Below are 72,089 nucleotides of genomic sequence, written 5' to 3' on the forward strand. Positions count from 1 at the left end.
CATCAGGTTCTGGCGAGGTTGCTTTTCCTGGCTTTCAAATGTCCCCACCCACTGTGTCCTCACAGGTTGGAGGCGGTGCGGGGCTCCGGTCAATTCCTCTTCTTTGTCGTTGTTGTTGAGTCGCCCAGTTGCGCTCAACTCTTTGCAACCCCAAGGACCGCAGCATGCCAGGCCTCTCTGTCTTTCACTATCTCCTGAAATTTGCTTAAACTCATGTCCATTGAGTCAGTGATGCCATCCAATCACCTCATCTTCTGTCATCCCCTTCTCCTCTTTCCCTCAATCTTTCCCAGCATCAGGGTCTTTTCTGATAAGTCGGCTCTTCCTATCAGGTGGCCAAAGTATTAGAGCTTCAGCTTCACCATCAGTCCTTCCAATGAATATTCAGGGTTGATTTCCTTTAGGATTGACTACTTTGATCTCTTTGCTGTCCCAGGGACTCTCAAGAGTCTTCTCCAGAACCACAGTTTAAAGGCATCAGTTCTTCAGTTCTCAGCCTTCTTTATGGTCCAAATCTCACATCCATTTGTGACTACTGGAAAAACCATAGCTTTGACGATCTAGACCTTTGTCAGCAAAATGATGTCTCTGCTTTTTAATATGCTTTGTCTAGGTTTGTCACGGTTTTTCTTCCAAGGAGCAAACATCTTTTAATTGTGCGGCTGCAGTCATCAACCACAGCACAGGGGTGATCCATCCTCAACATACCCTCATCTGAACCTAATCACCTCCCCAAGGCCCCACCTCCCAATACCATCATATTAGGGGGTAGGGAAGCAGAGATCAAATTGCCAACATCCGTTGGATCATCGAAAAAGCAAGAGAGTTCCAGAAAAACATCTACTTCTGCTTTACTGACTATGCCAAAGCCTTTTACTGTGTGGATCACAACAAACTGTGTGAAAAATTCTTAAAGAGATGGGAATACCAGACCACCTGATCTGCCTCCTGAGAAATATTTATGCAGGTCAAGAAGCAACAGTTAGAACTGGACATGGAACGACACACTGGTTCTAAATTGGGAAAGGAGTACATCAAGTCTGTATATTGTCACTCTGCTTATTTAACTTCTATGCAGAGTACATCATGAGAAATGCTAGGCTGGATGAAGCACAAGCTGGAATCAAGATTGCCAGGAGAAATAACAATAACCTTAGATATGCAGATGACACCAGCCTTATGGCAGAAAGTGAAGAGGAACTAAAAAGCCTCTTGATGAAAGTGAAAGAGGAGAGTGAAAAGGTTGGCTTAAAGCTCAATATTCATAAAATGAAGATCATGGCATCTGGTCCCATCACTTCATGGGAAATATATGGGGGAACAGTGGAAACAGTGTCAAACTTTATTTTGGGGGCTCCAAAATCACTGCAGATGGTGACTTCAGCCATGAAATTAAAAGATGCTTACTCCTTGGAAGGAAAGTTATGACCAACCTAGATAGTATATTGAAAAGCAGAGGCATTACTTTGCCAACAAAGGTCCATCTAGTCAAAGCTATGGTTTTTCCTGTGGTCATGTATGGATGTGAGAGTTGGACTGTGAAGAAAGCTGAGCACCGAAGAATTGATGCTTTTGAACTGTGGTGTTGGAGAAGACTCTTGAAGAGTCCTTGGACTGCAAGGAGATCCAACCAGTCCATTCCAAAGGAGATCAGTCCTGGGTATTCATTGGAAGGACTGATGCTGAAGCTGAAACTCTAATACTTTGGCCACCTCATGCGAAGAGTTGATTCATTGGAAAAGACCCTGATGCTGGGAGGGATTGGGGGCAGGAGGAGAAGGGGACGACAGAGGATGAGATGGCTGGGTGGCATCACTGACTCGATGGACATAAGTTTGAGTGAACTCTGGGAGCTGGTGATGGATAGGGAGGCCTGGCATGCTGTGATTCATGGGGTCACAAAGAGTCAGACACGACTGAGCGACTGAACTGAACTGAACTGAAAGATACAGCTCAGATAAGTCTGGACTATGTCCCAAGGGTGTATGAAAGGGATTAGTCAAGCCTTTGGGAACTAGAAGTGAGGGAGGGTTCAGAATTCTCAACCATCAACTCTTTCCCCAGCAATTTCCCTGGCATTAAAGAGTCGTATCTTATCTCCGACACCTAGCATGAAAACAAACTATGTCAAATACTTGTCTGATTCCCACCCTAAGATGTAACTTATTTGATTCTTGTTTGTGGAAAGAATTCTTGGCTTCCTGTCTTCATCAGGGACAAAGTTTCCCCTTTAGCAAACAGGAACAGCAGCAGGTGGAAACATCCAGTGCTGTTTATCCACCTGCATCCTTGAAGCAACCCCCAGGGAATTCCTGCTGCACAGTGCAGTTCAGTTCAGTTGCTCAGCCGTGCCCAACTCTTTGTGACCTCATCGACTGCAGCACACCAGGCCTCCCTGTCCATCACCAACTTTCAGAGTTTACTCAGACTCATGTCCGTCGAGTCGGTGATGCCACCCAGCCATCTCATCCTCTGTCGTCCCCTTCTCCTCCTGCCTTCAATCTTTCCCAGCTTCAGAGTCTTTTCAAATGAGTCACTTCTTTGCATCACGCGGCCAAAGTACTAGAGTTTCAGCTTTAACATCAGTTCTTCCAATGAACATTCAGGACTGATTTCCTTTAGGATGCACTGGTTGGATCTCCTTGCAGTCCAAGGGACTCTCAAGAGTCTTCTCCAACACCACAGTTCAAAAGCATCAATTCTTCGGTGCTCAGCCTTCTTCACAGTCCAACTCTCACATCCATACATGACCACTGGAAAAACCATAGCTTTGACTAGATGGACCTTTGTTGGCAAAGTACTGTCTCTGCTTTTTAATATGCTGTCTAGGTTGGTCACAACTTTTCTTCCAAGGAGTAAGTGTCTTTTAATTTCATGGCTGAAGTCACCATCTGCAGTGATTTTGGAGCCCCCACCAAAATAAAGTCTGTCACCGTTTCCACTGTTTCCCCACCTATTTCCCATGAAATGATGGAAACAGATGCCATGATCTTAGTTTTCTGAACGTTGAGTTTCAAGCCAACTTTTTTCACTCTCCTCTTTCACTTTCATCAAGAGGCTCATTAGTTCTTCTTCACTTTCTGCCATAAGGCTGGTGTCATCTGCATATCTGAGGTTATTGATATTTCTCCCAGCAATCTTGATTCCAGCTTGTGCTTCACCCAGCCCAGCATTTCTCATGATGTACTCTGCATAGAAGTTAAATAAGCTGGGTGACAGTATACAGCTTTGACATACTCCTTTCCTGATTTGGAACCAGTCTGTAGTTCCATGTCCATTTCTAACTGTTTCTTCTTGACCTGCATAAATATTTCTCAGGAGGCAGATCAGGTGGTCTGGTATTCCCATCTCCTTAAGAATTTTTCACACAGTTTGTTGTGATCCACACAGTAAAAGGCTTTGGCATAGTCAATAAAGCAAAATATATGTTTTTTCTGGAACTCTCTTGCTTTTTCGATGATCCAACAGATGTTGGCAATTTGATCTCTTGTTCCTCTGCCTTTTCTGAATCCAGCATGGGCATCTGGAAGTTCACGGTTCACATACTATTGAAGCTTGGCTTGGAGAATTTTGAGCATCACTTTGTTAGCATGTGAGATGAGTGCAATTGTGCGGTAGTTTGAGCATTCTTTGGCATTGCCTTTTTTAGGGATTGGAATGAAAACTGACCTTTCCAGTCCCATGGCCACTGCTGAGTTTTCCAAATTTGCTGGCATATTGAGTGCAGCACTTTCACAGCATCATCTTCTAGGATTTGAAATAGCTCAACTGGAATTCCATCACCTCCACTAGCTTTGTTCATCGTGATGCTTCCTAAGGCCCACTTGACTTCACATTCCAGGATGTCTGGCTCTAGGTGAGTGATCACACCATCGTGATTATCTGGGTCATGAAGATCTTTTTCATATAGTTCTTCTGTGTATTCTTGCCACCTCTTCTTAATATCTTCTGCTTCTGTTAGGTCTATACCATTCTGCATACCATCGCTGCACAGTGCATCCCCAGATTTTGCCACTCCCAGGGATCATCCTAGGGGGTAGGTTTATGCAGCCCCTCACCATCAATTTCATTTCTCTTAGTACACTAGGTCAGGGCAGTTGTCTCCTAGACACCCTCCAAGCATTTACTCTTTGATTGCTCTTTATGGAAAATAAGGCCATGTCACCACCATGCCTGACACTGGTTTGTTCCCTTCCCTTCTCAGGGAGGCTTGACCCATAGCCTTCAATTCAAAGGCATAACTACAGGATGAGACCCTTTTCTCAGCTCATAGCTTTGATTGTTCAATCCAGAACCCAGGTCTTCATGGACTCCCTCTTATTAAAGAATTCCATCCACTGTGCTCTCTATAAAAGTCAATAGCAACTTCTCAAGTTATTTCAGGACACCAGCCAGCTGCCACTTTCTCTCAGATTAAGTAACATTACCCAAGAACCCTTAGTGCCATACAAGAACTCTTCTAATATATACCTTTTATATCTATTTTATTGGGAGGAGTAGCTCCAATGCAAGAGGATAACCTGAAAGATTTTTTCAGATCATCTTCAATCTGTCTTTTCCTTCCTGTTGGGTAATCAGAAAGCTTTCAAGTACCCTACACCAGCAATCCCCAACCTTTTTGGCACCAGAAACCAGTTTCATGGGAAGACAATTTTTCCACACACCAAGGGCAGGAGAGGGATGGTTTGGGGATGATGCAAGCATATTACACTTACTGTGCACTTTATTTCTAACCTAATGCTGATCTGACAGGATGTACCAGCCTGTGGCCCACAGGTTGGGGACCCCTGCCCTAAGCAAGCTCGTCCCATTAGACCCATGTACACTTGATTTCGGAGAAGGCAATGGCATCCCACTCCAGTACTCTTGCCTGGAAAATCCCATGGACGGAGGAGCCTGGTAGGCTGCAGTCCATGCTAAGGGTCAGACACGACTGAGCGACTTCACTTTCACTTTTCACTTTCATGCATTGGAGAAGGAAACGGCAACCTACTCCAGTGTTCTTGCCTGGAGAATCCCAGGGACGGGGGAGCCTGGTGGGCTGCCGTCTATGGGGTCACACAGAGTCGGACATGACTGAAGTGACTTAGCAGCAGCAGCAACACTTGATTTAAGTCAGTGGTCCTCAGCTGGGGGTAACTCTGGCCCCTGGAACTTTGGGCCATGTCTGAAGATATTTTGGGTTGTCATAACTAGGGTTAGGAATGCTCCTGACATCTAGTGGATGGAAACCAGGGATGCTGCCAACCATCCTACAGTGCACAAGACAGGCCCCACAACAAAGTTGCCAACCTCAAAATGTCAGTGGTCCCAAGCTGGAGAAACCCTGATAAATGACTGCCTATAGGAAACATTGGAAGGACTGATGCTGAAGCTGAAGCTCCAATACTTTGGCCACCTGATGCCAAGAACTGACTGATTAGAAAAGACCCTAATGCTGGGAAAGATTGAGGGCAGGAGTAGAAGGGGACAAGAGAGGATGAGATGGTTGGGTGACATCACCAACTCAATGAACATGAGTTTGAGCAAGCTCTGGGAGATGGTGAAGGACAGGGAAGCCTGGTGTGCTGCTGCAGTCCATGGGGTCAAAAAGACTGTAACATGACTGAGCAACTGAACAGCAACAAGGGGGAACAGGCAACCCAGTTCAGTACCTAAATAATAAACAGGATCTCTGTTAAATTTCCAGACTAAGAGCATTCAAGAAAGTTTCTAGAATTTAAAGCCATGGTGTCATCCTTGAGTGCTGAGTACCTTAGATTGGTCCTCTCAGGAGGTACAAGTACAAGTGGTTCATTTGGGAGGTGATCCCTGGAAACCTCAGTAGGGGAATGCAGATCTGAAACCAGGAAGGGAAGAAAGCCAATAGAAGGTGTGTTTTCCAGCAAGTTGCTGAGGAGAATTGCAGCTTAATCCCACCAGGGAATGCCAGAAAAGACTGCAGAATATTCATTATCTTCAGTTACCCCAACCAAGAGACAAGGAGGCCGAGGTATTTACTCACACATCCTGTCAGTCATTGGTTAAGGGATCCCAAGGGCTATTAATTCCCCAACACTTCCAACCATCCCAAACACAGGAGGAACAGGCCCTCAAGCAAAGTCTGCAGATAAAGAATCTCTGGTGCTGCTAGTGATGCATGAAACCAACAAGTGTATAAAACTGACGAGTGTGACTGGTTGTGGATGGGGCCACCAAGAGCATCTAGTACAGTGAGACTGCTGAACGCATTAATTTTTACATTGTACTTCTTTCATGCTTCCCTGGTGGCTCAGACAGTAAAGAGTCTGCCTGCAATGTGGGAGACCCGGGTTCGATTCCTGGGTCGGGAAGATCCCCTGAAGAAGGAAATGGCAATCCACTCCAGCACTCTTGCCTGGAAAATCCCATGGACGGAGGAGCCTGATAGGCTACAGTCCATGGGGTCGCAAAGAGTCAGACACAACTGAGCGACTTCAATTTTTCTTTCTTTCTTTCATGTTGAATATTTCAGTAAACATTTATTATATTAGTAGCAGGAATACTAATACACATATAGCTAAAAATGCCAGAAAGAAGGGTTTTCCAGGTGGCACTAGTGGTAAAGAACCCACCTGTCAATGCAAGAGACATAAGAACCACGGGTTTGATTACTGGGTCCATTACTGGGTCTGAAACTCCACTCACATTAATATACATAAAAGAAACAACTTGTTTCAACTACATTAACTAACTAATATAAGGTGAATTAATTTAAATTATAATACTCCTCAGAAAAATGAAATACCAGCCTAGGATTAATTTTAATATCTTTCCTACCGAAAGAAATGCTCAATTATTCTAAACTTAAGAATAATTTAGAGTAAATTTAAAGAAATTTTTCAGATTTCAAGAGTACCTCAGGAAATAATAATTACTATATTTGATTTTTGTTTGTTTGTTTTGCTACTTAGCTCCAGTTTAAAATATTAATCATGAACCTTTGGGAAGGAGAAAGGGCAGAGATTTTTGTGATGTCAGATAAGGATAATAGCATTAAAACCCAAAACAATGCCTTAAAGACATATACACATTTGTCTTTTAAATTAATAAACATATTTCAGACAGTTTCATTCAGCATAGCATAAATCATTTTAACTAGAAACACACATCCTTTTGAACTACTCAAAAATTAATATTAATTAAAGGATTCTTCAGAAATAAAACATGAACAGATTATTTCTACAGTATCAATTTGAGAACTTAATATATTGAATATGTCATTGTAGAGGAAAAGCCCAACCAACAAAAATATACCTCGTAGCACAGCTCTTTGGGAGGGCATTCTACCTGCTTATACTTATTCTTGACACCAGGTATGTAGCCAAGAATCTAAGGATAACTTGGAAGAATTCTTTTGAGCTAAAGCTTAAGGCAAAATAACTTGCTAAGAGTGGCTACTCTATATTCTAGAACAGGAGTGATCAACATTTTGCTAGGGCTGACCTAGTGGAAAATGTACACAGCAAGTTTGGAGTTCTAACATCCTGTTCCTCCTTCCAACCTGTGGTCAAAACCATACATCTTCAGCCTGACCCTTTCTGGACTTTTCATCTCCCTATGTATGTCTCATAATCGTAAAACTTTTGTTCCATGTCATCATGTACTGAATTTCAGCTTATTTCTTTAAGGTATCTTACAAATAAATGGATGATCATTTCAAAAATTTTTCAGGCTTTTCACTTAAGCTGGTACAGTGATTCACCACTCTGCTCCATTAAAAACAAAAAAAAGCAATGATACATAAACAAAGAGACAAACTTGGGCTCAAAAACCAAATAAAAATCTCTCCGAATCAGAAAAGAATGGAGATGCTAAGCAGTTAATAGGGCTGAAGCTACAGATTCACTGGGATTGTGTCAAAAGTATGTTGCTGCTGCTGCTGCTGCTAAGTCACTTTAGTCGTGTCTGACTCTGTGCGACCCCATAGACAGCAGCCCACCAGGCTCCCCCATCCCTGGGATTCTCCAGGCAAGAACAGTGGAGTGGGTTGCCATTTCCTTCTCCAGTGCATGAAAGTAAAAAGTGAAAGTGAAGTCGCTCAGTTGTGTCCGACCCTCAGTGACCCCATGGACTGCAGTCCACCAGGCTCCTCCATCCATGGGATTTTCCAGGCAAGAGTACTGGAGTGGGGTGCCATTGCCTTCTCCAAAAGTATGTTGCAGATAGCTTGAAAAGGTTCCCACTGACCTGAGATGGAAAAATGAAATACCAAAAAGAATGATATCTACAAAAAAAAATTGAAACACTGTAAAAGTGAGAAACCCAGAGTTGATATTGACATTTTTTAAAAAAATTAGTCACCTTTTAAGAATGCCAGAGAATCAACTCATTACTCTGAACACTGGCAAATGAAATTAATCAAGTATTTCTTCTGCCTTCCCTATATGAACTATACCTCAGAGTAACAATAGATGATGAGGGAAAACACTTCTTGAAGAATTCCACTTAATAAATAAGAAATGATAGAACTGAAATAGCACCACTTTGCAACCCCCATGAAATAATGGATGTGGGCAGATGCCACCAATGACTGTTAAAACCAGTAAGTGAAAAGCTGATCAATCTTAATGTTATAAAAAACAAAACAGATGTTATGTGCCTTCTCTTAGATGTTCTGGGAGGTATACACTACCGCCTCTGAAGTATTCTTGGAAAAAGAAAAAAGTCAAATCTCGTCAAGCTTCATCTAGATCTATTACCATTTTATGGGCAAGGGAGGACATGAAGGCATATATAAACTATGTCATGAAGGAAAAGAGAAGCTACATTAGTTTTCTTAATAAATAATTATAAGAAAATAAGAGGGTAAAATTGAAAACTTTTTATATATTTGATGATTTGTTTAAAGTAGTGTCAATTTTTTTAGATGTGATAACTGTGCTTTAAAAAGATTCCCACTGAAGTATTTATTGATGAAATGATACAATGTCTAATTTTACTTCAGAATAATCCACTGCAGGAAAGGAGGGGAATTTGAGGATATACGACTGACCTTTTGTTGAGAATTGTGAAAGCTACCTCACTAGTTATTAACAATACTTCAGAAAGACAGAAGGGAGAAGGTGCTAGAGCACTAGTGGGATTTCACTGAATCTGTAGACCTTTAGTAGCCAACGTGTGGCTCAAAGACCAGCATCACCTACCAGCTTGTTAGAAATGGGGACTCTCAGGCACACACCAGATCCCCTGAATCAGAAACCACATTGAATAAGATCCCCTTGGTAATTTGTGTACGTGGTAAACTTTGAGAAGTACTTTTGTAGGAAGAGAATGGTTATCTTCCAATCCATTAACAGCTACCTTATTCAATCTATTTAGGTCCATAATGGCTCTCAGTAATTTTTTATAGATTTCTGTAGAGAGGTTTATTATTCAGTGTAGGCTACCATAACAAAATACCACAAGCTGGGTGACTTAACAACAGAAATTTATTTTCTCATGGTTCTGGAGGCTGAAAATCCAAGATCAAGGTGTCAACTGATTCAGTTCCTAGTGAGTGTCACCTCCTTGGTTGTAGATGGCCTGTTTGTCCTCACATGGCCTTTCTTCTGAGAACGAGCAGACACAGGAAGAGAGTTTTCATGTCTCTTCCTATAAGGACACTAATCCTATCAGATCAGGGCCCCACCCTTGACTTTATTTAACCTCGGTTTCTTCCTCAGAGTCTCCGTCTCCAAATACAGCCACACTAGGGGTCAAGGTTTACACATAAAAATTTTGGAGGTACACATTCAGTATACTAACAGAGGTGTTGGGTCATGTTTTTGGCTTTTATTCCTGGATAATTAGTATTCTCAACTGATTTATAAATTATTCTTTTAAATTTTCTATGTATATAATCTTATCTTCAAATAAAGGCACTTTTCTTATTTTTCAGTCCTTATACCTTTCACTTTTTTCTTACCTTGTTCTGAAACTCAAAGGGAATTCTGGTGTCGGCCTTAGGCTTTTGCAGTTACCCTTTGTCAGAGAAAGTTTCTATCTACTTTTAGTTCACCCAGAGATTTTATCATGCATGGGTGCTGAATTTCATCAAATGCTTATTCTGCATCTATTGAGGTGATCTATGATAATATCCCCTTTTCCATTCCTAGCATTGGTGGTCTGTATCTAATTTCTTCTTAGTCTGTAATGCTAAAAACTTTATTAATTTTTATTTTATTTTCCTTATTATACATTTATTTCTTATTTCATCAATTTCTACTCTTTATTATTTCTTCTTTTTCTCCTTCTCTAAATAAAAATTGATATTTTCTTCTAACATCTTGAGGCACAAGCTTAGATTATTGGCTTGGGGGATGAGTCAAAGTAACTCTGTCCACCATTATTAAAAGCAGAAGACATTTACACCTAATTTCATCCTTCCTTTTTAATCTTAAATAAGAGGAGCTAGGAAAACAAGAAGCTTTCTAATTCTTCCTATTTTCAAGCATTTCATCTATTTATAATTATTTAATCTGAAGTAATCAAATATTCCAATATCCGCTGGATCATCAAAAAAGCAAGAGAGTTCCAGAAAAACATCTCTGCTTTATTGACTATGCCAAAGCCTTTGACTGTGTGGATCACAATAAACTGTGGAAAACTCTTCAGGAGATGGGAATACCAGACCACCTCAACTGCCTCTTGAGAAACCTATATGCACGTCAGGAAGCAACAATTAGAACTGGACATGGAACAACAGACTGGTTCCAAATAGGAAAAGGAGTTCGTGAAGGCTGTATATTGTCACCCTGCTTATTTAACTTCTATGCAGAGTACATCATGAGAAATGCTGGGCTGGAAGAATCACAAGCTGGAATCAAGATTGCCGGGAGAAACATCAATAACCTCAGATATGCAGATGACACCACCCTTATGGCAGAAAGTGAAGAGGAACTCAAAAGCCTCTTGATGAAAGTGAAAGAGGAGAGTGAAAAAGTTGGCTTAAAGCTCAACATTCAGAAAACGAAGATCATGGCATCTGGTCCCATCACTTCATGGGAAATAGATGGGGAAACAGTGGAAACAGTGTCAGACTTTATTTTTCTGAGCTCCAAAATCACTGCAGATGGTGATTGCAGCCATGAAATTAAAAGATGCTTACTACTTGGAAGAAAAGTTATAACCAACCTAGATAGCATATTAAAAAGCAGAGACATTACTTTGCCAACAAAGGTCCATCTAGTTAAGGCTATGGTTTTTCCAGTAGTCATGTATGGATGTGAGAGTTGGACTGTGAAGAAAGCTGAGCACCGAAGAATTGATGCTTTTGAACTGTGGTGTTAGAGAAGACTCTTGAGAGTCCCTTGGACTGCAAGGAGATCCAACCAGTCCATTCTAAAGATCAGTCCTACGTGTTCTTTGGAAAGAATGATGCTAAAGCTGAAACTCCAGTACTTTGGCCACCTCATGCAAAGAGTTGACTCGTTGGAAAAGACTCTGATGCTGGGAGAGATTGGGGGCAGGAGGAGAAGGGGACGACAGAGGATGAGATGGCTGGATGGCATCACCGACTCGATGGACATGAGTTTGAGTGAACTCCGGGAGTTGGTGATGGATAGGGAGGCCTGGCGTGCTGCGATTCATGGGGTCACAAAGAGTTGGACACGACTGAGGGACTGAACTGAACTGAATCAAATATTTGGGCTTCCCTGATAGCTCAGTGGTAAAGAATCTGCCTGCCAATGTAGAAGACACAAGAGACGCAAGTTTGATCCCTGGGTCAGGAAGACCTCCTGGAGAAGGAAATGACAACCCACTCCAGTATTCTTGCCTGGAAAATCCCATGGAGCCCAGAGGAGCCTGGTGGGCTATAGTCCATAGAAGTCACAAAAAGTAGGGCATGAATGACTGAGCACACACACACACACACACACACACACACACAACCAAATATTCATTTGACCAAATTAATGTATTTTAAGAAGTATTAATTTAAACAAATGGCTATATCAGAATACTTTTTCTTTCAATTTTATTGAGATATGTTTGACATATAGCCCTGTACAAGTTTAAGATATAGGTTATATCAGAATACTAATTTGACCTCCAATTTCTGCAACATCTTAACAAAACTGTGCTTCAGAGACACAAAGTTTATTATAGTTGAAGTAACCCTAGGAATAACTATTAACAGGAGTATGCCCCACAAGAAAAGCTTCCTGAGAGTTGTTCATTGAGACTACAGTTTTGATAAAATCGGTTAAAGATATTTCAAAGCTTGCTTCAACTTTCACAAAGTTTTCAAAATGAAAAAGTATGTTAACCGAAGCACTATCAAATTAGTGACCGTCATTCTTGTCTCAAGTTTTCCAACTTTATTCTAATTATAACCATTTAAGAAAATTTAATTTAAATCAAAAGTATAAATTATGACCCCAAACCACTGATTTTTAGAACCTCTTCAGATCAGCTTTTAAGTCTGAGAAATTGCCTTTCAATCTTTCATTCACCATTTAACAAATATTTGTTGAGCACTAACTATGTATCAAACACATAAGTATATTGCTAGGTTCCTTTTAAAAATATGTCAGACTCTTGCTCATGTCCTTTGCTGATTTATGTGTCATATGAAACATTAGTGTCTGTAACATAATCAGTGAAAAGACTGTCTCCCAGTTCTCAGTGTAATGTGTCTTTCTAAGACAGCCTTGAAATTTAATCCGACGTCTGCATTATCTTACTCATAAAAAGGGACAAATGCAATTGATAGTAAATGACATCAACATTCTTTTCTACTCACCCAGCAAAAATTATCACCTGTGGTTGGAATTTCTCTAAAGCATGTCTCCAGCTAATTGGGACTTCATATCTCTATAAGCTGGGTTAATTTGAGAAGTCGATAAGGATCATAGAAGTAGCAGATAAAGTCTCTGGCTTGCCAGAATCACAAATGCAACCCTCTTTAATAAGTGAGGAAATTAAAGTTGAGTGAGAATAAAAGAAACGTTTAATGTCCTAGCCAGGACCAACCCAGGTCCAGAATCTCTGTCTATCCTCCAGGTGGATCTTCTTCATACCACAAGATGAAATCAAGAGCTGTGTTCCCACACTGGATATCTCCTGCATGTTTTTATTTATGAGTATATACAAATTATTTTACATCATTATTTGAATGTTTCGAGTAGTAACATTTATTTTCTTCTTCCTTTATAAATGGCTCATGTTCAAGTTGGGGAAAATCTTTCATTTTGTGTCAATATCTAAATTTCAGCAGTATGTGAGATGGCTTAGATGAATTTCATGTTCATTTTCCAGTCGGTTTTCATAGAAGCATGAGTAGATAAGCTGCAAGGAATGAGCCCTTCCCTCACAGTAGTGCAGCTGAGTTAGAATTGTCCCAGGAAGGCCCATGGTTAGCTAACAAGATTTGCTATCTGACTTTGAGCACATCTTTGTTATATGTTGTTTGTTTGTCTTCAAGTTACAGGTTCTCTTTGGAAAAGTAAGACCACAAAAGCAACAACAAGTAATGGATGTTGAAGGCTGTTTGTTTATTTATGGCTGCGGGGAGATTTCGTTGCTGCGCGGGCCTTTCTCTCGGTGCGGCCAGTGGGGAGCTACGTTCCTCATGGTGCGTGGGCTTCTCATTGCGGTAGCTTGTCTAGTTGTGGAACACGGGCTCTAGGGGCACAGGCTTCAGTAGTTGTGATGCACAGACTTAGCTGCTCCGCAGCATGGGGAATAGTCCCAGACCAGGGATCAAACCCGTGTCCCCTGCATTGGCGGGCAGATTCTTAGCCTCTGAACTACCAGGGGAGTCCGTGTTCTCTTTTTTAAGCCTTTTACAAAATTGTTATTCTCCGCTGCAGTCTCTAGATCAATGCTTCTCAACTTTGGATAGTCATTACATATCCTATGGACCTTCAGACAATATCAGTGCCTGGGCCCCCATGCCTGGGAAGTCTGATTTGTTCTTCCTGGGCCTGAGGATTGTTTTTAAGCTCTGAGTGATGTGGAGCCAAACTCAGAAACACTGGTCTAGACTGCTCTGAAGTCAAGAGAACAATTCCCACTTATGACAAATGCAAGAGAATCTGTTCTTTTTGGTGTGGCCTTCTTTCTCCAAGTAAATGAGAGAAGTGCTGACACTTTCTCATATAATACAGTATCTTTTCCTTTGTTAGAAACTGCTCACTGCTTGACTCCTTCAAGGATTAACTTATGATTTTAAACAATTTAGGAAACCTTAGCTATACAGACTGCCAAAGACTCCAAGGCCACATTTTCAGGCAAACACTCATACGTATGGAGGTCTGAGAACACTAACATCCCAACAGGAACTCTTCAACTGTTACCTTAGAAACTTAATTTGGGACAAAGAAAATAAAAGACAAACAAACTTTCCATTAAATCTGTCCAGTGTTAATGTAAGTCATATTCATTTTAATACCATCAACATAGCATTTTAAATAGCCTTTTACTCCAAAACCCCTACTCCTTTTTATTTGAATTTTTATCCTTGATGGGGAAAAGTAGGCATGGTTGTGCCCACCTTATAGATGGAGAAATGTAGGCAAAATTTTGGTGACTTATCTCAAAGCTAGCAGTCACGGACAAAATTAAGAAAATCAAAGCTGTTGTAATGTTTTTATGAAGTTCTATAATTTATACCCCCAAATACTCTATTGAGATATTTACCCCAAGATACATTTTAAGAACCAGTGGTTTAAGGCCAGGTAAGCTGTTAGTAATGCCTAACGCGGCTCCCAACATCAATTCCATGAAATTTAAAATAGCCATAAAAGTCGAGTTGAATAAATGCTCAAATTTGAAAATTAGGTTCCTATGGTTTTAATGACAGCTACAGATTATATTTAGTTTGATCTTTAGTTTTACCTTTGTTTACAAACTTTGTTTCATTATATTTATTTGTTGCTGTTCAGTCACTAGGTCATGTCTGACTTTGCAGTTCCATGGACTGTAGCCTGCCAGGCTGCTCTGTCCATGGAATTCTCCAGGCAAGAATACTGGAATGGGTTGCCATTTCCTACTCCAGGGGCTCTTCCCAACCCAGGAACTGAACTTGCGTCTCTTGTGTCTCCTGCACTGGGAAGAGGATTCTTTACCACTAGTCATTATATTTATAATTTCTTTTAATATCTTGATAGCCAATACAAATAAATGAAAATCACACGGCCAAAGATAGACACAGGGGAGATGTATCGGTGACTGTTACTGAAGAAGTAAGTAGAACATTTTTTCCTAGAAATTTTCCAAGAGAATTTACAAAACCCTCAGCCCCCAAATAGAGCAACCAAGACTCCTTCAGTGTAGTGAGTCTACATAATTTCTAAAGAAACTAAATACATCTTGCACAAACCTGCCTTGCATCAAGATAATACACATGCTTCAATGCTGCCCCTTCCCCTGGCACACACACACACAAATAGCTCCAAAAGGAAAGTAAGAATTATTTCTCTCTCCTTGGTCTCAGTTTACAGCAGACACTGACAGCCAGAGTCTAGACCTGGTTAGATTATCAGCTATAGTTTCAGGTTGGGGTTTCAGATCTCAGTATCTGTAAATACCGCTGGAACCTCTTATTTGAATACTGTGAAGGGAAGGTGGCATCGAGAATCTGGTGGCAATAAAACTCATTATGGAGGGAAAACTTTCCCATTTTTCCAAAACTTCATTTCCACTAAGAGCTAAGTAACATAAGGTTCAACTTGATCCATATCATACATACATCAAAAGGCAATGATAATGTGCCAATAAGAAATAAAATCAAGAAGGGTTCAGGTTCCAAGCATAACTGGAAGGTCCCAAGTTCAACGGGAGAAGAAACACATAATCTTATCTTCCATGATCTTCTGAGAACAAGCCCCAGGATACCCTGGCTTCACTGGATATTCAGCTTTCTGGACAAAAGTAATCTTTCCATTCTGCACTTAGTATTTTAATGCAACTTACTGAAGCTCTCAGGCGGAAAAATATATTTTTGTCTAAAAATTTAAAAATTATTTTAAAGTATTATGTTGAAAAACATTTGGAAAAAAGGGACAGCTATATTTCTACCTAAGCAAATTTCATGCATGTTTACAAAATCATATAATAAAATAAAACAAAAAAGTGTTTGTTACCTTGTCATTGCCTCAACCTCATTTCACATTTTCAGTTGGAGCTATCTATCATTTATAAGGTATATTCAGCTCAGAACTAAAGCCTCTATAATTTTATAGATATGGAATGAAATCTTCAAAGAGACTCATTACTTTAAATATACTTGGTAAGCAATTTTTTAAAAGAAAAAGGAAAACAAATTCTTGTCCATGAATGAGATCCCCAAACTCCATGAATTCTTCTCTAAGAATGATCTTTAAAACAGGCTATCAAGAAAATGACCCCTTTCCATTGTTCCTTGACATTCTCTGTTCACAAGTTTCTTGCTAAACAAGTTTTTATTAATATCTAGTTTGGCTCTTATTCTTCACTTTTATAAATACAATGGCATAGGAAGTCTGAAAGATATTTTTGTGACTAAAAGAAACTGGAAAAGAACTTTACAATCTGGTCTTTGTAATAATAAAGCATAAATTTAATCTTTTGTGTTACTACGTAACATACATTCAGTAACGAGACGTGTTGGGGTCTCATCTGCTTTAGTTACGTGTCAAGTTTTAATCATTTTATTTTCTCATCACCCATGAAATCCAAAGACTACCTTTCTGTTCACTTTCGTGACCGCAAAAGCAAAACAGCTCTTCTGTGTTCTTTTGCTGCCACCCAGTGGCTCTGATCAGCACGTGCAAGGATGACAAATTTAAAGAGACAAACACATCTTCAAGAAAATCCAAAGCAGGAAAATGCAAATTCTGAAAAGGGATAAATGCTGAAGCAGGTAGTTACATGAACAAGGGTCCCTTTATTTTGCATTAAAAAACCTCCCCCTAGATTATAAATCAAGCAAGAGTGGGAACTCGGTGCTTCACTCTTCCTAGACCAAGGCTGACTGGGAGTGAGTGCACAGTAGGAACTTATTCAACACCTGTTTAGCCTAACCAACTACATGTTTAATCTGTTTCATTAAAATGCTTACTGTAGGGATTTCCCTGGCTGTCCAGAGGTTAAGACTCAGCACTTCCACTGCAGAGGACACAGTTCCACCCCGCTGTGGGGGAACTAAGATTCTAAGAGGCCAAAAAAAAGAAAAACAATGCTTATCATAATCAAGTGGGAAAATAAAAACACAATGAAAAAGCTATGCTTGCATTTGAATGTAAATGGAAAATAGGCTTAAAAAATATTCTGAATATAAGTCAATTATTTCAGTGGGGGGTGGAGGACTTTCTGCTTGTTTTCTGTAAACAACATGTTTTATGGCCAAGAGGCCTGGGGAATCAGTAAATTCAACCAATTAAAGGAAAGAATTGTTTCTGAAGACTATGCCAAGGGTATCGATAGCATGTTTCTTGAATCGTTTTAAGATGGTCTCTACCTTTAACTATGGAGAAGGCAATGGCACCCCACTCCAGTACTCTTGCCTGGAAAATCCCATGGACGGAGGAGCCTGGTAGGCTGCAGTCCATTGGGTCGCTAAGAGTCAGACACGACTGAGCGACTTCACTTTCACTTTTTCACTTTCATGCATTGGAGAAGGAAATGGCAACCCACTCCAGTGTTCTTGCCTGGAGAATCACAGGGACGGGGGAGCCTGGTGGGCTGCCGTCTATGGGGTCGCACAGAGTCAGACATGACTGAAGCGACTTAGCAGCAGCAGCTGCTGCTCCACTACTGCCTGGGAAATCCAACGGATAGAGGAGCCTGGCAGGCTACAGTTCATAGGGTCACAAGAGTCTGACACAACTTGTTCAGAAATTCAGGATGATTTTCCTGTCACCAACACAAGCGATAAAACACAGGATCAGAGGCGTTCCACAGCTCCAAAGTTGGTGCGCAAATTAAATATCCACACTACATAAACCAAAACTGAAGCCCGCTTTCCAACGTTTGAAACTTCAGTGCAGAGTTAGCCAACCACCGAACAGCATCCATGTCTGACCCAGCTTCTCCTCCTGCAAGCCCCTCCGTCTGTGTAGTTCCGGGGCCGACAGGCACTTCTATACAGCTTAGGGCAGAGAGAGTGAGAGGTGTAGTCTCCAGAGTGAACTCAGATCCCAGCCTAATTGTGTGCTTTTAGACATAAATACCCACTTCAAGTTGGCTTGTATAGATCACAGATGAGATAACACAGGTCTGGCCCATTGGTAGCCAAGACCTGAGGTTAGCTGCCATAAATGCCCGGACCATCAGACAAGGACCAGGCATGACCTTAATATACACACTCGTAGAACAATCAGTATTCAGAGAGGAAGGGATGATTGGAGAATCTTTCATTTGTAAATCATTTTTTAAGTGGAATACTCTGCTTTAACTACGGACAGGAGTATAAAAAGAGTAAACATAGACCCAGATTCCAGCAGTGAAAATGTCGATCCAGTGGGAATTTCAGGATATCAGTTATTCTACTTTGTCTTGATAAAAGGCAAAAATATTTAAAACAATTAGAAAGCACAGCATTAAATACAAAGCCCTAATAAATTCAATTGTGCTTTCCAACCCACGTATCAACATGTACATATCTTATTTCTCTTTGACAAAAATACATGTTTGGGGAAGAGAATTCTAATGCTTTGCCTCAGAGAAATTTGAATATATTGAAGGTATCTTCCAATGAGTTAGGAAATTCAAGGAATTTTAAGATGCATTTGAAATGAAAGCCCAAGTCTTACTCAGAATGAAATGTTCTAGTTGCCAGCTTCCCAGGAAGCAGACCCTAGGTACATTTCAATTTTATCATTTAAAAAATTCAAGATTTTTTCATTTCCTTTGATCATTTAAATACTGTTGCATCGGACCTCTACAAAAATCTACAGCAAAATCTACAAATAAAAGCTTCAAAAATAAATTACACCATCACCAGATGCTGCCAAAGATGTGAAAAAAAACAGGAACTCTTCTTATTCATTGCTGGTGAGAATACAACAGTACAGCCACTTTGGAAAAGTTTGGCAGTTTCTTACAAAACTGAAGATACTTTTACTATCTTACTGCAGTAAGTAAGTAAGATACTTACTTACTGCAATCATACACTCTGGACAGGAATTGAAAATGTGTGTTTACACAAAAATCAGCACATGGATGGCTACGCCAGCTTGATTCATGACTGCCAAAACCTGAAAGCAACCAAGATGTCCTTCAGTAGATGACTGGATAAATAACCGGGACATTCAGGCAACGGAATATTATTTGGCACACAAAAAAGAAGTGAGCATCAAGCCTTGAAAAGACATGGAGGAATTAAAATGCATATTACTAAAGTGAAGGAAGCCAAGCTGAAAAGGCTACATGCTTCACGATTCTAATAATCAGACATTCCAGAAAAAGCAAAACTCTTAAGACAGTAAAAAGATCAGTGGTGGCCAGAGGTTGGGGGAAGGAACAGATGGACAGGTGGAACACAGAGGATTTTTAGGGCAGCTAAAACTATTTTATACAATACTATCATGATGGATACATGTCATCACATATTTACCCAAACCCAAAGAATGTAGAGCACTCAGAGTGAACTCTGTTAACTATGAACCCTGGGTGGTAATGACGTAGGTTCATCCAGTGTAACAAATGCACCGCTCTAGTGGGAGATGTCCTTAGTGCAGGAGGCCGGGGGAGGAGAGGGAAAATGAGGTATATGGAAACTTCTTGAACTTAAAACTACCCTAAACATTCAAGTGCATGAATTAATCTATTAAAATTACAAATAAGAGGAGAGTACAAAGCAACAAGCACATCTCACATAATTATAGCTTCAGTCCGTCAGTCAGTTCAGTCGCTCAGTCGTGTCCAACTATTTGCAACCCTATGGACTGCAGCACGCCAGGCTTCCCTATCCATCACCAACTCCTGGAGCCTACTCAATCTTATGTCCATTGAGTCAGTGATGCCATCCAACCACCTCATCCTCTGTCGTCCCCTTCTCCTCCTACCTTCAATCATTTCCAGCATCAGGGTCTTTTCAAATGAGTCGGTTCTTCCTTCAGGTGGCCAAAGTTTTGGAGTTTCAGCTTCAGCATCAGTCCTTCCAATGAACACCCCGGACTGATCTCCTTTAGGACAGAATGGCTGGACCTCCTTGCAGTCCAAGGGACTCTCAAGAGTCCTCTCCAACACCACAGTTCAAAAGAATCTATTCTTTTTTGTCTTTTTTTTTTATTTAAATGTATTTAATTGGAGGCTAATTACTTACAATATTGTATTGGTTTTTACATTAAAAAAAAAAAAAAAAGCATCTATTCTTCCATGCTCAGCTTTCTTTATAGTCCAACTCTCACATCCATATACGACTACTGGAAAAGGGTTTGACTAGATGGACCTTTGTTGGCAAAGTAATGTCTCTGCTTTTTTAATATGCTGTCTAGGTTGGTCATAACTTTTCTTCCAAGGAGCAAGCGTTTCTTAATTTCATGGCTTCAGTCACCATCTGCAGTGATTTTGGAGCCCCCAAAATTAGTCTCTCACTGTTTTCATTGTTTCCCCATCTATTTCCCTCAAGATGATTATTCCAAATGTTACTGTAAATTTCAAGGCAGCACATAAGAACTAAGCCTAACAAACAAGTCACAGTCTAAGAAGGTATCTATTAAGCTGTACATAGTACTTCCCTTAAAGGATTAAAACACACATTAACACTATTCCCAAAAGCTGATTTTAACATTTCTTTTCAATGTTGTATATTTAAATTACTTTAAGTTACTTTAAGTGCCTAGCTAAGTAGGTGAATGAAATTTAATCACGAATACTTCCAATATTATGTATTCCAGTATAACGTAGCTAACTATATATAACGTGGGACTTCCCAGTTGGCTCAGTGGTAAAGAATCCACCTGCTGATGCACCAGATGCAGGAGATGTGGGTTTGATGCCCTGACTGGGAAGATCCCCTGGAGAAGGAAATGGCAACCTGCTCCAGAATTCTTGCCTGTAAAATCCCATGGACAAAGCAGCCTGGAGGCTACAGTCATGTAGCTCAAATAACTCATACTAAAATAAAAATTTATGTAGTCAGTAATTAAGGAAACACTGTTATGCTGGTCTTTATTACTGTCTTTACAAATCTAAAAAGTGATAGATAAAAATCTAGCAATTCAATTCCCTTAAGGTTTCCTTTAAATTGTGTTTAGAACAAATTCTAACACAGGTCTTATATCTTGCTACACTTCTGACATGTATAACTTCTGATACTGAACAATTAATTTCAATGACAATCCAGTTAGACTGCAGTGAGAAAACAGATCTTTAAAAACTTATAAGCATGTTTCCTATAAGCTGACCTCCCTTTACAAAAACAGGTGCAATAAGCTCCCTTTTCCGAGTCAGCATTAAAACAGTCAAGCAAAGATCGCACACTATCACTTACATATAGCCCTATTTTTGTGGCATATAACCTTATCATAAATAAATGCTGAAGTTTCAAAAGAGTATAGAAACAGGCTAGAAAATGAGCCCCTTTCAAATAAGAATTCTCATTTTTCTGACTGTATCTGAATGTAATTTGTCTAACATTACAATTAAAAATAAATGGGCCCACATGTAAGAAAATTAATATATTAAATGCTGGTAGATATTTTTATATATGCAATGTGTTTTTTTTAAAGACAATGAAATATCTGCTATTACACTCCAGTTTCTTATGTTACTTCCTTGTCACAGAAGGATTTTACTTATTGGCTTATAGTATATTTACTTATGCAAGCTATAAGTAAATAACTAGCGCTTCCTAGATTATCTGATTTTCGTGCTATTTGAGCAAATGTTGATCGGCATAACTTTTTTTTTCTCATTTCTTTTTACCAAATAAATCATGTACACAACAAAACAGAAAAGAAAAATCTTCACTCTCACTTTACTTCTGTTCATGCGAGGGACTGTATCTTTTAAATAACTGGTCTTTAATTCTGCTGATTACCTTCACAACACACACCTACATCACCAATTTGCTGGCCCTCATCTATTGACTCCCATCCTAAAGATGAGAATTTAGTTTATACTACTCCCCTGACTTTACTCCTCCAAATTTTGACAGAATTAAAGAGAATGAAGACATACATATATATATATATGTGCATGTGTATCACTTTGCATGTACACCAGAAACTAACACAATATTGTAAATCAATGGTACTTCAACTTTTAAGAAAGAAAGAAAAAATATAGTTATTACCTTTACAACTTATTTAAAAGCACATTCACCCATCAGTCTGTGTAGCATCTGCGTTTCTGGCCATTTATAACTTGCTTTAGTCTACCACACCTTCACTTCTACACCATCAAGGTTGTCTTCCTTTACATTCTTGTCTTCTGTTTAATCTACTGGTTGATTGTAAAAGCTGAAAACCAGTAAGCAACATTTATTTTTTTTAATTGGTCCCAAATCTTTAAGAGTAAAAACCCACTTCTGAGTTAGCTAATACCTAACTTTAAAGAAAACAACAACAAAAAAATGGACAGTACACTATAGAGTTAAGAATTTGCAGGCGGAAAAAAAAATGTTTTAGGGCTTTAAAACAGTCTGTATCCAGATGAATTCAATAAGCGATTTTTTAAGTGGTTTGTACTCTTGGATGAGCACAAATTACATACAACTTGTGTAAGATGTTTTACGTATTTATTTTCATTATTTGAACCGGACTGCTGTGTTATATTAGGAAAAGACCACATGGCACATGATAATAGTCTTGGTGAAAATCTCTCCTCCATGGAAACCTGACAGGGTTTTCTTTCCTGCAGGGAAATGAGTTTCTTCAAACCAAGAAAAAGCTTAAAAATGGTACACTCAAGGGGCTTCCCTAGAGTTCCCAGTGGTCAAGACTCCAATGCAGGGGGTGTGGGCTTGATCCCTGGTCTGGGAACTAAGATCGCACACGCCCTGCAGTGTGGCTAAAAAGAAAAAGATGGTATACTCCATCAAAACAGTGTCTGCTACAGATCTGAATTTTTTGGCTTTAGAAAGAGTATAACAGATCCTTGAAATTTCAAGTTCTAAATTTTGAGAACTTTGTTCATATTCAAAAATAGTCCTAGATAAGTTTACAGTTTCCTGTTGTTAAGAATTACATTTTCATCCTGCATCATGAAGTTCTTACACATACTTTCACATCCAAGTTATTTTTTTAATTGGAGGATAATTGCTTTCCAATATTATGTTGGTTTCAGCCATACATCAACATGAATCAGCCATAGGTACACATGTCCCCTCCCTCCTGAACCTTCCTCCCACCTCCCACCCCATCCCACCCCTTTAACCTTTTAAATTCATTTCAGCTAGTGACATGCTGTGGTTCATGGGTTCACGAAGCGTCAGGACACATCTGAGCGGCTGAACTGAACGGAACTGAAGTGGCCATTTGTTTGCTAGAGCTGCCATAACAAAGTGCCACAAACTGGGTAGCTTACAAAACAGAAATATATTTGCCTCACAATTCTGGAAGCTAATAAAAGTCCATCACTGTTGGCAAGATGGGTTCCCTCTGAGAGCTGTGCATCTTTTCCAAGCCTCTCGCTTTGCTTCTGGTGCCGTGAAGGCAACCTTTGGTGTTCCTTGGCTTATGGAAGCAACACCCTTATCTCTGCCTTCTTCACATGGTGTTTTTGCCAGGTGTGAGTCTACATTCACCATATTGGATTAGGGCTCACTCTATTACCTGCTCTTCACGAACTTCATCCACAACAACCCTATTTCTGGGTTATATTATGAGGTATTAAGAGTTAGGACTTCCATATACTCATTTTGTGGGAACACAATTCAATCCAGAGTGGCCATTTTTCATATAAAGTTTGATATCTCCTACCTTCCCTGGTACCTCAGCTGATACAGATTCCACCTGCAATGTAGGAGACCCCAGTTCAATCCCTGGGTTGGGAAGATCCCCTGGAGAAGGGAGAGACTACCCACTCCAGTATTCTTGGGCTTCCCTGGTGGCACAGACGGCAAAGAATTTGCCAGTAATGCAGGAGACCTGGGTTTGATCCCTGGGTTGGGAAGATCCCCTGGAGGAGGGGATGGCAACCCACTTCAGTATTCTTGCCTGGAGAATTCCATGGACCAAGGAGCTTGGTGGACTACAGGCCATAGTCCATGGGGTCACAAAATATTGCTGGGATAATTGCTGAACTTCCCATGCCTGTAACGGAACTTGGCGCATATGAGGAGCTCAATATACTTGCTGACCGAATGAGTGGATAAATGAACGTGACTGCAAGTGAGGAAAGACAACTTTGGATGATGAGGTTAGCTAAGCTAAATCATTAACTGAACAAGGCCTTAATTAGGAAGAATTAAGATTATGCCTTGGCAAAATTGCAAAATACTATACACTCCATGGACATCTAAAGTCACTCACCAATAGTCAAAATCATAAATGCTGAAACTCACATGTGTCAAAACCCATAAAACCCAGCAACAACTATACATCCTTTCCCCATGCTATAATGCCCTTCCCCCTTCCCTCTACCCACTGTCAACCACTGATTTGTTCTCTGTATCTGTGAGTCTGCTTTTTTAATTCACTAGTTTATTGTATTTTTTAGATTCCACATTTAAGTAACATCATACAGTATTTGTCTTTCCCCATCTCACTTAGCATGCTGCTCCTGCTGCTGCTGCTAAGTCACTTCAATACCCTCTAAATCGTCATTTGCTGCAAATGGCAAAATTTCATTCTTTTTATGGCTGAGTAGTATTTCGCTGTATATACATACACCACATCTTTATCCATTTATCTGTTGACAGACACTTAGGTTCCTCCCATACCTTGGCAATTGTAAACAATGCTGCTGTAGACATTGAAAAACTTAAAAATGGAACTAACCATACGACCCAGCAATTCCACTCCTGGTTTTATACTTGAAAAAAATTAAATCAGTAATCTGAAAAAAAACACGCACCCCAAATGTTTCTATATACTTTTAATAATGATTACCTTCTCAAGGGAAGAATAACAAAGAAGGATCAGAAAAGGTGTGGTAAATAATTTCAATTTAATAAGGAATGTGTTAATAGAGAAATCAAGTCACTAAATGAAACAGTACCACCCAAATACAGCACAACATGGTCTACAGGCAACAAAATGCTATAACACTAAATCAGAAGTGATTCCTTATTATAATCATGTTATTTTAATAACCAAACATTTTTGGACAAGGTCCACGATGAATTATATTCCATAGAAAACTGCATATAAAAAGCCTCTATCCTTTTTACAATAACATTTTTCAACACAGCCTCTCAATAGCTAATACCCACCTAATAAGGAAGTGAAGGAATTCTTTTCTATTTCTCCTAATCATCTCATTCAAATCCTATCACCATGAATTTCCTGGGTACTTGGCTTTAAAATATTGTATTACTATAAACTTTCAATTCAAGCCCTGGATAGGTCTACATTCACTTCAGCAGGAGCATCTTGAAATGCTGAATTATCATCTTCAATTTCCTTCAGTCATTTATTGTAGCTGCCAAACTGAAATGGCACACCTTAAAGGCAACACTAAACTGAAAGTAAATAATAAAAAGAGTCTCTTAAATGTTTCATTTATGAAAGCTTATTTTTCCTGCCATCAAATTTTGTGTACTATCTGAAATATATCACTTTACAAAACTGACATCTTACCTGCAATTATTCTGCCATGACACATTTGCCAGACTTCAAGGTTTATCAGGGGTGGGGAGTCGGGGAGAGGACTGGCATCTTTTCTCAACCTTTTATAACAGATGAGTAATAAAGAGCTAGGCTGGTTTTGCTTTCTGGCCTAAGGCGGGGGGCAGTAGGAGGTAACAGAGTTAAGATTAAGCCTCAATTGCCAATAGATATCACTATAACTACTCCCTTTCCCGGACAGCTTTAACTAATCTTTCTAGTTATACTGAAATTATACCATAAAATAAACACTTGAAAAGTCAAGTCAGAGGGTGGCTGCTCTCTGAAGGGAAAATGAATCTGCAAACCAAAATCATTCAAAGCATTTTCTTGAAATCCTACTCACAAGCAACATAATAGCAAATTAATCAAATAAAACAAACAGAATAAAACCCTGTATACTTTACCCCTAACATAATTGTTAATGACAACTATAAAATGCTAATATACAAAAATCAACAAAATATGGTTTGTATTTCCAAAACTGATACATTTTAGACCAGGATATAGGGAAAAGGAAATGTTAGTTAAGTACATTCAGATCACATTTACATAAAATAGGTTACTATTCAGTTTAAAGAATCTTTATCAGAGCAAGTTTACTAACTATGCTATGAAGTGAGAAAATGAGATGCCAGTGCCTCTTTTTCTCCACTTTATCTACCAAACTTAGTTCAGAATCACTATTCAAACCTTTCTCAGTTAATGTCACTCACTAAAGCCAGAATTTCTGATAATTTAAATGCATAAAACTATGGTCTAACTATATCATAAACTGCTTCCTAAAACAGCTTTTTATCCAATAACCTATATCTGAGAAAAAGTATCTGTATTCAATATACTGTCCATTTTTAAGTACTTCCTACACTTCTAGTCAATTTTTTAAGTTTTATTTAGAAATAACACTAATCCATTTCTAACTGCCAAGTAGAACAATTTTTTAATCTGCAGGGTATCTTAAAAACCAATCAAGTTGACATAACCTTAAATTCCAGGAATGTAAACCATAATTCAAGCTTCAATATTCCTCTTAACATATTCAACTTTACAAAAATGACTTCCCATCTTGCAATCATGAACAAGAAGAAAATTGTACTTAAAATATTAAAAGACCAAATCTCATTATTTAGTATTAGATTAACAGTCCATAATTCTAATCTAAAAAATATCTATAGCTATAACCTCTCCAACTTGTTAATTCCCAAAGAGATTAATACAAGATGTAATTAACATCTAAACTTAGAGCAGACGGTCATTTGGAACAAACTATTTTAACAATAACTGTTTCATGGTCAAATAGATCAACCCATCACCCTTTATGATTCTGACTAGTTTAATGAGCACAACTTCTCATAAATTTTCCAGTAACTCTGAAAAACTGAATTTAATGAAAGATTTAGTTTTTTTGTAATACTTTCTTAAAATAGAATAAAGGCTGGAGTTGTCTTATCTGGAACCTAACACTGTATTTAGCAATGCAAATGTCATTAGGTATAATATCTGTGAAATGAATAAATAGAAAATAAGCAACCCAATGCACTTACTATCATTCAGCTCTTTACTATGTGCTAAGAAATAGTATTTAAAATCATACCTAATAAAATGGAATACAATTAAACTGCTTTTTTTTACTTCTGATAAACACTTAAAAGAATTATTCACTAAAGAATCTCGAGTTTAAGAGAATAAAAAGCAGACCTGAAACTATCACAATACTGTTAGTCAACTATACTTCAATATAAAATAGTTAAAAAAATATAAGAGAATGAAGAGCTGGACTTTCACAACCCAATAATTTGGCCAATGATTTTCTGCAACTCTATGACATTTTTCATTTAATCTTTTTTTCTTGATGAAATGAGAAAACATAAAGAAATGCAAGTTATAACCTTCTTTGCAATAAATAACAAAGCCACTACACTTGATCTTAATAACGTTTATTTCTCTCATGAACTTACTTAAAAAAAAAAAAAAACTGGAATTTAGAAGAGATAAAGGTAAAACAAGGAATGAAATAACTATAAATGCGCTTCTACTTCAAAAATTGCCTGACATCTGAGCCAGACTTTCTGCATCTATCAGTGATTCCTTCATGTGTCACAGAAAGAGTTCAACATGCTTTACAAAATCCATTATACTTTAAGACCATTTCCAATATCTGCTATCATAAATCAAGAAATCCATTTATTCAAGGTTACTTATGGAGAATTAATCACACAGAAAATTTTAACAACTTCTTTTTCAAAAATTAAAGTACAAGTACTTTGCTGTGTTTGGCACTCCTATACATAATGATGTGAATTCAAAGACTGAAAGCATTAAGGGTATATAATTAAAATTCATGGGCTTAGATATTTAAAAAATTTTAATATTTAGAATTCTCAGTAATAAATATTACAGAAAAATAAAACAGAATATAAATAAAATGTACTCTCCTTCAGATTCCTCCTCTGATTAAGTGACATTATGTAACATACAAAGTTGTTCCAAAATACTTGTACATACTTGTTACAGTCTCATAAATATTAAAAACATCTGAAAAAATTGAGGCCAAGAGAACTAAGGGCACTATGCACAAGGAACAAAAGCTCATGAATTCCTCCATTTCTAAGGACTTCTAAAACCTACCTTCCTGATTTCAAGGAAAAATTTACGCAAAAGAGAAAAATAAAAAACAGGTCAGCCATGCATTAACAGCTTTGATAGGGTATAGCTATTATGCCAAAATTCAGCCATCAATATACAACCTCATTTCCTATCTAAAGTTAATGAGAATGTATTTTACTTTAAATGGGACATCGTGGCAAAGTGCCAAGAATTAAAGAATAACCTTAAAGTCTTAATTTCATACTTCAAATATCACAAAAAGCAGTAATTCCCAAAATCATGACAGCATAATGAAATAACTACACAGAAAAAAATGGACATTTAAGTCATTTCACTCTTTCTTAATATTATATAGTGAGAACAGATGTATTTATAACTTCGGCATACTTCATAAAATCATTATTCATCGAAATAGACAAATGTTTACGAGGAACATTTAACTTAAACTTCATAGTTGCTTATAAAATGGCACATGAAAGACTGACCTAAGCAAATCAGAGTCTGGTCAAGAGACAGTAAAGTATAAATATAAAATACACTACAATTTTGCTTGGGATTACATGTACACACTGCTGTAAATGTATGCATAAATGTAAAATGCATAACCAACTGTGTAGCAAATGGAACTCCGTTCAGTGTTATGTGGCAGCCTGGATGGGAGAGGAGTTTGGGGAGAATCGATACATGTACATGTAGGGCTGAGTTCTTTCGCTGTTCACCTGAAACTGTCACACTATTAATCAGCTATACTCCCATACAAAATAAAATATTTATATATATATATACACACACACACATACTACAATGTTAAAAACCTCATAGTGTTCTATAGGAAAACCAATAAAGATAACAATCTTTCTGGAGGAAACAGTTCTTAGCATTACAAATTCAAATGCAAGTTTTGTACATGATTCCAGTAAGGAATACTTTTAAACCTTACAGTGCCACATAATCATCATTCATTTTGTGGAAAACAATAAAAATTATGTACTTTTTAAATATGTGTACATTGAAACTGAAAGGTTAATTTTTACTCTTTCCTTTATTGGCAACTTTGGATGCATTCTTAGGTTTTGGTTCCCAGAGGGCATTTTTTACAAATCTTGAAGCCGCACCCCTGTCCAGCTTGCCAGCCTTTTTCTTGTCTGTTATTTCCTTGACTCTGTTCATGTATACTCTGATTCTCTCCTTAAAGATAAGAGGAAAAAAAAAGAAAGGCAATAGATTTACCAAGCTGTTCACCACCACTAAGCTGTATTATACTACACCTCAGTTAAATTCAACAGCTGTGTATTTATTGCGTATTGAGTGGTGCTAGTTAAGTGCCAAGTGAACAGGATAAACACACTCCACGTTCTCCTGAAGTCTCAGTCTAGGGGAAACACAGACATTAGAAAGTCATTTCAGAAGTGTTCTGAGTGTTTCAAAAGAGGAAAACCTAGACACCACAGAGATATACACTGAACTGTTTATATGTGGTTACACTAAATTTTTTAATTTACCTAAATCCATATACTAACTGCCTTGTATCTGAAGTCTATAATCTAAAATAGAACTTTCACAGTCTTACAATATACAAACTAAATTCTCCAGAAATTATGTGAAACAGGAAATGGCTTTGGCAGCATTTTAACTATTTGTTTTTTTGTTACCTTCTAGTGTCGCAATTAAACTAAGTAGAGTGAAAATAATAAGATCTTTTTAGCCAATGTCATAGTTCTGACTGATAAGAACGTGGTATTTTCTAATGAAATCTACAGCTGTTATCAAACTTTACACAGTGAGAAACATACTAGGTTTCTGTACCACTTTGAATCTTCTGAGGCCATTAATCAGAATAAAGGCTTACTTCCCTACTTCAATTAGAGAAATAAAGGTGTGAGAGCCACAAAATAGTAAATGATTGATCACCACTTAAAAGCAAGTTTCATTAAATTATCAAAATAGTTTTACAAACATACACATAAAAATGCAGAACCTTAGGATTTTTTAAGTTTAAAAATCTAACAACTGTACTCAAAACCCTCTCATGAGTTAAAGTCCTCACAATACACACCCAGCCTAGCCCTCCCCAAACTGATCATCCCTCAAAAACCCACACCCTCTCTTCCTTCCAATCCCATCAAATGTTCACCTTGCTAATAGTTCAATAGTAATGACTGAAAATGGCAATCCTACTCAAGTACTCCAATGCCCCTTACCCTGTGCTATTTTTTCCTTATTCCCACAATATAACTTTCTAACATACTATATATCCATAGTGAGTGAAGTGAAGTCGCTCAGTCGTGTCTGACTCTTTGCGACCCCATGGACCGTAGCCTACCAGGCTCCTCCGTCCATGGGATTCTCCAGGCAAGAATACTGGAGTGGGTTGCCATTTCCTTCTCCAGGGGGTCTTCCCGACCCAGGGATCGAACCCGGGTCTCCCGCCTTGGAGGCAGACGCTTTAACCTCTGAACCACAAGGGAAGCCTTTACATATGTATTATTTGTTGCTTGTTTGTTTCCCACCACTAGATAGTGTGGCACCTGCCACAAAGGCAGGGATATTTTGGTGGCTTTATACACTGAGGAACTATCTCGCTTGGAAATAAAGCTTGGCTTCTAGTGGGCGCTCAGATATTTCTTGAATAAATGAATTGACTATTTTCAATGCCTTTCCCCATTCATGATATAGACAGCAAACAGGCTTCCTCTCACACCCTAACTCTGTGTCAATCAGTGACATCTGTCACAGAGTCAGAAAAGGGGAACAGGTTTATGGATGCTGTTCATTTGTTAACCCTTGTCTAAAATATGAATGCACTTCTCCATAAAGTGGATTCTGAGGAAAAAAGAAGACAGATGACAGAATCAAGCACTAAACTACTCCAAATAACTTTGTTTTTAAGAGAAAAAAGAGGAATTTTATAAACGTAAAGGCTACATTAGAAAGTTGAACACAGATGATACAATGCATTCTTCCTATGATTTAAGGCCAATCTCATTTGTCAAATCAAGATCTATGGACCATATTGCTTTATATATTTTGCTTTAAGTATTTTTCACAATTTCTGTATTTTAAAAAATATTTACTTTTTTACTTTTCCTCCAAGAAATTTAAAAGAAAAAAAGGTCTCAGTCTATACATTTAAAAATTGAAGACAACATATCTGGCTTTACTCTTTTTTTTTTTTTTTTAAATAAATAACCAAGTGCTTTACTCAGTTATAAAATACATACATATCAACCACCTTAAGACTTTAGAACAATAATACAGTGTCAAGTGTATTTCACATATATATTTACCTTATATTTTATAAACACAAAGAATAAATTTATTAACATTCTTATTCATAAAGCCAAGTCAAGACGGTAACCTTAAGTTTGATTTCTAAATTTTTTCTTTCAAACTGAATGATTTGATTTAATTTTTGAAGTCAGCAAAAACTCCAAGATACCAGACCTTATATACTGTACTTATACATCTAAATGGAATACAAAGACAAACCTGAAGATTTATTACAGGTTGTAAATATGTCACTAACGCAGAATTACTGGACAGTACACACACAACTGGTGCCAAAAAAGCTTTTAGCTTTGTTGCTGAGCTGGATTCTTTACTGCTGAGAAAATGAATTAATGGAAGAATTGAAAAGGTGGAGGAGAAACTTTCCCGTCTTTGCTAGTAAATCAACTAGAATATACTTTTAAGAATTGTGTAAGGGTTTTTTTTTTTTTTTTAAAAAAAGGCAGTTGTAGAGATGAACAGGATTTCAAGAATTTATAGGAAAAATAATATAGAAGTTATAAATAATTACTAGAATCGTAACATTTTCCCATCCAGAGATTTATATAATATATGGAACACCATTCTCTGACAAAGGTGAAGAGAAAGAGAAACTAAAGACACAATGAAATCTGGGTCACTTTCATAATTTCAACCCTAAATAATTTTGTTCTCCACAATTAGGGTGATAAAGGTACTCTAATTTTAACTGCAAGAACACTACAACAGAAATACACGTGAAATAAAAGAAATCAATCCACAGCAATCTTACCAGTTCCTGCTTTACTGGATGTTCCTTGGGGTTGACTCCCTGAGTTGCCAAATAAACTACAAGAGAAAGATTTCATGGAATGAAATGGGTATATATTAATAAAGGCATTAATTAAAGAAACTTGTTACAAAAAAGAAACGTCACACAAATGATTAATTAAATCTTAAATTATTCAAACTCTTTGTAATTCTAAATGTATGTGTGGCTCATAGGCATCTGGTATTCTGATTTAAAAGAAATAAATACTTGACAGTTAAAACTGCCATAAAGTATAATTGTATATAAATTGTTAGCATTTTTAAAATGTCACCTTTAACACAATAAATAATCTGCTTTGTAATTAATTCCAAAGTAATATACGTACCCCAAAACATTGAATTCAATGTGTAAGCAGAAACTAAATCCACTTTTGCCTGTTCAAGTGGGTCCAACTATTAAAAAAAAGAAAGAAAAAATAAATATAAACTTTGAGTACCATCAAATATTTTAAACTTTCACCAAGCACAATGTATCAAAGAAATGTTTTTTTCACTTCCTATAATCCAATAACCAAATAATCTGGAAATAATTTGAGAAAGCAAAGTTTTGTTAACTGGTGATTTTTGCCCACAAATTTTCACTTCAGGGTATCATCTTTAGTTAAACAAGGAATGTGTAAAATTCAAAACCAAAAAAAAAAGTTCTTTTGAATTACTTTAATTTCAGGAGTTACAATCTGGGCTTTGTATGTCAAAAGTAATTTGTCAATATAAACATTGTACATGATGCATTTATGTATAAGAAGCAGGCTAAAATGCTTAGGCAATACCAAAGACAGAAGAAACATAATGAGATTTGTTTTAGACTGTCAAAGTCAATTTACTCTTTCTGTCCTATAGAGTTTCCAGAAACCCTGATAACATCATAGTAATACTTAAAAGGTCAAAGATAAGAGTCTGTCAGAAAGAATGTGGGGAGTGCTTTTTTTAATTCAAAACCAAGTCAAAATAAAAATATAGTTAGGAGGCATTTCCTAAGGTTGGAGATTTGTTGTATTTTCCCCTAAAGATATCTAAATACTTAAAAACATAGAGGGGGGAAAAAGAGAGAAAGGGGCATAAATCACATATCTGTTTCTTCTTCTGTATGTTTCACAATACAGCACTCAGTATTAGGAATTACATTTTTAGAAATTACTTAAAATACCTTCTGCAACAACTCATTTCTAGAAACAGACATCATGGTCTTCAGCATTTCATCCACAGCACCAATGGAATTCTCAAATGTTGATAAATATTCATGAATTTCTACTGGATAGTCTTCATTAATTCCTTCACCTGCCATTATGATCAACTGGAAAAAAATTAAATTCTTAAAATTCATATTGGAGACAGAGATTGCTCGCTAGGTTATTAAAAAAATCAATAGGTCATATCATGTGTCTCAAAACTTCTAAAAGTTAAAATCTGAAGATAATTTAACTAATCTTCTTAGAATATAATTCTGGAGCAACCATGTTCAAACTTACCCTCGTCTTAAGTTGCTTGGTTGGGTCGGGGGCGGCGGGGGGGAGAAAGAGAGGAGTCCCAGGAAGGGACCCACCCAAGTTCATTAATGCTACACATATCAATCCCTCAATGCTTCTCAATAACTGAGACATGACTACCAAATATGTTATATCAATGATAAACATTTTTAAAAAAATTTGTTGATGTTAAAGAAAGTAAAGAAAGAAACTGAAGTCGCTCAGTTGTGTCCAACTCTGCGACCCCATGGGCTGTAGCCTACTAGGCTCCTCTGTTCATGGAATTTTCCAGGCAAGAGTACTGGAGTGGGTTGCCATTTCCTTCTCCAGGAGATGTTTCTGACCCAGGGATAGAACCCAGGTCTCCTGCATTGCAGGCAGACACTTTACCATCTGAGCCACCAGGGAAGCCAAGGGCTGGCTGATGTTAAAGACTAAGCAAAGCAATGGAAGTGTGATAAGTCAATATATCCTACCCCCTAATGCTTATTGAAAACAATGATAAGCAAAGCTCTTTTTTATTTGGAAACATATATTTTAGCACTTCTAAATTCAGGCATTGATCTAACAGCATATTAAACCAAAAAATTAGAAATCTTGGGTCTGAAGTACCTTACAATCATTTATCACTAAAATCACTTTTCAAGCCTATATTTATATATACATATTCCTTAAGCTTAAAATATTAATATGAAATTCAAGAGGCCATAAATCACATAAAGCCTATAAGCAGAAAAGAAGAAACTTAGGAGAAATAAACTATACAGTTTTTATTTAGGCCAGAACATACCTTCACAACTCATTCTGTAAAATTCATATTTAAATTATAACAATATTTAATATCTATATGAGAAAAAGAAAAGTCCACATCACTGTATTTAATATCGTTGCTGCTGCTAAGTCGCTTCAGTCGTGTCCGACTCTGTGCAACCCCATAGACAGCAGCCCACCAGGCTCCCCCGTCCCTGGGATTCTCCAGGCAAGAACCCTGGAGTGGGTTGCCATTTCCTTCTCCAATCGTTAATATCGTTGTTAATAACATTATCTAAGATCAAATTTCAGAAGCAATTCAAAGCCATATGTACCATCCTTAGGTTAAAAAAATTTTATTAGCTGAAAATTCCTCCTTCATTACATCACTAAGGAGAACATCAAGAATGTGTAAAATAGCAAACAACATAACCAATTTGAAGTAAACAGACTCAGGCTTTCCATCTTGCCCAGTCACTGGCTTTTGTCACCTTAGATAAATCACAGTATCTCTCTGGGCCCCAAACACCTCATTCATAAAAAAAGGCAGTTGGTCTAATGATCTGTAAAGTCCCTAATAGTTCTAAATGTTATGACTATGTCATTTAAGCTTTAAAGGTACTATTTGATTATTTAGTCATAATACATCAACATTTCGATTCAACAAATAAAGTCCACAGAGACATCTGGTTTCATTTAAAATTAAAAAAAAAAAAAAAGATGAAGTCCAGGGGACTATCACTACACATGCTGTAAAATTACTATCAACTACTGTGCAAACAGCCATTAAACAAAGGACTATGAGAAAAGAAAACCACACAGGAGAGAGTTGTGACTTCCTATTTCAAAAGGCTAATAACTAAAACCATGGATTTGCCTCTCATCCCGCCCCCCAAAAACTCTCCAAGATGACAGAAGAAATACAAAAATAAATCCATAGTAATGCTGGAACAAAGAAGGGCACCTATCCATCAGCAGACCTCAACAGCAGACATTTTTATAAACTTAACAGCAAATGAGATTAGACTGATAGGAAACAGAAACAAGGAGAATGCAACCCCTTCCAAACAAAACAGGAGAGCCCAGGAACAAACACAGAATGCAGGACAGTAAGAGCTGAGCCCCGAGGGCTGAAAGGAGCTGAGCCAACCTCCAGACCTGCGAAAGGACAGCTCCAGCATCTACTGTCCAGATAAAGGTGTAAGATATAAATACAAAGATGGTATTTTTCTTTACGCAGAATTTTAAACCAATAAATTTGAAAAATCTGACTAATAAGGATGAGGTACCGGGGGGCGGGGCGGGGGGGGGGGGGAACCCAGTTATCAAATCTAACCTAAAAGGAAGTACATAAACCAAACAGATCATTAACAGACCAAAAAAATTTTTAAGAAGTCAAAAATCTATGCTCCTAAAAAGTTCCAAGTCTAGAAGATATTACAGGTAATTTCTTCCAAATCTTCAAAAAACAGTTAATTCTTATGGTATTTAACTGTTTAAGAACACAGAAAGAGATGGAAAACTCAGATACCTATTTCATGATATACACAAAAATAAACTCCAGATGAATTTAAAGGCAAATTCTGTATAAATGTATTAAAGACTATATAAAATATTTACATGATCCAAATGAAATCCAAATGCTATAAAAGGAGATGGCTGATAGACTTAACTACATAAAAACTGAAAAAAAAAAAATCTGTATTGTAAAAGCATACCTTAAGCAAAGTTAAAAGGCAAGAAATAGTCTGAGAGATAATATTTGCCAAAACACAACAAAAGATTAGTTAGATGATATAAAAACTTCCTACAAAGCATAAAAGATTAAAATAATGAAAATCTCACCCAGAAGACCGGCAATAATTTTAAAGACTGGCAAAGTTCAGCATTAGCAAGGGTTTACCCTAGAGGCAGAATATAAATTGGTACCGATTTCTTAAATGCACACACTCTTTGACTCAGGAAATTCTCCTTAGAAAGCACGCTACAGAAATCCTTGTATACATGCATTAAAAAATTATTAAAATGGACTCCTCAAACTTTTCAAGTGGGAACTCTGCCTCTCACCCGTTTTCCTCCCTGGTGGGGTCCTTACTCATCAACTTAAAACCTTTCATCCTCCATCTTAAACAAGAAACAAACACCTTGATTTCATATCCCCACCTCTAGCTAAAGTCCATATTCCATCTCCCTTTCAGAACAAACTCATATCAAATCACTTTGCTATATACCTGAAACTACTACAATATAAATCAACTCTACCAGGTGGCTCAGTGGGTAAAGAATCCACCTGCAATGCAGGAGACACAGGAGACGAGGGTTCAATCCCGGGGTCAGGAAGATCCCTTGGAAGAGGGCATGGCAACCCACTCCAGTATTCTTGCTGGAGAATCCCAAGGACAGAGCAGCCTGGCAGGCTACAGTCCATAAGCTCACAAAAGAGTTGGAAAGGCTCACAAAAGAGGTGGACACGACTGAAGCAATTGAGCACACATATACTTCAATTAAAAAAAAAAATAGACTAATCTTGCTTACTGCGGTCTTCCCCATTTCATGGCAACTCCAGCTTTTCAACTGCTCAGGCCTAAAGTTACAGAACGATCCTTGACTCCTCTCCTGCCCTATCTTTAAAACATATTCAGAATCTAACCACGTCCTACCACCTTGACTGCTTCCACCCTGGTCCAAACTAGTCTGAGCCATCATTGTGTCTTGCTGGGATTGTTTCAACAGCCTCCTAAATGGCCTCCTTGTTTCTATTCCAACAGTTTACTATCAAGAAAGCAAATGAAAGCAAATGATCATCCCAAATCTAAGTCAGACTCCCACAAGCCTCTGCTTGGAAACCTTTAAAGGCTTGCTGCTTCACTCAGGAAGAGACTGAAAAAGTCCTGACTCTCTGCTACTTCTTCTGTGACCTTATCTCCTCTCACTCTGCCCCAGCTCACTCCACTTCAGCCATGAAGGCCTCACTGCTCTTCTTATCAGGCTCACCCCTACTTCAGAGCCTTTGGACTCCTCTCCTTCCTAGAAACATTTCTCCGGAACCAGTGGCTTCAGAGCTCACGACTTCACCTTTGTTACATCTCTACTCAAATGCTGTGTACTCGTAAAGCTTTCCTGACCACCCTATTTAAAATGCACACCCCTCCTCTCATTCCAGAGCTTCCTATCTCCTTCTCCTACAGTCCTCAACAGCATCTGACATATTTCATTTATTGTCTGTCTACCTCCAAAAGACAGTAAACATTGACACATGAGAGCAGGAATTTTTGTGTCTTGTTCACTGCCAGGCAGTCAATACACATTTGTTGAATGAAGAAACTATATAGAACAAAAACTAAGAAATAATCTAAATAGTCATTAACAGGCGAACAGTTAAGTGAATTACACCACATCTATCCAAGATAATAGTAAAAATAAAGAAGTTAATCTTTATATGCTGCTGCTGCTGCTAAGTCACTTCAGTCATGTCCAACGCTGTGCGACCCCATTGATGGCAGCCCACCAGGCTCCTCTGTCCCTGGGATTCTCCAGGCAAGAACACTGGAGTGGGTTGCCATTTCCTTCTCCCAATCTTTATATAGTAATACACAGTTAGTGGTGAAAAAAGTCATAGAACATACTATATAACACATAACACAGATGCCATTATATATATGTAGATGTGTGGTGCTCAAGAAGACTCTTGAGAGTCCTTTGGACAGCAAGGAGATCAAGTCAGTCAAGCCTATAGGAAATCAACCCTAAATATTCACTGGAAGGACTGATGCTGAAGTTGAAGCTCCAATACTTTGGCCACCTGATGTGAGGAGCTGACTCACTGGAAAAGACCCTGATGCTGGGAAAGATGGAAGGCAAAAGAAGGGGGTGGCAGAGGATAAGATGGTTAGAAAGCATTACTGATTCAATGGATGTCAATTTGAGCAAACCTCCGGAGACGGTGAAGGACTGGTGTGCTGCAGTCCACGGAGAGGCAAAGAGTCGAACATGACTTAGTGACTGAACAACAACAACAAATGTTGAAAAACCTCTGGAAGGAGACACATAAAATCAGACATTCTCTCTCCGAAGGGGCAGGAATTAGGGAATGGGATCAGCGCAGACTCATGTTATTCACTCTTCATTCGTCATTGTTTAAATTTTATTTCAAAAAGCATGTATTAAAATCATAATAAAAATAAACAATCATTAAATTTTAAAAGACAAACTTTAATAATGTATTTTGGTTTTTAACAAATACTGTAAGAATAAAAAACACAAGACCTTTATTTAAATGTGAAATTTTTCATCCGATTTTTCTGTTAGAAAAGATTTCCCCTCAAGAATCATGACGGAGACTTTTTCCTGCAATTATTCCCTGTCCCTAAGCCCCAATAAGCAAGTAGTTATTTATTGTTGAAATGGGTTAGGGTGAACACTAAAAGCAAGGCAGTAAGTAAGAATAATGACTCTCATTAAATCTGAACCAAACCACTTGCCTTTTTCCTAACTAAAAAACAAAGGCAATGTAGACTGGAAAATAAAGACTGTTCTAGTACCAGAAATTACCTCCAATTCAAAAGATTTCTTCAAACATTTTACACAGACAGTTCCCGAGTATCTGCTCCTTCCACAGGAAGCACTGCAAGGAAGGAGCTGCAGTCACTGCCCTCTGTCCCCTTTGTTACTCGGATGCCACGATGAAGCTGTGAATGGACACTATCAGGAGCAATAGCCAACATCTGAACTCCACTGCCTGTGAACCAGGCATTACTCTAAGCATCCACACACATTTCTTCATTTACTCCTCACAGACTACAAATGGAACCACATGCAACTTGCCCAAGATTGTGCATGGTAAAACTCCAAAGAAGAGAAGAAAAAGAGAACTCACCCACTGCTCCTCACTCCCTGCCTGGTGCCAAAGGCATTCCTCACCCCTCCACCTTCCTTCTAAAGTGTCGATCGCAGAAGTAGAGAAAGTGGAAGAGAGCCAGAGAGAAGCTGCCTCTCTCCATCTCTCAGGAATGCCTGGCAGAGACGCAAGGACAGAGGGGAGAATCCCTACCAGCAACCCCTACAGGATGGAACTGCCATTCCTTCCCTCCCCTCCCTGCCAGTGATGAGAGCCGCAACACCACCAGAGAAGAGGAGGGGGACAGGACACCATCCCTGCTCTCCCCCCTCCACCCTCTGCTTCAGGGAGCTCAGTGCAGCCAGGAACCTGGGAGTCGTCCCGCACCCCGTCCTCAGGTCCCAGTCCCACCAGTCCTATCAGTTCGGCCTCTTAATCTCCTTGAGCCACAAGCTCTCCTCCATTCTCACTAAATTTCACTAAGTCATTTAAAGTAGTCTCCCTCCTGTCAGTTTTTCTCCACTCTCAATTTTAAGATACTACAAAACATGACTTTTCTGTAACGACAGTCTGGTCATGGTACACCCCTACTTCAAATGCTGCCTTAGCTCCCGGCTACCCTGAAGATAAACTCCAAACCTCTTATATGGATGTCAAGCTCATTTCCAGTGGCCCCTATTTGTCTCACTAGCCTCATCTTTCATTTCTCCCCTCTTACAATCCTACGGCTATAGCCACCATGGCAGCTTTCCAAATATTCTTTGCCCATCTGGTTCTTGACACAGGAACCACCCTTCCCACTTCACTCTGTACTAACCTTTGCAGGTAAGATCAGGTTTCCTTTAGTGGATAAGACTTCTCTGAGTGACATCCTTCCATTCTGTCTAGGTGAGCACAACTACAAGTTGTCATGTCACCTAAAACGCGATCTGGTGACACGTGTTGATTTACTTAACTCCCCTTTGACTACAGGCTCCCTGAGGAGGCGCTGTCATACTGATGTGTCACCAGAATGGCTTTATGTCCCACCTCGCCCAAGACAGTCCTCGTTTATGCCTGCTGTTTCAGCTCACCATCTGCTCTGCTCTCTATTTCTCTCTCAGAAGTCCCAGTTTGAGCAACAAATCATAGGGTCACCCTAAACAAAAGGGGCTTCTCTGACCTCTGCCACTACTCCTCACCCAACTGTCAGAGAACAGGAGAGCTGAGGAAGTGGTTCCCAGTACCAGCTGGGGTTCAACCACAGCAGCAGAACCATTCGGAGGTAGTTTGAAGAGATGTACTGCAAGAAACTGGCTCATGCAATTGTGGATGCTGGCTAAGTAACACTGAAATCTGCAGGGCAGGCAAGCAAGAAAGAACATGCTGGAACCCTTGGCTGCAAGCCAAAACTGCTGTCCACAGGTGGAACTTTTTCGTCAAGGAAGCCTCAGCTCTGCTTCTAAAGCCTTCCAATTAACTGGATCAAGCCCACTCAGATTATCTAGAATAATCTCCCTAAAGTCAACTGTTTGTGTATTTCACTTATATCTACGAATACCTTCAGAGCAATACCTAGTGTGGTGCTGGACTGAATGTCTGGGGGCTGCAGCCTAGCCAAGCTGATGCATCAAAAGACCATCCACTGCTGTAAGCCTCCAGACCTACAGCCAGGAAAGGTATATTCCTGGCATCACAAACTGCTGCTCTGACACCATTTTTCCACAATAGCCACGTTATTGATGACCATTAGGTACCCAAGTAACAAAACTAGAGTTCAAATTCCAGTTAACAAATGTGGAAGAAATGGTAACTTAAAAAAAAAAATCATCATTTTGTAACCCCTACTGAAATTACTGATTCAGGTAATGATCACAGATAAAAGGGGAAGCTTACAGCAGAAGAGTAAGCTTCTGCTTACTGCTTACCTGAACCCACGGATGAGTCTGCACCACTCCAAGTAGGACATAAACATATCATGAACCTCCTGATGTGAAGCAATGTGACAAACACAGCTCCATCTGTGTAGCATTTCCGATTCCCCTCAGAAAAGCTGAATCTGAATATAATTGAGCCTGTGGAGCTAACTTCCAATTTATAGGAAATATGGAAGATAGATAAGGTCACAAGAAAGCAAATACACAAATCTGGAATGAGAAATATTGTACAGGAAAACTGACCTGATTTCCATAACAGGTAAATGGCATGAAGAAAAACTAAGAAAAGGGAGAGCAGGGAGAGAAAGAAGAGATCTACCTTTAGATCTAACAATCAAATGGAATGCGCAGACCTTGTTTGGATCTTGATTCAAATAAACTGAGTGTAAAAAGATATCTTTGAAAGAAAGAATCCTGAATCTGGATCAGGTATTGGATGACACTAAGAAATTGAGAATGTTGCTATGAAATTAGAATTCAGCTATAAAAATGGCTTCACAGTTACATAAGAAAATACTCCTATCACTTAAGAATGAACACTGATACACATGAGTGCAGTGGTAAAGAATCCGACTGCAATGCAAGATGCAGGTTTGATCCCTGGGTCAGGAAGATTCCCTGGAGGAGGAAACAGCAACTCATGCCAGTATTCCTGCCTGGAAAATCCCATGGACAGGAGAGTCTGGCAGGCTACAGTCCAAGGGGTCGCAAAGAGTCACACACACACACACAAACACACTAATGTATATAGGGTAAAATTATAGAACATGTTGAATTTACCTTAATAAAAAAAAAAGAGCTGGTCTTCACGGATTAATCATGCTTTGAGAACAAAGATAACCCATGTACAATATTCCTATTAGAAATATTAGATAGTCAACCCATCAATTAACTTTTTGAATATAACCTAGTCCATAAATTGGGGAACACCTACATAGAAAGTATAGTCTAGAATACTCGACTACAATCTCATTCCAACTCCAAATATAATCTGGGGTCAGGGGAACATAGGTTACTGGGTGTTCACCAGCTGTGATAGTTGCCGAACAACTTACAAAAATAAGGCAGAGCCAGTGGCCTCAAATAAGGTTTATATTACTAACATTTCCAACAAAGGCTTTGTTCTAGTATCTATTACTTCCATAATGTCACAAATTTCCTTCTTAAAAAAACCCTGATGCCTTACATTTTCGGAGAAGGCAATGGCACCCTACTCCAGTACTCTTGCCTGGAAAATCCCACGGACGGAGGAGCCTGGTGGGCTGCCGTCTATGCGGTCGCACAGAGTACGACACGACTGAGCAACTTCAATTTCACTTTTCACTTTCATGTATTGGAGAAGGAAATGGCAACCCACTCCAGTGTTCTTGCCTGGAGAATCCCAGGGACGGGGGAGCCTGCTGGTCTATGGGGTGGCACGGAGTCAGACACGACTGAAGCGACTCAGCTTACATTTTACCTGGCCCTTACAAAAATGTATGCATGCAAAAATAAACAAACCAAGCCTACAGTCAAATGAAAAACTAGGGGAAAATATATGCAACATAAAGACAGATAAAAGAAGCCTCTGCAAATCAACAACACACAAGAATACTTGCAATTTTAAAGCAACTATACTCCAACAAAAATAAATAAAATAGGGGGAAAAAAAACCTTCAACCCAAAAGAAAAATGAACAAAGAAAATCAGCAGTTCACATATAAAGGAATCCAGATGACCAAGAGGCATACACAAAGCTACTCAATCTTACTCATAATTAAAGAAACATAAATCACCAGAACAAGATGCCATTTTTCACCTGTCAAACAAGCAAAAATCAAGAAGATTGATAGTACTTAATATGGGCAAAGGTGAGGAGAAACAGCCTCTCATTCACTATTAATTGGAGTGTAAACCAACCATTTTGGGGGGCAAATTTGGCACTATGCTTTAAAATTGTATATGCACAAAGTCTTTGACCCAGCAATTTTACTTCTGAAAATGTACATTTTCACACAAGGTAACGTTTAAGGATGTCCACTGCAACACTTCTTAAAATACACTTTAAAGCAAGAAACAACTTCCATGCTCATTAGGAGAACTGGCTACATAACTTATGAAATATTCCTTCAATGAAATACTGTGTAGCAGAAAAAAATAAGCAGAGCTTCAATTCCTGAAATATATTAAGTGAGCAAAAATTGAAGAACAGCATTTATAGTACAACCCACTTGTTTTTAAAAAGAAATGAGTGTGGAGGTATAGTTCTTTATGTAAATTTCTTAAAAAATACATAAGAGACCCTTAACTAGGGTTATTTCTGGGAAAACAAAGGAGTACGGTGAAGGAGCACATTTTATGTTATACTCTCAGAATTAAGATTCCTAAATAATATCTGTAATGCAATAGTACATACGTATATAAACAAAAATTTCAACTATCTGAAATTCTGATTTTACTTTAGTCGCAAATATGCCAGATAAAATGTCATTTCCACCCAGCTTAGCAATTACAATCAAACCTATGTTGTTTAGCTCTGTTATATTCAAAGAACCATATGAATGGATTGCCTTCCCTACACCTAAATTTTCTAGCTACCATAAGACCACTTTCTCCCTGTTTTCAAGGTACAAGAGCCTTTCTAGCCTCATTCTCTGTAGAAACTCCTCCCTGAGTTGTTGGGGGACTCCCGGCCACCACCCCGTCTAGCCTGCTCCCCAGGAATCAAACAAGGGTCTCCTGCATTGCAGGCGGATTCTTTATCACCTGAACTACCAGAGAAGCCCGTAGTCAATGCTAAGTAAATGTTATACAGTTACATAGCATTGAGGAGTATGTGGTGGGAAGAGAGTTCGTGTATTCATGCACAAATGTTTGTGCATATGTGTTCAGTCATGCCCAATTCTTTACAAGCCCATGGACTACAGCCAGTTAGGCTCCTCTGTCCATGGGATTATCCCAGCAAGAATGGCATGGGATTATGCCATTTCCTCCTCCAGGGGAGCTTCCTGACCCAGGGATCGAACCTGAGTCCCCTGTATTGGCAGGCAGATTCTTTACTACTGAGCCACCCGGGAAAAAAATAGGGATAAATAAAGCAACTGTCAGGCAACCGACAAAGGACCCAGTTGAAGTAGGGTAGCATTAATTTGGGTCTTTTGTGAATTTATTTAGCAGGGTTCAGTGGGCCTGGAGCAAGAATGGTAATCCAAAATGAGGCACTGGCTAATGGGCCCGAGAGAAAGGACTTGCAAAAGTATCTTTAACAGCTGACTGGGAGGTGTGGCCTTGAAGGGAGAGAAGTAAGGCTTCTTCCTCTGCTTGGAATACCTCCTCCCGATTCCTCCCCTGTCTTCTGGGCCTAATAAAACCTATTAATCGTTTAAAACCCATGTCAAATGCCCTCTTCTCTATAAAGGCTTCCATATCTCCCAAGCCAAAGTAGTCTCTTCTTCCTTTTTGTCCTAACATTTACCATACTGTTGTCCTTTATCCATCAATAACACTCCTTCTCATGTTTATCAAGATAAACCTGAAAATGTCAATCCTCACTTATCTGATCCATAACCTGCATCTGACAACAGTAAACACATTACTTCACCCTGAATTCCACAACACTACTACTACTACTACTAAGTCACTTCAGTCGTGTCCGACTCTGTGCGACCCCACAGACGGCAGCCCACCAGGCTCCCCCGTCCCTGGGATTTTCCAGGAAAGAACACTGGAGTGGGTTGCCATTTCCTTCTCCAATGCATGAAAGTGAAAAGTGAAAGGGACGTCGCTCAGTCGTATCCGACTCAGCGACCCCATGGACTGCAGCCTACCAGGCTCCTCCATCCATGGGATTTTCCAGGCAAGAGTACTGGAGTGGAGTGCCAATCCACAACAATAGACTCTCAAAACTGTCCTTGTCCTCAGATGGCTGTTCTTTCTGTCTATTTTGTTGGGTTCTTATCGCCCCAAACCTATAAAGGCCAAAATGCCTCAGGACTCAAGTCTACTGCTTTTCTGTTTACAGTCCTTCCGCAACTGCCTCTAGTCTCCCAATTTTAAATACCATATCACTACTCCCAACTTACCTTTTCCACTAATGACTTCCCCACTGAATTCCAGACCTCAACTGCCTATAGCATCTCCACTTGGATAACTAACAGACATCTCAAACTTAACATATCACAATAAACGCCCAATTCCACCTCACAAACCTGCTGCTCTCATAGTTCTCCACTTCTCGGTTAACGGGAATTAACCCTTCTGGTTGCTCAAAGTCCCAAACCTGGACAGCTCTTTTACAATCCACATTCAATCCATAAGCAAATCTGTTAGCTTTACCTATGAAGTACATCCAAAATTGAACTGCTACTCACCAATGACTTCTTTCAGCTGTGAAGACACTATCTTCTTATGTGAATTATTACAACACCTTCCTGATTAGTCTCCGGGCTTTGCCCTACCCCTCTCTCCAACAAGCTGCTCTACCACAGCAGGCAGAATGAGCCTGTTAAATACCTAAATCAGATCATATCACTCCTCTGCTCAAAACTCTCCACTGGTTATTTCCCAATGTATCTCCACATGATTAACATAAAGTCTTGCCACGTATTAAGTATATGGTAACTACCTGTTCACTAACTAAAAACAATGAAAGTAAACTGAAACCAAATTTTGGAGAATCTCAATACCAGATTAGGATAGTCACCATGTGGATTCAAAAGAAGATATACAATAATGTACATCCCAGGGCTCTTTCCATCCTTCTGCCAAACAGAGTTACATACAATTAGGAACTAAATCAGAAACAAATCAATATACTATTTGGGGGAAAACTAGAGAGATCTCTGCAGATGTTGCATCAGAACTCTATTAACATAATGACTTTTTTGCATAGCATTGCTGCTGCTAAGTCGCTTCAGTCATGTCCGACTCTGCGCGACCCCATAGACGGCAGCCCACCAGGCTCCCCCGTCCTTGGGAGTCTCCAGGCAAGAACACTGGAGTGGGTTGCCATCTCCTTCTCCAATGCATGAAAATGAAAAGTGAAAGTGAAGTCGCTCAGTCGTGTCCGACTCTTAGCGACCCCATGGACTGCAGCCTACCAGGCTCCTCCATCCATGGGATTTTCCAGGCAAGAGTACTGGAGTGGGGTGCCATCGCCTTCTCCGATGCACAGCATTCCCTTAGAAAATAACGGTGAAACGACCATACAACGACCTCTCCAACAATACTGTCTTTAGCAGACAGTCCATGCTAGTGTCACTTGTAACTTTCCTTCATATTTAGAGTAAAATCCCAGAGAAAAGGTAGAGATGCTAACCTCTAAAAACAAAATTATCCCGAGGTCTCAGAAAAAAATATATAAATTACAAAGATGTTGCTTAAGATTGAGACAAATAGTTAAATCAGATTACAATGAAATTAATTCTATTGTTAATTCCAAAGTTTCATTCGAAGTGTTTTCAAAATTAGTCATGTGAAGCAGCAAAATTACCTTCCAAAACTATGGAATTTGCTTATGACAAGATTCTCATCTCAGGTATACTGTGCAGGTTAAATGAACAATACAGGTAAAGTTTTTAGAACAATGCCTGTCTCAGGACTCAATATATTAATTAGCAATATTAGTTATTATTTTACTAATGTGAAAATATTCAAACACCCAAACCACTGGGGTCTGCTTAGAGCCGTATTTGCAAGGTCAACAGTTTGGAAACACTCACTGAGATATGACATATAAACTGTCTTGACTATTTTGAAAAACCACTGTTCACACTTATCATTATTTTCTCTTTCAAAAATATCATTTCCATCAATCACAAACGGTTCCCGGAGTTTCAGTAGGGATTATCTGGTTATTTTCGGATCCTAAGTGAACATTGGGCTAAGTCTCCGGTCACTCTACTATCAGATAGTCCAAGATGGGCAGCAAACATCTCATTGGGACAGAGACATCTTTATCAAGCCAAAAATGAACTGCAGTCAACAAACAGCAAGACACGAAAGATACATTCAAACAGAAATCTGAATCACACTATTCCTGGACCACAAAGAAAAACCACTGTTAAAAGATTCCATTAGATTTCAACTTAGGATCAAAATTAGCTTCCCATCTCAGGTGGGTTAATATCGCAGCAGCAGGCAGGGCATAATCATGTACCTAAATGATAAAGGCGGATGACAAGGGAAAGCTACTCTCCTACATCTTCCACTTCTGCCTTCCTCTCTCAATCAGGTTTCAAAGCACCAGAAAATTAACGGAGAAGTCACGAGCTTTAAATTTCTCCGCCCACCAATACTTAAGAGGCGGAGCTAACAGACGAAGAAAAGCGTAAGGCCGGACCCAAAGAAACGAGAGGGGCCGAGAGAAGCCGAAGTCAGCAAGCGGCCTTAAGAAAGCGGAAATGGGGGTCCTGGAATGGACCGCCATTGCAGGTTACCCCAACACTCGCACTCGCGGAAGGCTACGCAGCACGGCCCCGCTCCTCACAGTCAGCGGGAGCGTGACTGGGGGCTCCCAGGAGAAGCGGACTTAGACAGAAGCACGAGAAAAATTCCAACCCCACTTCAGAATAATACCTCGCGGGCCTTCCACGTCTGCCTTCCGGAAAGCAGTCGGCGATGGTGACGTCAGTGGCACGCCAGCTCTGCAACCGTGGAGAGCGGCGCTCTCCGATGACCTCACGCTTCTCACCACACCCCTTTAACCCTTTCCCTTCTGCACTCAAAGGCGATCTTCTCTGCCCCACTGACTGAAGCTGTGGGAGGGAATGGGTATGCTGGGGGTTGCGGGGCGCCGGTCCGTTTTTCTAGATTTGTATCCCTGGTGGCTCAGACCGTACAGAATCTGCCTGCAACGTAGGATACCCTGGTTGGATCCCTAGATGGGGAAGATCTCCTGGAAAAGGAAATGACAACCCACTCCAGTATTCTTGCTTTGAGAATTCCATGGACAGAGGAGCTTAGTGGGCTCTATAGCCCATGGGGTCACAGAGTCGGACAGCTATGAGCGACTAACACTTTCAACGCATACCACATTACAAGCTGAGCCAATTTAACCAAAAAAAAAATTTTAGTCACTAAAGCTTTCTCCTGGTTTTTATTTTACGTCTGCTGAAACTCATTTCAGGGCATATTACATTCCTATTTTCCACCTCTATTAGCTTCAACAGCAGCTTCCCAAGTTATCCATGGTGAGAGGACGGATTTCCGATCCATCCATCGCCTAGAGATACTTTTGTAAAATACAGTAAAAATAAGTTATTTGAAAAATTGCGGAGGGTGGGGGAAAGATAGGCAAAATACAAGCCCAGACTTCAAATTATTTCAATAAACAGAGAACTACATTTCAACAAATACAATCAAACGGGCCTAGGGGGAATTGCGAAGACGGTTCGTATTGTTCATTCTTACATTCCTGATTTCATTATTCCACAATCATGATTAACAAATTTATGTATGAAATAGCGATTCCATATTTTAGACGCCTATAAAAGCACTTTGAACAAACGATTTTTATCAATATCTGAAGTTTTTTAAGTCGCAAATGAGCTTTCATCTGAATTGTTATTCCAATCTAGTGGGAGTAATTTAAAAAAAAAAAAAAAGGCTTCTGGTTGAAGGTGGTGAGTATCCAAACTGTTCCTCTGTTTTGTTTTTACACTCAGTAGGGAAACTTGGAAAAGGCAATGGCACCCCACTCCAGTACTCTTGCCTGGAAAATCCCACGGACTGAGGAGCCTGGTAGGCTGCAATCCATGGGTTCGCTAAGAGTCAGACACAACTGAGCGACTTCACTTTCACTTTTCACTTTCATGCATTGGAGAAGGAAATGGCAACCCACTCCAGTGTTCTTGCCTGGAGAATCCCAGGGACTGGGGAGCCTGGTGGGCTGCCGTCTATGGGGTCGCACAGGGTCGGACACGACTGAGGCGACTTAAAAGCAGCAACAGCAGCAGGGAAACTAGTTTCACAAAAATAAGTTGATAGGGATAGAAAGAGTTTTCACATCAATTTATGCAAGCTAAGAATATTCATTTTTAATTTTTAGCTAACACAAATTATGACATTTCCAAAATCCTTCAATTCTTCATTTATTGCCAGTTCTAACAATTCATTCTTTAAACAATTTATCTTTTGAATTATCTCGAAAGATTACACATTTTATATATTGTTAGAGTTATAACATGACTCATAACATAACATGATATTGTGGCTTAGATCATGAACTCCTTATTGCCAAATTCAGACTTAAATTGAAGAAAGTAGGGGAAACTAATAAACCATTCAGGTACGACTTAAATCAAATCCCTTATGATTATACAGTGGAAGTGAGAAATAGATTTAAGGGACTAGATCTGATAGAGTGCCTGATGAACTATGAACAGAGGTTCGTGACATTGTACAGGAGACAGGGATCAACACCATCTCCAAGGAAAAGAAATGCAAAAAAGCAAAATGGCTGTCTGAGGAGGCCTTACAAATAGCTGTGAAAAGAAGAGAAGCAAAAAGCAAAGGAGAAAAGGAAAGATATAAGCATCTGAATGCAGAGTTCCAAAGAATAGCAAGGAGACATAAGAAAGCCTTCCTCAGCGATCAATGCAAAGAAATAGAGGGAAACAACAGAATGGGAAAGATTAGAGATCTCTTCAAGGAAATTAGAGATACCAAGGGAATATTTCATGCAAAGATGGGCTCGATACAGGATAGAAATGGTATGGACCTAACAGAAGCAGAAGATATTAAAAAGAGGTGGCAAGAATACATAGAAGAACTGTACAAAAAAGATCTTCACGACCCAGATAATCACGATGGTGTGATCACTCACCTAGAGCCAGATATCCTGAAACGTGAAGTCAAGTGGGCCTTAGGAAGCATCACTACAAAGCTAGTGGAGGTGATGGAATTCCAGTTGAGCTATTTCAAATCCTGAAAGATGATGTTGTGAAAGTGCTGCACTCTATATGCCAGCAAATGTGGAAAACTCAGCAGTGGCCACAGGACTGGAAAAGGTCAGTTTTCATTCCAACCCCAAAGAAAGGCAATGCCAAAGAATGCTCAAACTACCGCACAATTGCACTCATCTCACACACTAGTAAAGTAATACTCAAAATTCTCCAAGCCAGGCTTCAGCAATACATGAACTGGGAACTTCCAGATGTTCAAGCTGGTTTTAGAAAAGGCAGAGGAACCAAAGATCAAATTGCCAACATCCGCTGGATCATGGAAAAAGCAAGAGATTTCCAGAAAAGCATCTCTTTCTGCTTTATTGACTATGCCAAATTCTTTGACTGTGTGGATCACAATAAACTGTGGAAAATTCTGAAAGAGATGGGAATACCAGACCACCTGACCTGCCTCTTGAGAAACCTATATGCAGGTCAGGAAGCAACAGTTAGAACTGGACATGGAACAACAGACTGGTTCCAAATAGGAAATGGAGTACGTCAGGGTTGTATATTGTCGCCTTGCTTATTTAACTTCTATGCAGAGTACATCATGAGAAACGCTGGGCTGGAAGAAGCACAAGCTGGAATCAAGATTGCCAGGAGAAATATCAATAACCTCAGATATGCAGATGACACCACCCTTATGGCAGAAAGTGAAGAGGAACTAAAAAGCCTCTTGATGAAAGTGAAAGAGGAGAGTGAAAAAGTTGGCTTAAAGCTCAACATTCAGAAAACGAAGATCATGGCATCTGGTCCCATCACTTCATGGGAAATAGATGGGGAAACACTGGAAACAGTGTCAGACTTTATTTTGGTGGGGGCTCCAGAATCACTGCAGATGGTGATTGCAGCCATGAAATTAAAAGACGCTTACTCCTTGAAAGGAAAGTTATGACCAATCTGGATAGCATAATCAAAAGCAGAGACATTACTTTGCCAAAAAAGGTCCATCTAGTCAAGGCTATGGTTTTTCCAGTGGTCATGTATGGATGTGAGAGTTGGACTGTGAAGAAAGCTGAGCACCGAAGAATTGATGCTTTTGAACTGTGGTGTTGGAGAAGACTCTTGAGAGTCCCTTGGACTGCAAGGAGATCCAACCAGTCCATCCTAAAGGAGATCAGTCCTGGGTGTTCATTGGAAGGACTGATGCTAAAGCTGAAACTCCAGTACATTGGCCACCTCATGTGAAGAGTTGATGCATTGGAAAAGACCCTGATGCTGGGAGGGATTGGAGGCAGGAGGAGAAGGGGATGACAGAGGATGAGATGGCTGGATGGCATCACCGACTCGATGGACGTGAGTCTGAATGAACTCCGGGAGTTGGTGATGGACAGGGAGGCCTGGCGTGCTGCGATTCACGGGATTGCAAAGAATCGGACACGACTGAGTGACTGAACTGAACTGAGAGTCATAATTACAAACTAACCTTAAAATTTCACAAATCATGGTGTGATCCTACAACACATGACTAGTACACAATTCACACAACATGAAAGTCACAGTGTGAGTTCAACAACATCCAGACTGTAGTCAAGAAAACCAGTTCTCTGATCTTGGTTGCTGGAGGGGTGCCAAATTGTAAAAAAAATTTTAAACTATTATTCTCAGTTTTGCCCTCATCTTATTGTGGACAGGTAATAACAAATAGTTTGGGGATTGGCACCAGTCCAGAAATCACATTTTCAGTAGCACTATCCTTGAAAGTTAGGTACATAACCTTACCAGGAAGACTGTTGAGATTTGGAAAAACTGAAACATCACCCAGAATAACTCAGAACCTGACAGTTCATCCTGCACCAAAGTGGTAATGAGACTTCAAGGCAAAATGTCACACCTTTAGGTCTAAGTCGTGGAAGCAAACACTGAAATGCAGTTAGTACAAGAGGTTTGGGATTGGGGTAAGTAGGGATGTCTCTGAAAGATAAAGAGGGAGGAAGCAGGATTGAGCAGAGTCAGACCATGATGTATATCTGATAGGGTCTCAGCCACTCCAACTAAAATAAGTTCCAGAGGAAAGAACGCCACAGAGGAGACCACATTGGGCAGAGATGGCCAGGAACTGGCACCCACTTCTCTGGTCTGTCATTGGCAAGACTGTGCCTTCAACTTAAAAACTGAAGCAGAGCCTAAAGATTCAGCTAATTGGTGATTCTCAGTCAATTTGTACAACTGAATGATAAATTCTTTCTTAAAGGGAGATCTGAGGGTGCACCTCCTGAACTGCTTGCTGTACACCCATCCATCCACATCATGGTAGCACCACAATCCCATGATTTCTTCAACAAATATTTACTGAATCTCTATTAAATGACAGACTCTGTTCTTCATTTTATAAGTAGAGCAGTGAAGAAAACACCCTCCTCGGTATGGAGCTCAGATTCAAATTTACAGACGGGGAATACCTCCCCGTCTTCTCTTCCTCCCTTTTCATCCACTTTTTCTTCCCTCTTCTTTTCCTTCACCACAGTTTTTTCTCCTATAATTCCTGATTTCAACATTTAAAGCTTCCAGAGTCATGCCTGAGTATTGCTGCCAGAGAATGCCCAGATGGTGAGACTTTCTTTCTTGAAACCTACAAAAGGAGTTTTTAAAGAGTGAGGAATTGCTGCCTCACCATCTCTACTGTTTGCCTAAATGACCTCAGTATATAAGCCACTTCCTCTTTTTCTTTCTATTGCCTGGTCCTTCTTTCCTTCCTTCTCCCCACCCCAATGCCCTGTGTTAGAGTATTTCATTGATCAGAAACATTCTGGTGAGATCGGAATATCTAAATAGGTTGTCAGCTCATAAGGCATTCCAAAACAGAAGAATGGTAGTTGTTCCTTTATTGTCTTAGTCCCTTTATGCTGGCACCAAAATATTATAGACTGAGTGGCTTATAAATAACAGACATCTATTTCTTACCGTTATGGAGGCTGGAGGTCCAAGATCAGGGTGTCAGTATGGTCAGATGAGGATTATCTTCCAGTCGAGGATTTCCAACTTCTTGTATTAATATCATCACTTGGAGAAGGAAGAAGGGAGCTCTCTCCGGTCTTATGTATGAGGGAGCCAACTCCATCATGAGGGCTCCACCCTTATGACCTAATCATCTCCCAAAGGCCCCACCCAGCTCCTAATACCTTCAGCTTGAACATTAGATTTTCAATGTATGAATTTGGGGAATATGTAAACATCCAGACCATAGCATTCATTTGTATCTCTCTGTGCTTTATTATCCTAAAAGATTTACACACAAAAAATGGGATAAGACAGGATTTGGAAACTTTCCTAGAATTAGCCACTTGAAAAAATAATTGTGCTAAAGGCAATGCTTATTTTAAAAAATTTATTCTTGTCATATTCCTTTAAACCTAGCTGTTTAATAGCATTCTTCAAAAAAAGTCAATGTTTATAGACATACTGAAAAAAAATATATATATATATAAATTCATTACTCAGAATGAACCCTTCCTGTGAACTGCATCCCTGTGAATTGCATGTAGTTCTGTTCTCTGATTTCAAAGCTATCTCCTGCCATTCGCACGTGAAGAATAACCTGAGTTTTCTTGATTTATGATCAAGGATTCATGTTTATATATTCTTTTTTAAAAAGGCTTTAATTTTTTAAATTTTATTATTTATTTTTTACTTTTGGCTGTTCTGGGTCTTTGTTGCTGCTCGGGCTTTTCTCCAGTTGTGGTGCCCATGCTTCTCATTCCAGTGGCTCCTTTTGGTGCAGAGCACAGACTCTAGGGTGAGGGCTTCAGTAGTTTCAGCACGTGCCTCAGTAGTTATAACTCCCAGGCTCTGGAGCACAGGCTCAATAGTTGAGGCACATGAGCTTGGTTGCTCCACAGCATGTGAAATCTTCCTGGATTAGGGATCAAACCTGTGTCTCCTGCACTGGCAGGCAGATTCCTTACCACTGAGCTACCAAGCCCCCAGATATATACATTCATTTTCATATTCTTTTCCATAATAGATTATTACAAGATATTGAAGTGCTATACAGTGAAAGAAAATTAAAGAAAGTGTTGGTCACTCAGTCGTATCTGACTTCTTTGCAACCCCCATGGACTGTAGCCCATCAGGATCCTCTGTCCATGGAATTCTCCAGGCAACTATACTGTGGGTAGCCATTCCCTTCTCCAGGGGATCTTCCCAACCCAGGGATTGAACCCAGGTCTCCTGCATTGCAGGCAGATTCTTTACCATCTGAGCCAGCAGGGAAGCTATACAGTAGGTGCTTGTTATTTATCTATTTTTTGTATATAGTAGTGTGTATCTGTTAATTCCAAACTCCCAATTTATTCCTCCCTCACTCTTTCCTCTTTGGTAACCCTAAGTTTGTTTTTTATGTCTGTGAGTCTGTTTCCATTTTGTAAATAAGTTCATTTCTGTCATTTTTTTTTTGGATTCCACATATAAGCAATATCATATGATTTTTATCTTTCTCTGTCTCACTTCACTTTTTTGAAGTAAATATGATAAGTAAGTTGAAGAAAGTAGCAGGTCCATCAAGCTTCTGCAAATGGCATCATTTCATTCTTTTTTATGGCTGGGTAATATTCCACTGTATGCATCTTCTTTAGCCATTCATCTGTCAATGGGGCTTTAGGTTGTTTCCAGGTCTTGGCTATTGTACACAGTATATGCTAAAGAGAAGAAACTAGCTAAAGAGTCAGAGGGCTAAGATTCCTTCCCATTGACAGCACCCATTTGCACTCACTAAACTTTGCTATTTTCCTTAAAGGTTTAAAAGAGCTTGACAACCCCCTTCCTACCCACACTATTCCATAAACTGTTTTGAGGAAGCTATGGTGTGTGCAGACAAAAATGCAAATTCACTTATGATTTGATTCTATCATAATCATATTGCCAACTTTATAAGATGTTAATTGAGGAATGAGACAATCAGTTGTGTTTTATGAGGCCATTATGACAACCTCATATGCCCAGTGAGTGAGCCAGCCATGAGAGTGAAATGCAAGTGTTTCCGGCTGCTTCTCACTAAGAGTTAATAGCTCCATTAAACACCTTGATGGGGAGTGTGTCCCATTGAGGTGTTTAATCATTTATTGGGGAATTTTGCCCTAGTCACCCTAATCAGTCACTTCAGTTCAGTGGCTCAGTCATGTCCAACTCTTTGCAACCCCATGAATCGCAGCACACCAGGCCTCCCTGTCCATCACCATCTCCCAGACTTCACTCAAACTCACGTCCATCGAGTCAGTGATACCATCCAACCATCTCATCCTCTGTCTTCCACTTTTCCTCCTGCCCCTAATCCCTCCCAGCATCAGAGTCTTTTCCAATGAGTCAACTCTGCACATGAGGTGGCCAATGTACTGGAGTTTCAGCTTTAGCATCAGTCCTTCCAAAGAACACCCAGGGCTGATCTCCTTTAGAATGGACTAATTGGATCTCCTTGCAGTCCAAGGGACTCTCAAGAGCCTTCTCCAACACCACAGTTCAAAAGCATCAATTCTTCGGCACTTAGCCTTCTTCACAGTCCAATTCTCACATCCATACATGACCACTGGAAAAAACCATAGCCTTGACTAGATGGACCTTTTTTGGCAAAGTAATGATGTCTCTGCTTTTCAATATGCTATCTAGGTTGGTCATAACTTTCCTGCCAAGGAGTAAGCGTCTTTTAATTTCATGGCTGCAATCACCATCTGCAGTGATTCTGGAGCCCCCACCAAAATAAAGTCTGACACTGTTTCCAGTGTTTCCCCATCTATTTCCCATGAAGTGATGGGACCAGATGCCATGATCTTCGTTTTCTGAATGTTGAGCTTTAAGCCAACTTTTTCACTCTCCTCTTTCACTTTCATCAAGAGGCTTTTTAGTTCCTCTTCACTTTCTGCCATAAGGGTGGTGTCATCTGCATATCTGAGGTTATTGATATTTCTCCTGGCAATCTTGATTCTAGCTTGTGCTTCTTCCAGCCCAGCGTTTCTCATGATGTACTCTACATAGAAGTTAAATAAGCAGGGTGACAATATACAGCCTTCACGAACTCCTTTTCCTATTTGGAACCAGTCTGTTGTTCCATGTCCAGTTCTAACTGTTGCTTCCTGACCTGCATATAGGTTTCTCAAGAGGCAGGTCAGGGTCCAGTATTCCCATCTCTTTCAGAATTTTCCACAGTTTGTTGTGATCCACACAGTCAAAGGCCTTGGCATAGTCAATAAAGGAGAAATAGATGTTTTTCTGGAACTCCCTTGCTTTTTCCATGATCCAGCAGATGTTGGCAATTTGATCTTTGGTTCCTCTGCCTTTTCTAAAACCAGCTTGAACATCTGGAAGTTCCCAGTTCATGTATTGCTGAAGCCTGGCTTGGAGAATTTTGAGCATTACTTTACTAGTGTGTGAGATGAGTGCAATTGTGCGGTAGTTTGAGCATTCTTTGGCATTGCCTTTCTTTGGGGTTGGAATGAAAACTGACCTTTTCCAGTCCTGTGGCCACTGCTGAGTTTTCCACATTTGCTGGCATATAGAGTGCAGCACTTTCACAACATCATCTTTCAGGATTTGAAATAGCTCAACTGGAATTCCATCACCTCCACTAGCTTTGTTCATAGTGATATTTTCTAAGGCCCACTTGACTTCACGTTCCAGGATGTCTGGCTTTAGGTGAGTGATCACACCATTGTGATTATCTGGGTCATGAAGATCTTTTTTGTACAGTTCTTCTATGTATTCTTGCTACCTCTTCTTAATATCTTCTGCTTCTGTTAGGTCCATACCATTTCTATCCTTTACTGTGCCCATCTTTGCATGAAATGTTCCCTTGGTAGCTCTAATTTTCTTGAAGAGATCTCTAATCTTTCCCATTCTGTTGTTTCCCTCTATTTCTTTGCATTGATCGCTGAGGAAGGCTTTCTTATGTCTCCTTGCTATTCTTTGGAACTCTGCATTCAGATGCTTATATCTTTCCTTTTCTCCTTTGCTTTTTGCTTCTCTTCTTTTCACAGCTATTTGTAAGGCCTCCTCAGACAGCCATTTTGCTTTTTTGCATTTCTTTTCCTTGGAGATGGTGTTGATCCCTGTCTCCTGTACAATGTCGTGAACCTCAGTCCATAATCCATAGAACCTCAGCCCTAATCAAGCAGATTGTTTTATAGGATTATAAATCACAGTGAATATTTGAAAAGGTGTGAGTCCTGCCTTTCCCCAAAGAAAGTCTAGGGGACTTCCCTGGTGGTCTAGAGACTCCTCATTCCCAATGCAGAGTGCCCAGGTTCAATCACTGGTTGGGGAACTAGATCCCCATGCCCCACCTAAAGATCTCACATGCCACAAGTAAGATCACAGATCCCACATGTTGCAACTAAGACCTGTGCAACCAAATGGATGAATAATATTGAAAAGAAAGAAAGAAAGGCTGGGACCCTGTAAGCAAAAGGAACTTGGAAAGTTAAAAAAAAAAAAATTCAGATAAACTCAAAAAACTGTTTATGCTAACAAATTAAGCTAGGACATGGAAACAATTATCCCAGACTCAAACAAGACTGGAAATGTTTGAGTAGAGGCATTTCTAGTAATTTTCACTATTTTGGACTTGCTCTATGCCCTGAACTTCCACTAATCAGAAAAAAAAAAAAAGACAATTCTTCATGGAGAGGGCCCCATTTTTCTGGTAAATCTATAAAACCTCTGTCCCTCCAATGAAATAATAGCATCTGGATAGAAGATATCATGAGCTTAAAAATCCAAATTAAAAAAAATTGACTTCATCTCATCTACAGCATAATTAATTTTCCACATCCAGAAATAAGTATTTAATGTGAAAGAAGGGTAGATGTTATGTGATTCTATTTGCTGATTTTGCTTTGTCTCACAGGGAAGGTAGTAGAAATTTCTTTTTCATTAGCAGCTGTCAATGTGAGTTTCTTTCATTTCAAATGGAGAGGAATCTCTGTTTTCATATAGTATGTCAATAACATATTTTTCCTTTCATATTAAATTATAAGTGACATCTCACTAGCTTATTAGTATTATTTTCACAGACATTCTCTCAAGCACCTGTTTAGCTTCACGAGCTAATACCTTGTGGAGATCAAGTCGCACTTAATCTTTTCCCTTGGCAGCGACACACAGAGGCCCCGGGGGACCTTCCCCAGGCTGACACCTCTGTTGCTTCCTTTCCATGCTCACTGTCATCAGTGTCTTTGACCTTTAGCTGCCGTCATCTAATAGCAGTTCAGAGGAGGTGGCGTAGAAGTATGCCATGCAGATAAACACAGCAGGGAATCTGATCTGCATGCAGATCTGACACTTCTTTTGTAAACTCCTCAGCTAGATTTCCCGTTCTTAAGGACAGTGACCTCTTTTCTCCCTCTCTAATTTCTTTTCAGTGCCTGGAACATTACTATAACCCCATCTAGTCGTTGATTGGACAGTTGATGATTAGATTCATCTTTTCAGCTATTATATAAAGAAAAAGCTAGGAAATGTGTGAACCAGGTTCATCTAAAGAAAGGAATCTGACATTGTTTTCCTCTCTGAACAAAACTGCAGTGGAAATGTTATACTAACAAAGTAGCTAGCAGGAAGAAGAACATCTATATTATGAAGGAAAAAAATATGTTCAATCAGTACAGTACATCTAAATGGAGTGTGTACAGAATTTCAGGAAAAATACAGTTACATCTGGATGAACTTTTTCTTCTATTTTCCAATGAAATTATTCTATTCTGTGAAAATTTTATATGATGCTGAAATTAAGAGATGCAAAGAAAAAGCAAGGCAGATATAGCTTTGTCCATTAAAAACATCTTAACTCTTTCACTAGAGAATTTTAGAGTAAGTATTCTAGAGCATTTCGTTTAAAAATAAATGGACAAGGAAGAAGTCAGCCTTAGAAACTTTCCACTCTGAAAAGGGAAGCAAAATATTATTAATAGAAATGATTTTTACTATTGGTTTATTGGTCACACGTGTGGCTATGGCAGATTCAGAAGTCTCAAAAATAGACTTTGTAAAGGCAGCGGCGGCTGCAACCATACTATTTTAGGTAAAGCGACCTTTCTAAATAGGTAGTATTTACTTTAAAGCCTTGATGTAAATCAGTGAATGGGTTAGCTGCATATTGAATACATATGTTTGTCTTTTTCTGTGTAAATGTTTGCCTCCTCCCAAATCAATTCAATTATGTTTATCCTGTAGAACTTGGCCTAGATCAAGATAACATGATAGACAGAAAAGACGGGCAAAGATTCTGAAGACTTATGGCTTAAGGAAAAGAGGAATTTGTGGAGATGACCGAATTCATGAGGCCAAGTCGTACACCTCTACATTAATTTGTAAACAACTGTCAATTTGTGATTGAATTATTTTCCCCCCACCCCCAAAAGATTTTACAATCCTAACCCCCAGTACCTGTGAGTGGGACCTTATCTGATAATAGGATTTTTGCAGATCATCAAGCTAAGACAAAATCCTTAGGGTGAGTCCTAGGCTAGTTTGACCGGTGTCCTTATGAAATGGGGGAAATTGGGAAATTGAGACAGAAACATACACAAGGAGAAAGCAGCAATCAGAGTGATATATCTGAAGGCAAAAAACACCAGAGATTGACGGCAAACCAATAAGTTAGGAGGGAGGCACAGAACAGGTTCTCTCAGAAAGAACCGATGCTGCCAAGGCCTTTATCCTGGATTTCTGGCCTCCAAAGTTATGAGACAGATTTCTGCCATTTAAGCCTACCGTTTGTGGTACTTTGTTAGAACAACTCTAGAAAACTAATACAGCAATAATTGCCATGTAGGTTACACAGGTGGCCTAAATAGGAAGTTTAGGTTTTAAACCAATGTGTATCTGTGACTTTTTTTTTCTAAGTCAGCTTCTTGGAGGTATAGGGCTTTCCTGGTGGCTCAGATGGTAAAGAATCTATCTGCCTGCAATGTAGGAGACCCAAGTTTGATCCTTGGGTTGGAAAGATCCCTTGGAGATGGATGGGAATGGCTACCCACTCCAGTATTCTTGTTCGGACAGTTCCATGGACAGAAGAGCCAGGAGGGCTATAGTCCATGGGGTCACAAAGAATTGGACACAACTGAGTGAATAACGCTTTCATGGATGTGTAATTTATGCACTTTAATTGTTCAGTTTAATGGGTTTTGGCAAATGTGAGACCTTTTCAATCAAGCTGTTCCTTGAGCTGTTCACTCAAGCTCTTTTCAGGTCAACACTCCACTGGCCTCTCAGGCAACCAGCAGTTTTTCTGTCACTAGAGATTGATATCGTCAATTCTGGAACTTCATATAAAAGGAGTAGAAATCATACAACATGCGTTCTTCTGTCTCTGCCTTCTTTCACTTAGGATAATTTTTTTTTATGTTTTTCTGTGTTGGGTATCAGTGGTTAATTCCTTTTTATTCTATGAATGTATCACAGTTTGTCCATCTATACAGTTGTTAATGGGCCTTTATGTTGTTTAATTTTTTGGTTATTATGAATTAAATAGCTATGAACAGTTAGGTACAAGTCTTTGTACAGGCACGAATTTTCATTTCTTTTCAGTAAATACATAGGAGCAGGACTTCTGGGCCATATGATAAATTTATGCTTATGTTTTTAAGAGACTGTCTAACTGTTTAAAAAGTAGCCATAGCATTTTACACTCCTACTTTTCCTACAAGGGTCAGCAAACTTTTTGTAATGGGCCAGAGAGTAAATATTTTCAGCCTTGTAGGACATATATGGTCTCTGTTACATATTCATTTTACAACTCCCTAAAAATGTAAAAGACATTGTTGGCTCAGGAATCATACAAAAGCATGCCTTGAGTTGGACTTGATACAATTGCCAATTTGTATCAGTCAAGGTTCAACCAGAAAAGCAGAAGCCCTGCATGATACAAACATAGTTAGGTATTTAGCCCTTCGAATCTGCAGGTTCCACATCTGAGGATTCAACCAATGGCAAATCAAAGGGGAAAAAAAGTTTTTTTAATTCCAGAAAGTTTCAAAAACCAAAACTTGAATTCGCGCCCTACTGGCACGTGTTTACATAGCGTGCTGAGTGCTAGGTCACTTCAGCCATGTCCTACTCTTTGCGACTCTATGGACTGTAGCCCACCAGGCTCCTCTGTCCATGGGATTCTCCAGGCAAGAATACTGGAGTGGGTTGCCATGCCCTCCTCCAAGGGATCTTCCAAACCCAGGGATCAAACCAGAACCAGGGATCGAACTTGTGTCTCTTACATCTCCTGCATTGGCAGGCAGGTTCTTTACCACCTGGGATGCCCATTTATATAGCATTTACATTGTATTTACAACTATTTACACAGCATTTACATTGTATAATGTATTATAACTAATTTAGAGATGATTTAAAATGTAAGAAAGAAAACGTGTGCAGGATATAGACAATGTTATATGTCATTTATCTCCCAACAAATTTTGAAATTAGAAAAGAATCCTTAGTAAGCATTTTAATAATGATTGACAATATGACCCATATGCTAGAGCTATTCTGTAGATTGCAGACTCTGCTGCCACCAGAGGCAGCATCAGGCAAGACATGACCAACTTTGAAGATTGAGTGAACTGGTTTCGTTGCCTGGTTGGTAAAGCCTGTCCTTGTGATAAAACAGAATAGTTAGGAAATAAAACCACCACTGTGGAAATATATATATGGATATATGAATATGAATTTGGTGATTTTCAAAGTTGCCTGTGCATCAAAATTAACCAGAAGACTGGCTGTGATACAGATTGCTGCCCCTTCTCTGCTCCACTCCCCCAGAGTTAATTATTCTACATGTCTGGGGTGAGGAGCAAAGCATTTTCATTTCTGAAAGGTTCCCAGGGGACACTCATACTGCTGTTTCCAGACCACACTTTGAGACTCACAGAACTCCCAGTATTTAAGTAAACTCTGACAATCCATCTATGCTAGTTGCAGTATATGGGATCTAATTCCCTGACCAGAGATTGAACCCAGGCCCCCTGAATTGGGAGCTTGAAGTCTTAATCACTAGACTACCAGGGAAGTCCCATGCTGATTGTATTTTAATAGATGTTAAGTTCTTTTTGTCTTCAGGATGTAGATGATTTCTCTCCCTGATATTGATTATCATTCAAAAATAATAGAGGTTTTCTGAAAGACAAATCTTTTTGCCTATCTGAAAAATTATTTGAAACCAGTTGAAAGACTTGACGACCAAACTGCTCTTGGGGGACTCCCAGAGCACAGTTATAAAAAACAGTCAGGAAGAAAATGACACAGACATCTAATGCTAAATGAATTACTATAGAAATCAGTCGGTCTTTACCATTTAGCCTTGTCTGGATTAAATATTCCTAGGCTACAACATAATTCAGGCCCAAAATAGGTTTTAAAAAGATAAATTAACAGATCTAAACTAAAACTTGCTGTATTTCCCTGTACTTTCCATTCCTATTTTTTTCCTTTCTCATCCTGATGGACTTATTTTTTACCCTTTCTGTTTTTCTTTTTCAACGAGTTCACTTTACTAAATACCTCCAAATACTTTTTCCCTTTTTGCAGACCTGCTAAATATACTTCATAGTTCATGTCAAGTGTCTAGAGACTGCATAAAGGAATCTGTTATAAACAGCTGGACTTGGTGGGTTTGAACTAAACCCAGTGTATTCTCTGCATGGCTCCAGATAATTTTCCAAGCTAATGCTGTTATGATGTCAAATGGAAATGGCTCCCGGGACCCCACTCCATCTTATGAAATTACACCCTCTGTCCTTATTTAATAGTGGGTATAACATGAAGTTAAGTTTTATGTGTTCAGCCTACCCACTCATTCAAATAGGAATAGTGAAGTCATTGGGGCAGGACTGACCTGTGAAAGAAATATCAATTCCTCAGGTTTAGAGGAACCCAAAAATTATGTTGATTTGCCAGCATGAGCTCTGGTGACTACATTTTACCACTATCAAAGCCAACTCACAGAACCTTAGTCTCTCCTGTGACAGAGGAGTCATTGAAAATGCAATACTTTATTTCCTTTATGTTATTGTTTAATCACTAAATTGTGTCCAACTCTTTTGGGACCCCATGGACTGCAGTCTGTCAGTCTCCTCTGTCCATGGGATTTCCCAGGCAAGAATACTGGAGTGGGTTGCCATTTCCTTCTCCAGGGGATCTTCCTGACCCAGGGATCAAAACCAAATCTCCTGCTTTGGCAGGTGGGTTCTTTACCACTGAACCTTCCTTTATGAATTTGGTGTCTTTACAATGCCTTGGTGTGTTTCACGAGACTCACATCAGTGTGATTGTTGGAAATCAAACGACTAACTTTTACAAAGCCACGTCGGAACCCAACCAACTCAGTTTGCTAAAGACTGATGAGGTTCTCCGGATGCAGGACTTTGACTTTTTTTTTTTTAATTTAAATTTATTTATTTTAATTGGAGGCTAATTGCTTTACAATATTGTATTGGTTTTGCCATACATCAACTTTGACTTTTAAAATGGGACAGTCACAGGTGAACTGGAACAAATCGATCATCCTAATAAATTTAGCACATGTGGGTGCTGAGGCATCATTTCTGGAGGTCAGTATTCTCTTCTACAGCACTCTGAGACCTCACCAAAGGAGAAGGCCTTTGTGTGAAACCCAGAGCACTCGAATAAGGAAGGTGGCTTCTCCCTCCTGAGGGGCTAACCTGAGGACTCCAACATCATTCGTGTCCTCCCGGAGAAGGTGACGACTCCTGTCATCCTGTCACCCCTGGTAGATACACAGCTCTTTCCTCACAAAGTTTTCAGCCGTATTTTAGTCCGCCATTGGTCCTCCTCACCAGAAGCAATGGGGTCGGAACTTCAGCTGCCTCAGTTCTCACTTGGAAGGTGAGGCTGATACCAGTCACCCCACGTTTGCAGTGGAGAGTAAGGAGGTGCTGAATGAAAGCACCTAGCAGCATGCCTGGTGTACAAGTGTCCTACAAACGTGAGGTTCACCCTCCTTTGAGTTTCCATTAAATCTATAAAGGAGAAGAAAACAACTCTTTTAGAAGAGACAACCTCTAAATGATCATTCCCTGAGAGCCTAGTATTTATTTTTGTCAGTTTCTTTCAATGGAAGCTTTCTGTGAGAATATCATAACTGAACTTGTATATTGAGAAGGTACTGACTTACTATGGTAACAGATTGTTTTCCATCCTACAGACATAATCTGAAACAGACCTGAACAGAAGCTGCAACTTGGGCACAGAACCTGGCACTGAGATGACCCAGATGGCATTTAAAGGGTTTGCCTCAATGTATTAGACATGAGAGACACTCCCTGATTTATTTACTATGAACAATAAATTGGTGCAGTGGATGGAAAGCTTTTAATTTTTTTTTCTATGAAAAATTTTAAACATGCACAAAAGGACAATAGTACAATGGAGGGAGTTGTTTTTAACATAGATGAAATTATATTGTTAACATGGGGAGCAGAGTGAGTAAAGGAAAATGTTCCAACCCTAAGTTGATGCCTCCAATAAAGAAGTAACAGTTTATTTAACAGTTGTTTAAAAGTCGTATGGTACTCTCTCTCTCTTTTTGGGGGGCGGGGTGCGGTGTTGTTTGTATGATATTCTCTTTTAAGCAATCATTAGTGCAAACCACTGTAAAAAGAAATACATTTTACCTCGTGACTCATACTTAATGTATGACCAAGATCAAAGTTTTCTAAAAGAATCCTTATCATTTGCAATAAACTCTGATTCATTTACTTATTCCTCCATTTGTTCAGTATATGTTTGTAAGGTTATATAAAATAGGTGCAGTAACAACTGTTTAAAGAACAGGAATATAGAAAAGAGAAGAAACACCCCATTTGTCTCACTTAATCTTCTTTCTGAGGATGTAACTAAAATTATCCAGGGGACATCATTTCTTTTCTGCCATAGGAAGCCCACAAACCTAATGTTCAGGTAGCCTATTTATTATAAAGGAAACTGAACATTTTCATCACCGTCTTGAAAACTGAAGAACCTAGGCACACATGGATCATTTAGATCCTGTGATCTCCTGGTGGATTTTCTGTAGCAAAGTACACACCCAGACAGCTCATAGTCCCAAATCCTAAACAATTAAATGCATCCTTTGCTTAAGTAGTGGTCAGTCTACTTGAACTTTTGTTCACCCTGGACCAGGATGAAAAATGAAAATGAAAAGTATAAAGAAGAAAGAGAAGAAAGCACTTGGAGATGTCTAGCTTGGAGTCGGACACGACTGAGCGACTTCACTTTCACTTTTCACTTTCACGCATTGGAGAAGGAAATGGCAACCCACGCCAGTGTTCTTGCCTGGAGAATCCCAAGGACGGGGAGCCTAGTGGGCTGACGTCTGTGGGGTCGCACAGAGTCGGACACGACTGAAGCGACTTAGCAGCAGCAGCAGCTTTGGTAATTCCAATTAAATTAGAATTATTCTTCATCTACCCATTTACCACTTAGTTCCTTTTTCTTTTCTTTTCCTTTTGTTCATTTTTCAAGAAATAAACACAAAATAGCTCATCAAAATAGCAACCACTAAGGGGTTGGGAAGAAGGAGCCCAAGTTTGATGTTACTTTGTTTCTAATAGAATGAAAAAAATTCTAAATCCAAAACAAACCCTATAATTCAACCCAACTTGTTGCTACCCTCTGATTAAAGCATTTTTTTAAAATAACAGATAGGAAGTTGAGATCTGCATTGAGATAATGATGGTTAGCATAGATCAAAAGGAATGGTACATATGTCAGTTAGATTAAGTGACAGGATGTGGGGAAGTGGTAGGTCCCATATCCAGTTACTTCATGCAAGAGTACATTTGCTGAATGCAGGTACTCTTAACGGGAGCTGCTTATAGACGGAAACCAGGGAAATTAATGGAAGGCAATCTATAAAGGTTAGAGTGTTTGTTCTAATACGGCTCCAAGACCACATTTCTCCTAATTAGTAATATTACTGAAATTTTTTATAACTGCCTATCTTGCCCTGCCCAGAGTAGTAAATTATCTTTGAAGCTTTAATCTGGCATTTCTGGGAGATCAGCATTATGTTGTAAGTACACTATAGCCCACATACATAAACTTAGTCATTAAATATATAGACAGACTATCCCCCCAAGGCTATTAGAAGGAAAAATATTTAAAATCTGCCCTCCGCCCATACACAAACACACACAAATACAAAACACAAAGATTCCATCCATGGCATTTGGGGGAACAAAAGGAGCAAGAAATGTAGAAGAATGGCAATATCTGTGTATCCCAGAAAATAATGGTATGTAGGTTTGGAGACTGGGAAGAGGAGAGGATGAGAAATAGTAAAATGGGAAAGTCACACAACAGTTTTTCCTGGCAGGGAAATTTGCAATAAAAAGGTGTTGCTAAAGACTACAGTTAATGCCACAGATTTCTTTGAGATGCCATCACACATTACATTTCATAACAAAGATGACTTGGCTAACCAAGGTCATACTATAAATCAGAGAAACTAAAAAGCCATGTTACAAATTCTATGCAGCTTAACATGAGGGTTACTTCCTCATTTAACTTAATTACCGAAATCTAAAATTCTAGAACCAGAAAAGACCTTCTCATTTACCTCCTACAAGGCTTACTGGTGGCTCAAACAGTAAAGAATCTGCCTGCAATGCAGGAACATGTGAGCATGGGTGCTCAGTTGCTTCAGTCATATCTAACTCTTTGTGACCCTACGGACTATAGCCCTCCAGGCTCCTCTGTCTATAGTATTCTCCAGGCAAAAAGACTGGAGTGGGTTGCCATGCCCTCCTGCAGGGGATCTTCCCCACCCAGGGATCAAACCTGCATCTCCTGTGTCTCCTGTATTGCAGGCAGATTATTTACCCACTGAGCCACCTGGGAAGCCTGTAATGCAGGAAACCCAGGTCCAATCCCTGGGCCGGGAAGATTCCCAGGAGAAGGGAGTAGCTACCCACTACAGTATTCTTCGGAAAAGCCAATGACACCCCACTCGAGTACTCTTGCCTGGAAAATCCCATGGATGGAGGAGCCTGGTAGGCTGCAGTCCATGGGGTCGCTGAGAGTCGGACATGACTGAGTGACTTCACTTTCACTTTTCACTTTTCATGCATTGGAGGAGGAAATGGCAACCCACTCCTGTGTTCTTGCCTGGAGAATCCCAGGGACGGGGGAGCCTGGTGGGCTGCCGTCTATGGGGTCGCACAGAGTTGGACAGTGACTTGGCAGCAGCAGCACAGTATTCTTGCCTGGAGAATTCCTTGGACAGACGAGGCTGGTGGGTTACAATCCATAGGGTCACAAAGAGTCCGAGTGACTAACACTTTCACTCAGGTTTAACTACCTCCAGCTTAATTACAACCAAATCAAGTCACCTTTAAGCTGAAACAATTCCACACCCACACTCAACAGGCCAGGACTAGAATGAGACTGAGGTCCTTGCCTTCCTCAGTAATCAAGATAAATATTATATTAACTTCCTCTATTCAAATCCCATCTCTGTTCGATCCTGTCTTTATTTAAAAATTTTATACCCTGATCATCATGGATTTTTTTGCACTGATTTTTTAAAAGTATCATTTATCTTGATTACTGGGGCTTTTGACATTCTCAAATTATGCACCCTGAGGCCAGTGTTTCATTCACCCCACAGTAGTCCTGGAGCTGTAAACCCATTCTGAGATTTATACAACCTCAGGTTCAGAAATTTCTTTCTTCCATCTTGCCCAGGGTTTCTCAACCTCAGCACTATTGACATTTCTGGCCCAGATAATTCTTCTTGTGGGAGTTTGCCCTGTGCCTTGTAGGATATTTAGCAGCATCTCAGGCCTCCCCCAGCTAGATGCTAGTAACATCCTGCCTTTCCCCTCTCCTTACCAGCGTTGCCAAATCATCCCTGGTTGAAAGCCACTGACCTAATGAAAGTCACGTCATTTCTTCACATTGTGTTCTCAGCAGAGACAGAAAGCAGCTTTTCATCTTCCTCTAAATAATCACCGCAAGGGAGTCTTTGCTTTGTAGAATGTGTGTTTACATTCTAACTTGATTAGAGTGATGATAATCATATTAGTGTGTCTAGACTTACCAAGGTCAAACCCCTGACCTCTGTAAGGTTTATTCCTGTCTTATATCTGACATCTCAGTAGACCACTTGGCCATCTGCAGCAGTAGCTTCTTCCAGAAGTTCAGCGATGCCTTGTAATTGTAACCCCTTTGTCAAACTGCAAATGCAACTCTTTCATTACATAAGGTCAGAGAGATTCATTACCCACCAACCACATTTCACTCTCTTCAAAGTGAATTACATCTTGGAATTTATCAGTAACTTTTTTGTAAGCTATCGTATCTTCTTGCATCTCAGAAGCTAAGCCTCCAGTGAGTCAGATTACTTTAAATAATTCAGCAGTTCAACTTCCTCTGTGATCTTAGTTTTGCAAGTAGTACAATTTTGGGAAGCCATTTTGCTTATAATAACAGGAAAGATATGTATTTAAGTAATTTTCTTTCTTATTATTCAAAGGCCAAATTCATCACAAAATTTTTAAAGCTCAGAGTTAGACTTGGAAGTCAAATTACACTTGAAAGGTAAAAATCCACTTCTGCATCCCAGTTTTGTAATACCACACTGAAAAGTTCCATAATCATCCATGCAAACTATAACATGAATTATAAATAGATCAGTGAGCTAGAAATTGTTCCCAATGACCTCCCACAGTCACCCTCCACTCTGTCGAACTTTCATAAAATTCTGTGTCCATGTGTGTTTTTAATTCCAGGTAGAAATGATGTATGGCAAAGTCAACCTGCATTCAAGATTATGAGTGTATATGTTATATCAGTCAGTGTTGTTGGCTGCAAGCAACAGAAACTCATTCTGGTTGACTAAGCAGAAAAAAAGCATTTGTTGCTGAGTTGTGAAATAGTTCCAGGACTTTCCAAAATGATTGAAACCAGACTAGAAAAGGAGACCAGATGAGAGAAGCTGTGCCACAGGTAGACTCCAGACAAAACACTTCACCTGAACAGTCTTTTGGACTCTGTGGGAGAGGGAGAAGGTGGGATGATTTGGGAGAATGGCATTGAAACATGTATAATACTATATATGAAATGAGTTGCCAGTCCAGGTTCGATGCATGATACTGGATGCTTGGGGCTGGTGCACTGGGATGACCCAGAGGGATGGTGTGGAGAGGGAGCAGGGAGGAGGGTTCAGGATGGGGAACACGTGTATACCTGTGGCGGATTCATGTTGATATATGGCAAAACCAATACAATATTGTAAAGTTAAAAAATAAAAAATAAATAAATAAAATAAAATAAAACACATCACCTAATCCACCTAGTGGGAGCCACTACACTGACCCGTCTCTGAAAAATGGATGCCATGGTTTGCCCGGCAACCACAGACACCCGAACTGTAGACAGTGCTGCTCCTGTGCCACTCCCCCAGTGCCTCTGGACTCTCTGCTGTCCCTGCCTCTTTATGTCACCAGCTCTCAATTCAAAGTCTGTAGCAGAGGCATCCATTTAGTCAACGCCAGGCCATCTGCCTGTGTTTTAGCTGCAAGGGAGGCTGGGACAATGTCTGGGCTTTTCAGCTTCTAAAGTGGAGGCAGGCAGCCAAGGGAATGACAGCTGTCCATTAGAGCTGTGACGAAAGGAGGTCGTTAATAATAAATGGGGGCTTTGGAGTCAGACTAAAACTGAATTTGAATTTATGCTCTATTACTAGCTATGGGACCTTGGGCATATGACTTAAACCCTTAATCATGTCTCTTTCCTTGCTCCCGAAACAAGTCCTTGTGAGCATTGAATTAAAATGTCCATGTAAAATCGCCTAGTACAGTATATGGTACATAGTAAGTAGCTCAATGGAGAAGGCACTGGCACCCCACTCCAGTACTCTTGCCTGGAGAATCCCATGGACGGAGGAGCCTGCTGGGCTGCAGTCCATGGGGTCACTAAGAGTCGGACACGACTGAGCGACTCCACTTTCACTTTTCACTTTCATGCATTGGAGAAGGAAATGGCAACCCACTCCAGTGTTCTTGCCTGGAGAATTCCAGGGACGGGGGAGCCTGGTGGGCTGCCGTCTATGGGGTCACACAGAGTCAGACATGACTGAAGCGACTTAGCAGCAGCAGCAGCAAATAGCTCAATACATCTATATGTGTGTATGTGAATATATACACATTGTGTGAGTGCATTCCAGCATCCAACAGTGATAAGAGAAACAGAGTTTCTCCACTTCCATTCCCTTCCCCCTTTTATGAACCCCTACCAGATACTTGGGGCTTCTCTTGTGACTCAGCTGGTAAAGAATCTGAGAATCTCCTGCAATGCATGAGACCTGGGTTCAATCCCTGGGTTGGGAAGATCCCCTGGAGAAGGGAAAGGTTACCCCCTCCAGTATTCTGGCCTGGAGAATTCCATGGAGTGTATAGTTCATGGGTTTGCAAAGATCTGGACATGACTGAGCAACTTTCACTTCACCAGATACTTGCTTATTTCAGACTTTTCGTTTAGTTTAATACAGGACAAGGCAATTCAGCTTAACTTTGGTCTCCCCAGAAAGCATACATGATCTAGCAGGATAACACCAATGAAGGAATAATTATAATTCACATATTCTATAGTACCATAAAGTGAAAGTTCAGGGATTTCTCTGGCAGGCCAGTGGTTGAGACTTCACCTTGTGATGCAGGCTGCGGGTTCGATCCCTGGTTGGGAGCTGATTCCACATGACTTAATGACAAAAAAAAAAAAAAAAAAACACAAAACATAAGATAGAAGCAATATTGTAACAAATTCAATGAAGATTTTTTAAAATGGTCCACATCAAAAAAAATTTCAGTGAATAGGATTAATTTCATCTGAGGAGCTAGAAAAACCATTATAGAAGCAACTTGACTGGGAACATGAAGAACAGTTGATAAGACTTTTCCAGAGAAGAGAAAGGGAAGGAGTTCTACCAGACAGAATCCTCTCAGCACAGCTGTTAAGTGCAGGTTGTGCCTGGGAATGCGGAAGAGTTCAGAAAGACAAAAGCAAGGAACTGGTGGGAAGGTGGAAAAGATGAACTGGGAAAGAGAAACTGGAGCTGGATGATCAAAATCCTAGGGTCACACCAGACTGGTGTCGCTTCCTCTGCTAACACACATGCCAGTAAGACTGCTAGAAGTGATCAATAGCCCCAGCAATGTGTCTCATCACTGATACTACTATTGTAGGTCACTATGGCAAAAATTTTAATTCATTATTCAGATGTTCAATCAGTCAACTGAAAAAAAAAAATCACAACCTAAAAGTTGAGAATTTTATTTTATTCAGCAAACTTGTCAGGGACTTAAACTTGAGATACAGACTCGTAGATAGCTCTGAGGGGCTGTTCTAAAGAGGAGGGAGGAGCCAGCATATATAGGAGGGTTTAAAAAAGCCAGCTAGTCAAAACATCAACAGATAGCTGTTAAAGGAAAAAGCAGCCATTTCAAGGTAATGAACTTAGTGTTTTCTATGCAAGAGTCTGGGCTCAGTAAAATCGTTCCTTTGATATGCTCCTCAACTATGTGGGGCCAGTATCCCTTCTTCTCCATCCTGAATCCCCTCAAGGTTCACAGTCAGGGGCAGCTGCAGTGGCTGATGGCTTGAGGGCTACATCATCCTTTGTTTACTGATATGCAAGTGGCATTTTTTGACCACAACCCCCAGGAATTAACGTTGGCTTAAGGGAAACAACCCTGGAGAAGGAAATGGCAACCCACTCCAGTACTCTTGCTTGGAGAATTCCATGGAGGGAGGAGCCTGGTAGGCTACAGTCCATGGGGTCGCAAATAGTCGGACACGACTGAGCGATTTCA

At 39.6% G+C, this 72,089-nt stretch overlaps 1 protein-coding gene across 5 annotated transcripts; it reads right to left on the minus strand.

Moving 5' to 3' along the window:
* Positions 1 to 24,954: 24,954 nt before the first annotated feature.
* On the minus strand, positions 24,955 to 53,276 carry C1D (C1D nuclear receptor corepressor). Of its 5 annotated transcripts, none has more exons than XM_059891097.1 (5): positions 53,182 to 53,276; positions 33,532 to 33,678; positions 32,711 to 32,777; positions 32,347 to 32,402; positions 24,955 to 29,495 (listed from the first exon to the last, which is right to left on the minus strand). In XM_059891097.1, the coding sequence occupies exons 2-5, from the start codon at positions 33,667 to 33,669 to the stop codon at positions 29,331 to 29,333; spliced, it is 426 nt and encodes a 141-aa protein (XP_059747080.1). In that variant the 5' UTR covers positions 33,670 to 33,678; positions 53,182 to 53,276; the 3' UTR covers positions 24,955 to 29,330. The 5 variants fall into 5 exon arrangements, with proteins under 5 accessions (XP_059747080.1, XP_059747081.1, XP_059747082.1 ...); XM_059891098.1 differs by lacking the exon at positions 53,182 to 53,276 and adding an exon at positions 47,490 to 47,955; XM_059891099.1 differs by lacking the exon at positions 53,182 to 53,276 and adding an exon at positions 45,703 to 46,427.
* Positions 53,277 to 72,089: the final 18,813 nt, after the last annotated feature.

This window comes from Bos taurus, chromosome 11 (genome assembly GCF_002263795.3).
Source record: "Bos taurus isolate L1 Dominette 01449 registration number 42190680 breed Hereford chromosome 11, ARS-UCD2.0, whole genome shotgun sequence".
NCBI classification, from domain to species: domain Eukaryota; kingdom Metazoa; phylum Chordata; class Mammalia; order Artiodactyla; family Bovidae; genus Bos; species Bos taurus.

Bases quoted from the DNA above. Each gene is read 5' to 3' on its own strand.
- C1D (XM_059891097.1), bottom strand. From the start codon at position 33,669: ATGGCAGGTGAAGGAATTAATGAAGACTATCCAGTAGAAATTCATGAA. The intron at 32,778-33,531 runs GTATTTTAAGTA...TTTTTTTAATAG, and splicing joins GAAATGAGTTGTTGCAGAAG to TTGGACCCACTTGAACAGGC. The intron at 32,403-32,710 runs GTACGTATATTA...TTTCTCTTGTAG, and splicing joins ATTGAATTCAATGTTTTGGG to TTTATTTGGCAACTCAGGGA.